At 44.3% G+C, this 70,193-nt stretch overlaps 9 protein-coding genes across 9 annotated transcripts in view; 8 read left to right on the top strand and 1 right to left on the bottom strand.

Annotated features, from left to right (window-relative positions):
* LOC309840131 (olfactory receptor 52H1-like) overlaps positions 1 to 183 on the top strand; it is a gene marked incomplete at both ends in the record, with an annotated part of 15,906 nt that extends 15,723 nt beyond the window's left edge. The window contains one exon of the mRNA XM_082682198.1: positions 1 to 183. This exon is cut by the window's left edge and continues 651 nt beyond it. Coding sequence (XP_082538324.1) covers positions 1 to 183 — 183 coding nt within the window.
* A 13,285-nt stretch (positions 184 to 13,468) lies between these two features.
* On the top strand, positions 13,469 to 14,407 carry LOC309840317 (olfactory receptor 52H1-like; the record flags this gene model as incomplete). The annotated part of the gene is made up of 1 exon (XM_082682384.1): positions 13,469 to 14,407. One exon carries the CDS (start codon positions 13,469 to 13,471, stop codon positions 14,405 to 14,407), a length of 939 nt encoding a protein of 312 aa, XP_082538510.1.
* A 5,552-nt stretch (positions 14,408 to 19,959) lies between these two features.
* Positions 19,960 to 20,907, top strand: LOC309840141 (olfactory receptor 52H1; the record flags this gene model as incomplete). Its single annotated transcript, XM_082682207.1, has 1 exon — positions 19,960 to 20,907. One exon carries the CDS (start codon positions 19,960 to 19,962, stop codon positions 20,905 to 20,907), a length of 948 nt encoding a protein of 315 aa, XP_082538333.1.
* An 8,078-nt stretch (positions 20,908 to 28,985) lies between these two features.
* Positions 28,986 to 30,005, top strand: LOC309840316 (olfactory receptor 52D1-like; the record flags this gene model as incomplete). Its single annotated transcript, XM_082682383.1, has 1 exon — positions 28,986 to 30,005. The coding sequence occupies one exon, from the start codon at positions 28,986 to 28,988 to the stop codon at positions 30,003 to 30,005; it is 1,020 nt and encodes a 339-aa protein (XP_082538509.1).
* A 1,890-nt stretch (positions 30,006 to 31,895) lies between these two features.
* LOC309873705 (olfactomedin-4-like) lies at positions 31,896 to 37,797 on the top strand. The gene is made up of 7 exons (XM_082749902.1): positions 31,896 to 32,129; positions 32,879 to 32,941; positions 33,189 to 33,341; positions 34,249 to 34,371; positions 34,555 to 34,708; positions 35,136 to 35,295; positions 36,883 to 37,797. The coding sequence occupies exons 1-7, from the start codon at positions 32,031 to 32,033 to the stop codon at positions 37,541 to 37,543; spliced, it is 1,413 nt and encodes a 470-aa protein (XP_082606028.1). The 5' UTR covers positions 31,896 to 32,030; the 3' UTR covers positions 37,544 to 37,797.
* A 1,936-nt stretch (positions 37,798 to 39,733) lies between these two features.
* Positions 39,734 to 42,057, top strand: UBQLNL (ubiquilin like). The gene has a single exon (XM_082749893.1). The coding sequence runs from the start codon at positions 40,017 to 40,019 to the stop codon at positions 41,859 to 41,861; it is 1,845 nt and encodes a 614-aa protein (XP_082606019.1). The 5' UTR covers positions 39,734 to 40,016; the 3' UTR covers positions 41,862 to 42,057.
* Positions 42,058 to 45,825: 3,768 nt separating this feature from the next.
* LOC309873698 (ubiquilin-3-like) lies at positions 45,826 to 48,503 on the top strand. The gene is made up of 2 exons (XM_082749892.1): positions 45,826 to 45,925; positions 46,202 to 48,503. The coding sequence occupies exon 2, from the start codon at positions 46,239 to 46,241 to the stop codon at positions 48,204 to 48,206; it is 1,968 nt and encodes a 655-aa protein (XP_082606018.1). The 5' UTR covers positions 45,826 to 45,925; positions 46,202 to 46,238; the 3' UTR covers positions 48,207 to 48,503.
* An 8,998-nt stretch (positions 48,504 to 57,501) lies between these two features.
* On the top strand, positions 57,502 to 59,420 carry LOC309873701 (ubiquilin-1-like). Its single transcript, XM_082749894.1, has one exon. The coding sequence runs from the start codon at positions 57,701 to 57,703 to the stop codon at positions 59,327 to 59,329; it is 1,629 nt and encodes a 542-aa protein (XP_082606020.1). The 5' UTR covers positions 57,502 to 57,700; the 3' UTR covers positions 59,330 to 59,420.
* Positions 59,421 to 63,336: 3,916 nt separating this feature from the next.
* On the bottom strand, positions 63,337 to 64,443 carry LOC309840113 (olfactory receptor 52D1). Its single transcript, XM_082682182.1, has one exon. It carries the CDS (start codon positions 64,398 to 64,400, stop codon positions 63,444 to 63,446), a length of 957 nt encoding a protein of 318 aa, XP_082538308.1. The 5' UTR covers positions 64,401 to 64,443; the 3' UTR covers positions 63,337 to 63,443.
* Between the last annotated feature and the right edge of the window lie 5,750 nt (positions 64,444 to 70,193).

The following is a 70,193-nucleotide window of genomic DNA, read 5'->3' as shown; positions in this document are numbered from 1 at the left end:
CCTGCCTTTTTCTCCATCCTTGCCCACCGCTTTGGACACAATGTCTCCCGCACCTTCCACATCATGTTTGCCAACCTCTACATTGTTATCCCACCTGCACTCAACCCCATTGTCTATGGAGTGAAGACTAAGCAGATCAGAGATAGGTTCATACTTTTGTTTTCTACCAAGTGTACAGAGTAATCTTCCAATGTGCTGTGGGAAAGCTAACATCACTTTATAGGGGATATTAAGGTAGCAAGACAGAGAGAAAGGCTCTTTCTATTTATTTACTTACTTGCTTGTTTTTAGAGAGAGAGACAGAGAGTGCAAGCGTGGGGGTGTGGAGCAGGAGGGAGAGAGAGAGAATCTTAAGTAGGCTCCATGCTTAGTGTAGAGCCAGAGCAAGAGCTCAATTTCATGAATCTGAAATCAAGGCATTAGCCAAAATCAAGAAACAGTCACTTAACCAACTGAGCTACCCAGATGTTCCTAAAAAAAAAAAGCTAATCTTATTTAAAATGAGAAACTTTACAGGTCCTTTTGCATACCAGAAAAATGGCATGATCTATATGAGAAGATGGTTCTATGTATAAAAAATTCCTGATGACCTGGTTATGTGTAGAGTGTGAAGTTGTATAAGACATAATGAGGAAGAAGATGTAAAAACAGAAAGCTGACATACTTTTTTTTTTAAAGCTTTATTTACTTATTTGACAGGCAGAGATCACAAGTAGGCAGAGAGGCAGACAGAGAGAAAGAGGGAAGCAGGCTCCCTGCTGAGCAGAGAGCCCAATGCAGGGCTTGATCCCAGGACCCCAGGATCATGACCTGAGCCAAAGGCAGAGGCTTTAACCCACTGAGCCACTGAGGCGTCCCAAGCTGACATACGTTAAATGGACAAAACAATGCAAATTTGCAAACTGACATTTGCAGCCAATGAGAGGAAAAATGTGTTAAAGCAGAAATACAGAAGAAGAGAGACAAAAAGTGAAAATATCAATGAATAATTCATTATTAAGGGGATGAATAGATGGATTGAGGAAATTTATGGTACTATTCAATACTTATTACTATTTTTGGTGTGTGTCTAAAGTTTCCATTCAATGCCCCAACACATGAAATCCTTCAGTTTAGTTCTATGAGCAGTGAGGTCTACCAGCAGTGCCACACTGAGGAGGAGCATAGCTTAGAATTCTCAATGCCAGCATTGTTAGCTCTGGTGCTTGTGGAGGAGGTAGCTTCTAGCCTCCAAAACACACTGAGGAAGGGAGCTGCAGAGATAGTGTCAGGAGATGTCAAGCCAGTTCACTGGGACAGTAAAGTATAGTGTCAGGAGATGTCGAGCCAGTTCACTGGGACAGTAAAGTAGACATTTAACTCCACTGGATGGAGGCTGTGGGGCCCTTAGCTATGGGTGTGTTTCCTGAGCTGGAGAAAGAATTGATTACCAGACATATCAGTGCAGCACAGGGGGGATTAGCAGAGGAACTCTATAGGAAAGTAATGCATGGATGATAAGATACATCCAATTGCACAAAGATTTCACTGGAGACAACACTATATATCATATTTGAAGAAAGATCTAGAGTTTATACAAGAAATCTTTCATTTATTGACAATTATCTATGGATTTGGAATTGTTTGTTGAGTATGCACTGTACTGCAATAAGGTTCAAAGTATTTGGAATATTAAGGTTAATGCAAAAAACTGTCACACTTCTATGGAGCTCATATTCTGAGGAGAGAGATTCACAAGAAACAAGAAAACAAATTCTTTACTTTCAAAGGGTCATGTAACTGATAGAAAAATGAAGTGAATACAGTGATGCAACACAAGTGGGCAACAAAGACTGTAGCAGAGAGTGGATAGCATAGGCAAAGGCCCTGGGGCTGGAAACACTGTGACATGACTGTGGACAGAACAAAGATCAGTGTGTCTGGAGCACAGCGAGGTGGGGATAGCAGAAGAAGGAGGTGGATCATGGCCAGGTCTTGTGGGACTGGAATCAAGCAAACTTCATTTTAAGAGAAGGAAACTGAAGCCTGCAGAGTGATTTTTCCAAGGAACACCACAAGGCAGTCATAAATGCAGAGCTAGAACAAAATCTGCAAACCCTCAGTTCAGAGATTTTCCCACTCAACAGAACTTCACTCTTGTGAAAACAACTTCAGAGGGAAGAAAAAATATGTAAGAATATCAGAACCTCTTTTTTGTTTTGTTTTCTGTTGGTGTAGTCCATTTGTCTTAAATTAACCCCCATTCTACTAAATGAGGATTCTGCTCTATGAACCAGCTTGCTAAATGTGCTGACAAGTATCAGAGGAGATGACCCCTTATTCTCTTCTGATTATTTCCCTCCTGCTGAGAACATGGAGCAACCAAGGGCCAATATTTTTAAAAGTTTATCGAAGGAACCTAAGTAAATATATTCTGAGGTAATTGATAGGTATTTCCTCATTTCATTGTGGTAGTAAGTCAAACCCATGTTCACCAACATGCAGGAATGACTCCTGCATGATCTAGAACAAGCAACACAAGCAGCAATTGTCTTCTGCACAGTGTTCACTTTCTCCTACCCTTTTTCTTTGGCCCATTTATTTGTTCTATTTCTGTCATTCCTCTCCAAGGGGGTTCATTTATTTCTATGACTTATGGCCTCTTTGCTTATAACTCTATATCCTCATGTTCCTATATGATCTTTCTGATAAATCCTAGTGTCTGCATTCCTAACTACTAGGGCCAGTATTAGGATTAAACAAATAATGTAGATCCCGTGCTTAGCATATTATAAAATACTAATCTAATGTGAGTTGTTAGGTTAATATTCTACTAATTATCACTGCCATTCTCATCTGGGAAGAGAATCTCATCAGCATGTTTAACTCTGAGTTCATCATTGTCATATAAAATCCCTCTTCCACTGGAGGGTTTTATGCTAAGTGAAATAAGTCCATAAGAGAAATATAAATATCATATGATTTAACTCATTTGTGGAATTTAATAAATGAAAGAGATGGACATAAAGTAAAGGAAAGAAAAATAAAAGAAGATGAAAATAGAGAGGGAGGTAAACCATAACAGAGAAGGGACTATAGGAAACAGACTGAAGGTTGGTGGAGGATGGTTTGGGTTAAGCGATGGACATTAAGGAAGGCACTTGATGTAATGAGCACTGGGTGTTATATGCAAATGATGAATCACTAAATTCTAACCCTAAACTAATAATACAGTATATGTTAAACATTGATTTTAAATAAATACGTAAATAGGAAAATAAAATAAAAATCCCCCTCCACTTCAGTGTTTATAGAAGTTGAAAACAGATTAAGCCTGGTGTTTCTCTTCTCTCAAGGTCAAATCTAGTGCCCCCAGCTGCAATGGCTCTTTTTGATGAGACTGGCTGCAAACGTTCTGTACTCGTTAGACCATGGTGACATTCCATGTTGTAGTTGGATTTAAAAGAAAATAGTTACACAAATATCAGCATTAACTTTATCACATATAAGTAAGACAACATATAAGTTTTCTGTATATTTTTCTTTTGCAAATTTCTCTCCTTTATATTAACTATGAGACATTAAAACCATTCCATTAGAGGAATTAAAGGATCTTACCTTTTCATCCTCATAATTTAGAGCTGTATCCTGCAAATAGGGATCCATTAATGTGTCTCTAAACCCTCTGAACCCTCTCTTCTATATGTCACCATTATTTAAATGTGTGTGATTTCATTTGGTGTCTCTTAGATTTTAGTGCTACTCACTCCATCATCCCATATTAGCCAGACATTTGCATTGTATACCTAGACTTGATTGTACACATGTGTTTTATTTTATAAGCCAATGATAACTAGATCTATTTATTGTGTTCAGGAGAATAATGTAGGTTTTATAAAAAATAAGTAACGGAATGGGTTTACAATGTTTCTCTTGGAAGAAAGAAGAAAGTTGGAGATTTTATGCCTTGCACCTGTCATTTTGAACTTGTTTTAAAATATACGTGCATTTTTTAATGTGATTATCTGTTTTTTGTGTGTTGAGTTTGAGTTTGCGAAGACATGAACAGATGCTTCTCCAAAGAAAACATGCAAATGGCTAATAGACACATGAAAAAATGTTCATCATCACTAGACATCAGGGAGACTCAAATCAAAACCACATTGAGATACCACCTTATACCATTTAGAATGGCTAAAAACAAACAAACAAACAAAAACAAGACAGTAAACAACAAGTGTTGGAGAGGATGTGGAGAAAGGGGAAACATCTTACACGGTTGGTGGGAATGCAAGTTGGTGCAGCCACTTAGGAAAACAGTGTGGAGATTCCTTAAGAAATTAACAATAGAGCTACCCTCTGACCCTGTAATTGCACTACTGGGTATTTAACCCAAACATGGAGATATAGTGAAAAGAAGGGCTATATGCACCCCAATGTTCATAGCAGCAATGGCCACGGTTGCCAAACTGTGGAAAGAACCAACATGCCCTTTAACAGATGAATGGAAAGAGAAGATATGGTCCATATACACAAAGGAATATTCCGCTTCCATCAGAAAGGATGAATACCCAACTTTTGTATCCACATGGACAGGACTGAAGGAGATTACGCTGAGTGAAATAAGTCAAGCAGAGAGAGTCAATTATCATATGGTTTCACTTATTTGTGGAGCACAAGGAATAACAAGTGGGACATTGGGAGATGAAGAGGAGAAGTGAGTTGGGGGAAATCGGAGAGGGAGACAAACCATGAGAGACTGTGGACTCTGAAAAACAAACTTGAGGGTTTTGGAGGAGAGGGTGGTGGGGGGTTGGGTGGTGGGTATTAAGGAGGGCACATATTGCATGGAACCCTGGGTGTGGTGCATAAACAATGAATCTTGGAACACTGAAAAAAATAAAATAAAATTTAAAAATTAAAGTAAATGTTCAGTGATTTATAGGTCATAATTTCAGTTCAGTAACATTCACAAAGTACAGGTTATAGGGGAAAAATGCATAGAAATTGACAGTACTGATATGTAGCAAATACTACCCATGCTGCTTATAATCAAAAAGCTTATAGGTTGGCAAAAGAACTTATCACCTGGGAGCGCCTGGGTGGCTCAGTAGGTTAAGCCACTGCCTTTGGCTCAGGTCATGATCTCAGGGTCCTGGGATTGAGCCCCGCATCAGACTCTCTGCTCAGCAGGGAGACTGCTTCCTCCTCTCTCTCTGCCTGCCTCTCTGCCTGCTTGTGATCTCTCTCTGTCAAATAAATAAATAAATAAAATCTTTAAAAAAAAAAAAAGAACTTATCACCTACATAGATACTTTGCTCGCTAATCTTATGCATTGCATTGAGTAGAATAGGATGTTAAGGAAGCACAAAAGAAGCACACCCAACAATTCCCCAGATGCAAGGAAAATTTCTGGCAAAGTTAATTTCTGTGATGATGTAGAAGAACACAAGGTTGTTGAGCCTTAAGAATAAAGGAACAGGTTATCCCAGAGTCCCAGGATTGAGTTCCGCTTCAGGTTCCCAGTTCCATGGGGAGTCTGCTTCTCCCTCTGACTTTCTCCCCTCTCATGCTCTCTCATTCACTCATTCTCTCTCAAATAAATAAATAAAGTCTTAAAAAAAAAAAAAAAGAATAAGGAACAGGACCTGTCAGCCAGAGGGGATTGCCTGAGCCTAAGCAAGAAAACATGTGTTTAAAAAATCTGTTAAGTCTGATCTGTAGGTTGATGGAAGAATCATCCATAGTGATGATGGCATTTCCCAGGGGAGTTGTAGGAGTTGGACAGTGACAAATAGGAGGACTCATAAACTGTCTTTGGTGGATTTAAGAAGCTGGTTAGAATATCAGTAGACGAGGCTTGTAAACTATTTCATAGCATGATGCTATTGTTGTCAAATGAAAGTTAGTAATTTATCACACATTCTTTACTTCCTCTTGGAAAGTAACTAAGGATAGGCATGAGTCAGACAAATTAATATACAAATGTAAGCATTATTTCCAGTAGTGCCAAATTCAAGAATGTGATATGAATGTGTATTCATGTTGCGCTCTTACTATTTCCAAGTGTAAACCTGGGATGCCACATCCAAGAGTAAGTCAAGATCCATCAAACCATCACTCTAATTTCTTCTGAAGAAGAAGACCACTGAATCACCAAGGTGGGTATACTTGTATAGGGACATATATAGAGAGAGGCCTCTAGAAAACTATCAAAGGGCAAGGACAAGGTTTTTTTTTTCCTCCAAAATTATATATTAAGGCTTTTGTAGAATAAAATGAATTCCTAAAAAAATAAAATTTTAGGGCGCCTGGGTGGCTCAGTGGGTTAAGCTGCTGCCTTGGCTCAGGTCATGATCTCAGGGTCCTGGGATCGAGTCCCGCATCGGGCTCTCTGCTCAGCAGGAAGCCTGCTTCCTCCTCTCTCTCTCTGCCTGCCTCTCTGCCTACTTGTAATCTCTCTGTCAAATAAATAAATAAAATCTTAAAAAAAAAATAAAATTTTAAATAACCACAAAACTCACAATCTCATATCTATGATTGTATTCAAAGACATAAAATACATTATAATAAGTATTATGGGATTAAGCAGAGGAAGCAAATGAAAGACTTGCAGAAATATACATACTGTTTCTTAAAAGTGTACATTATTGGCATTTACTATAAACAATTATATTACATAGAGAAATAAAAATACTTGCCAGCTTTATTTGTTCTGGGAGTTGGCTTGTGTATGGCTTGTGTATGTGATATGGTCTTTGTAAAATGGGCAGCCTGCCTAGTCAAGAACTCCCACAAACAGCAGTGCAGGATGGATTCCTCACTTAGAACTCGTAGGAGTAAATGGTCATGTTTGCAGAGCGGTCTTGTTGTTTGTGTCTCTGGGCCGTATCTCAGCAACTGCTCTCACACCCTCCAGTTCCAGTGTATCCACACACACTCCACGAGGGAAAGGCTGGACAGGAAAAGAGGTTATTGGACTATTCTAGAATATTAAAACAAAGGATAACAATATTATAAGGATTTTGTTGTTTTTTGTAAACTGTAAGTTTATTCTGTGACAGTGTAAACACAAAACAATTCTTTCAAACAAGGTCTAAAAACAAATACAAAACATGGAGGACATATTTTGAAATATCTGGTGTTACCACATCCTCTTATGCCCTCTACATGGAAAGGAAAGCATTTTTGAGAAAGGGGAGAGTTGTGAAACTAAATGTCCACTACAAGGGTTCACCTGCTGCCCTTTGTGGGCCAGCAGGCATCTCAGAGAGCCAGAGTTTGTCCTCAAGCTGACTCTGCAAGCGACACAACCTTGAGTAATGTTGTGTTACTCTCCCAAGCTCAGGCACTGTGCTGGTGCTCCATGTCTTCATGGAGCATGCTGCTCTAGTCTTCCCACCACCTCTCCGGGAATGTCCACAAATCGTCATTGTAGAAAGGGCGGGGGGACGAAACTGGGTCAGAAGAATAAGACACTTGCTCTAGTGTGTGTAGTCGTGGAACCTATTCAACCCCATGTCTGCCCAATTCAACATCCCAGGCTTTTCCCACCATGCTGCTTTGCCTGCTTATCAGCCTAAGGGGCAGAAATAATGCTAAGCAGTGAGACTGTCCATGTCTAGGGGGCAACTGGGTTTGTTCTTTGTGGAGCATGAAGCAAGTCTCCATCTGCGAGTGTTGTGCCCCTCCCAGGGGTTCTGCTGAGACCTTCCTGCTCTGTGTCTTCCTTTCCCAGAATCTGAGTATCTGAGTGCATCAGGCATGGAAACCTGAGGGGACCAGGAGAGTCAGTGGAAATGACTACAGACCTCTGCTAATCTCTCCTTAATGTGCACAGCTGTGACTCGCAGGTTCTCGATCCAACCAGGGACACAGGGTCCATGCCCTGATGGCCAGAGAAGAGACACATAAATCCTTCCCACCCACACCTGCTCTCCCCAGGCCTGCCCCGGAAGCACCTTTGGAGTCCCCAGGTGCTACTGAATGGACAAGCTGGAGCAGCAGAGACTGGAGCAGCCCTGGGTAGAGGGAGGCTGGATGCCCCTTCTTCATCTTTAATCCCACCTCCCCAGCACAAGGTGAGATCTCCTGGCCCACTGGCAACAGGAATTCCTCAGCCAAGATCAGTCACACCTTAGACAGGGTCTTGGGCTCCTGAAGAGCTCTCTCCCCTATGCCTTACCTAGATTTATCTCATAGTGATCCCAGCATTGAAGGTCCTGCTAGCAGTGCCGATCCCCAAGGGCATGCTTCAGAATGCCTTTTTGTCATGCTAGAAAGAGTTAGCTCCCTCTCTTTTATAGAGAACAATTTTGGGGTGCCAAAGAGAACCTGTGGTGTTGGAAGGCCAGTACAACTGCTTGGTTTGAGAACTGGGTCTGATGTGTCTACTCCCTTATCACTGTTTCTGGGTCAGAAAAACATGGAAGGTACAGATTGAGGACTAGGAACAGAGATTAAAGGACACCACCAACACGTTCTCTGTTTTATTTGGAGCAGTCTCGTATTCAACCTGCTTTTCTTGGCTCCATTGGCAAAGAAAGTTCCTAGTTCGATCTAATCGGATCTAATTTAAATCTTTGAGTCTTACTTTTAGCCATTTGGTTTTCCCAAACTCAAGACCATTCTGCTTTCAAACATCATTTGTTTAAGTCTCTATCTCTTCTGTTTTTTTTTTTTAAAGATATATTACAGGATGATTGATCACATTATGAAATGAGAACTAAGGATGAAATCAAAAAGGTCTCAATAGGACTAATTTCAGGAATACTACAAACGTTAAAATTATAGTAACAAGAACAATTCTATTTAATATGCTTTGGATTTTGGCCGTGTTTTAGGCAGAATTGATTTATTCGTTATTCATTATTCATTTTTCATCATTTTTTTATGAAAAAATCATTTCATATTTCAAGTCATATACTTTAGTTCAAAAAACGCCTTTGAAGTGGTCTCCTCTAACAATTATTGTGGAGAGCCTGTTCCACATGACTTTGGATCATTTTCTGGGTTGGTTAAACTGATATGGGTGTATCTGGGGCTATGGCTCTACGAGGTGGACTCAGAATCTTCCTACTCTACCATCTTGTCCTGAAGTTCCAGAATTACTTTACATATGTTATCTTATTTAACCTTACAAAATTTTTTTCATTCATTTATCCTCACAATATTCCTTTTCCCCAATTTAGGAAATAAAGGCATAGAGGAGCTGAGACTCCTCTGCAAAGTCCCACAGCTTGTATGTGGCAGAATGAGCGTCTGAACCTAGTTAATGTGGCCTCGGAGCCTGCTCTAGAGCCTAACCATTATGCTGAGGGGTAGTACAAGGAAACAAGGAAAACTAGAGCATTGTTCCTGGCTTCCCTCTCACTCCCACCTCCTCTACAGGGAGGGAGATCATGAATTCTGATTAAACCAAGGGCCAAAGGGCTCATTCGATTCCCTCCAAATCATATTACAGAGCTGGGACTGAACACTTGCTGCCGGAGTTCAGTTCTTGACTCCCCCTCTCTGCCTTCCTTCTGTGTCACTGCTTCCACCTGCATTTAATGTTCCTTGTTCTGCTCTTCCTGGAGGAAATACTTGTCCCTCAAGCCCCTTAGGCAGGACACCGTCTGTGAGCCACTCTGAGGAGAACGAAGCACTGTGAGAAGGATCAAGAGGGCAGGGAGAGGGAGGAATGGGCTCTGGCTTGGAACCTGTGGAGGAGGCGGCAGATGGAGGGAGGTGAGTCTCAGTCTGTGGCTGGATCATGCAGGTCTGTGCGCCCTCACGGCCCCCTGTGACTCATGCCTGGAAGAAGGTGTGCATGTGTGAATGGAGTCAGAAGGAGGACCCCCTCAGAGTGGGAGTGGAAACCCACGTCAGATGAGCTGTGTGCGTGGCAGAGTAGCTTTTCCTGCCCAGAAGAAAGTTGCTGTTGAGTGAGAAACAAGGCAGGGCTTCCAGGAGAGGAAACAGTCCTGGACTGGGAAGATGAGAGGCTTTAGCTGTGTACCTTTATTGAGTCCATGATACTTATATTCCCTGAATTATTGGATGCAGTATGGGTCAAAAGTTTAGTGATGATATGTGAGGGAGTTTGATTTTATTGTTGATTTGATTTTATTTGATTTTATTATTGAAAAATTACATTTGAGATCCATAAGAGGATATCCAGAAAGGAGTTGAAAATATGTGTCTTGTAATTTGTAAGGGAGACGTAAAACACTGGGAGATGTTCATTGAGATCTTAGGTGTTGATGATCTAAATTAAAAAAAAAAAGTGTGAAGAGAAGAATAGGGGGCTTCAAGCACAGCCTTGAGGAACCCTGGGCCGTAAGATACATAGAATAGGAAGGACAGGTAAAGATAATATGAGATGTTAGTGAGGGTGAAGAAAAACCCAAAGTGTTGTGGTAAGACCTTGACAGATGTTTCAAGATGGGGGGTGGAGGGTAGTGAATAATGTCAGATGCTGGTTAAAAGTTCAGCAAGGACTTAGGCGGGACATGGACTTGATTAGTAATGTTAGCAAAAACTGCTTTGGTGGAAAGGTGAGGATAGAAATGAGATTAGCATGGTTTAAAGTGTAAGTAGCACATGAGAAGCATGTATGTGGTGTAGAGAACTATGTATCTAGCTATGATGAGAGAATATAATTGTTTCTGTGTAATTCAGACTAGAAAATACTTGAGTCACTCTAATTGTTTAAATGTTGAAAGAGTACAAAATGTAAAAGCATAGATTGAAGACAAAGACAAGAATGTGAATGAATGGTAATGAATATTGGGAAGATTTGAGAGAGAATGGGTTGCTTTTGGGGCCAGGATACAAAAGGGATGTTTTTCCCAATTATAACAAGAAAAAAAAATCAGAGTATATATATATGTGTGTGTGTCTATGTGTATATACATAGACATGTAGATGTGATGACTGTGTTACAGGATTTCATATCCAATGTCTTCAAATTTTTGTGTTAAGTAAAATGAAAGATTATCTGTTGAGAAAAAGGGAGTTGGGATTGGTGGATATGCTTGGAGAAAAGCAAGAAAAAAGTTATCCAGGGACACTGAGCTGAAAAGATCATGTTGTTAAGTCATTGGGCAGTATTGTGGTTAAGCTTAAAATTAATGATCATGAAATTATGGAAACACAAATATACCTAGTTAAGTGCCTTCCATCTTGATCTGAAGGACTTATTAGGCTGGTGAATCTAGGAGTTGAGTTTTGCAAACATACATTATGGGAGGTCAGTGGAGCAAGGACAAGCAAAATATGCATAAGAGAGTGGTTGACATGATGAATCAGAATTTAACCTAGAAAAGAGGAATGCAATGACACCAGGATAGTGAATGAAAAGTAGTGAAAAAGTCAATACTCTGGAGAGCTCAAGGTTGCTGAGGAACAAATTAGTAATCACTGAACCCTGAACAGATACACAGTTAGCATGTGTAAATGTGTGATTAATGAGGCCAGAGAATTCTAAGTTACAGTTCTTCAAGACAGAGTCCTAGAATTGGGTACCTGACCTTTCAGGAACAAAATGAAGATATTCAAGATGTTGTTATCAGGGGCATCTGGGTGGCTCAGTGGATTAAGCCTCTGCCTTTGGCTCAGGTCATGATCTCAGGGTCCTGGGATTGAGCCCTGCATTGGGCTCTCTGCTCAGCAGGGAGCCTGCTTCCCCCTTTCTCTCTGTCTGCCTCTCTGCCTACTTGTGATCTCTCTCTCTCTCTGTCTGTCAAATAAATAAATAAATAATCTTTTTTAAAAAAGATGATGTTATCATACTTCGAGGGAAAAGTTTGGGGTAGGCGTCTGACAAGGATGTTAAACCTGTTGTGAAACGATTACCATAGTATGTCTAGTTATATGTATCACTATGCATAGTTGCAATTTTTTTGTGTGTTGAGAATTTTGAAGATCTATTCTTTTAGCAAGTTTCAAAAACAGAATATGTCATTACTAACCTGAGTCACCATGCTGTAATTCTATTCCCAGGACTCATTTATTTATTTTATAACTGGAATTTTGTGCATTTGACCAACGTTACCCATTTCACTAACCCCCTCCTCCACCTCTGTAGATCACCAACTTGTTCTCTGCATCTGCATCCCATGTGTTCGTGTTATCATTGCGTTTGTGGTTGTAGATTGCATATACAGCCTTTGTCTGTAGGTTCATAAGGGGTTTGTCTGTGTTTTCTTCATGTGACTTAATTTTATATCTTCTGCTCTACAGATTCATGTATCTTCCATTTGCCATACACTCTATAGAGAATTTCCTTTAACACACAAGAATTTCCATGAACATAGTCCCCAGGCTTTATTCCCAGCTCTAACATTTGCTTGTCATGTGGCCTTCGGCAGGTCATGTAACTTCTCTGAGCCTCCAGTTTCTGTATCTTCAAAATGTAAACAACGTTATTACCTGTCTTGTAGGGTTTTTAAGAGGATTTAGAAGTGATTTCATTTAAAAAGTTTTAGACTTGTATAGTGTACTGAAGGTTTCCAAAAATATTAGTTTTGTTTTAGGGGTTTGCTTTTTTCCTTTTGACTTGGCCTGGGATTTAAAATGCATCAATTCCATATTTCTTCCACCAGGGGTCCCCCTGTAATAGTCAAGGGCGCACTTTCATATTCCTCATTCAGTGCTAAGAGGGGGCTGTAGGCTGAGTGCCACATCCATTTTCCATATTGTTCTCCATGGTGAGGCACCAAACATCAATCTCAAAGAACATTCTGGTCTGCAAATCCCACATATGTTAGTGTGCTGGACACACTGCTGTTCGAGAGTTAGGTTTTCCATACTGACTCCCCTATATCCCAGGCCTCTTCTCAGTGCTTGGCATCTAACAGTGTGTCGTCTCCCGAGAAATCACGTGGTATGGCACGACAGCTTAAAGGAGGATTAGCTGTGGACTGGAATGATCTTGGCTGTGTCTGTTATGCAAGATGAGATCTCGGGTAAGGTTATGTCACGGTGTTAGATTCTATAGCAAAACAATAAGAAATAAAAGAGGAGGATGAAAATACTTACCTAAGTAAGTTATTCTAAGTGAGATGATACTGTGTAAAGCCTAGCCTCCAGTAGGAGTCTGTCATGGTTAATTATCTCCTTATTTTCCCATCGTACCCCACTTTTCTTAGTTTCTTTCTCTGTATATGGTTAGATTGTGGTTTTCTCTACTCACATCAGTATAGCAAGGAATTACATCGATCCAAGGGACATTTATCTCTAAAATGGAAATAACATTTTGAACAGTATGAAGAAAATTCCAGAAACACCAAGTGACTACTACCAGAATATTGTGTCTAAGGAATCTTTCTTGAAGAAATGAGCATAGCTTTTACTAACACTAGGAGGTTCACTCTTAGCAGACAGGAAGGAGGAGAGCTGGCCCAAAGGAGAGGGTGGAGGAAGAATTACAATACAATTTACTCAGGTTCATTATACACAATTTGTTTTTCAGATACAGAAGCTATTCTTCAGACCACACTGGCCATGTACAACCGGAGTAGCTCCCACACAGAAGACTTCACCCTTTCGGGCATCCCTGGCCTTGTGCAGTACCATGCCTGGATCAGCATCCCTTTCTGTTTTCTCTATCTCGTGGCCATTGTGGGCAACAGTATCCTTCTCTACCTCATTGCTGTGGAGCGGAGTCTTCATGCACCCATGTTCTTTTTCCTTTCCATGCTGGCCATGACAGACCTGATATTGTCTACCACATGTGTCCCCAAAACCCTTACCATCTTCTGGCTTGGTCCCCAGAAAATAAGTTTTCCTGGTTGCCTCACGCAATTATTCTTTCTGCACTACAGCTTTGTCTTGGACTCAGCTATACTCCTGGCCATGGCATTTGATCGCTATGTGGCCATCTGCTTCCCCCTGAGATACACCACTATTCTGACCCCCAAGTTGATTATCAAAATTGTTGTGGGAATTTCCTTCAGAAGTTTCTGTGTTTTTGTTCCATGTGTTTTCCTTGTAAATCATTTACCGTTCTGCAGGACACGCATCATCCCACACACATACTGTGAGCACATAGGTGTTGCCCGGCTCGCCTGTGCAGACATCTCCATCAACATCTGGTATGGCTTTTGTGTTCCCATCATGACAGTCATCTCAGATGTGGTTCTCATTGCTGTCTCCTACACCCTCATCCTCTGTGCGGTCTTCCGTCTCCCCTCCCGGGATGCCCGCCAGAAGGCCCTTGGCACCTGTGGTTCCCATGTCTGTGTCATCCTCATGTTCTATATACCAGCATTCTTCTCCATCCTTGCCCATCGCTTTGGGCATAATGTCCCTCGTACTTTTCACATCCTCTTTGCCAACCTCTATGTAGTCATCCCACCTGCACTCAATCCTATTGTCTATGGAGTAAAGACCAAGCAAATCCGGGACAAAGTCATTCTTTTGCTCTTTCCCCAGGGTTGCTAGTGTTAAAGTTCTAAAGTTTGAGTGGGTAGGGGAAAGTTCTTAGTGTATATTAGGTTAGAGAATGAATCCGTGGCCAAGGGTCCAGAGAAGGGACAGATGAAAAAGTTCCTTATTAATCAGAGCTATGGTTCTCCTTCTTTGTTATTTCAGGCAGATAACCTAATCAGGTATTTCCATTGCAAAAAAAAATAATAAATAAATGTGAGTATAGAAAATAGTATATATGAGTATATTTGGTTACTCCAATTCATTTCTAGACAACATTGAACAAGGGTCATGGCATGTCATAGGTAGATAAGGAATATTTATCATATAAATGAATGGAAAATAATCATGAAATGTAAGACAGCAGGCATTTACTTTGGACAAAGGATGAAGACAATCAGGAACCTAATGTTCATTTTTACTCAATCTTGAAAAAGCCAAATGAGATGTGAGTGGCCAGAGTCCCCTAAGAATCAAACATAAAGATAATCCTAACTTCCTGTGGTCAATAAGAAGGAGAAACAGATACAGACTAAGATTTGGGATTGAAACCTGGGCATTTGGAAGAACTGGGGGTGTAAGTCTCTTCATATCTTCAAAGAGATGTCAGCTACTGCTAACCATGTATCTTTGTTTGTATGATTCATTCTCTCTTCAAACTTAGCATGGTTATAATTGGGTCAGAGGGAGTCACTCAGTCAGTGAATTCGTCAAAGTTTAACTATTTTTGGTGTTTGTCAAGTGTGGATAATAGTTGCTGTCTGGTTTTCTCGCAGCTCTAAGATGCCCTCAAATCCTATTGCTTCTTTCTATACAACCTCTTGGAGTTCCCACTGAGTGTGAGCATCTCCTCTCTCCCCACACTCATCTCAACATTCCTCATTTTCCCCTGAACGGAAACACCAGAGTTGTACACAATCTCTCTACTTCTACTGTTTTCCCACCCCATTCGGATTAGATCCACCATTCTACAGTAACTCTCAACATAGAATTATAATAAGAAAGATTGTTTTTGTGGATCCAGAGACTAAGGCTTGACTGTATGTTCTTTTTCTGTGTGACAACAATCATAGATATTTTTCTCCAAAATTATCTGATGTATTTTAAACACCATAAAAAATATCATGAAGCATAAATAGAATACACAGTGGAGGCAGGAAAAAAACAGTGATTTTTTTTTTAAATAAGAAAAGGATTAACATACTTTCCCCTCTATCATGAATTCTGTATTCTTATTGCACAAGGGTGAAGACTTAAGCTGTAGTCTGTGTGAGAGATAAGAATGATTTGGTTTCATATTTCATAGTGTATATAAATTAGATGACAATGAGATGTTTAGAGAAGTACAACCACTCCTGCCATGAAGAACAGAAGGGGCTATCATCAGATAACTCATAGAGAGAAGGTACCAGTAGTTAATCATATTCTTACAGGATGTAGTTTTACGGGACTCTTATGTCCCTCTTCCCAGTATAGAGCAGTAAAACATCCTAAATTTCCTTTCAATAATGGCCAAAAATGATATTTGCTCCAACAACTGGGAATCATGGGAAGAAGCCAATCAAGTGGAGGTGGGAAGGAAGGTGAACTGAAGTGAGAAACAAAGGTAGAAGGAAACGTAGATTCAGTTATAACCTGCCGGCATCCCTTTGACAAATACTTGAGGCAAGCAGAGTGTACTGATCTCCCAGGAGGTTCCCAACTGTCTTGATGTTAATGCCTTGTTAGAGGGAAAAACAAACAACCTTAGTTTGGCAATAGCAAGGCATCTGGTATCCTGTGGGTCTTTTTCAGCATATGAAAATCCTTTTGGAACTTCCCTTATCCTTACATCCCCCTACTTCGAGGTATATAATCAGCTGTTCCTCACAGTCCTGGGCCATCAGAAGCTTTTTCTGCCCACAAGTCCTTTCCCCATGCTTTAATAAAACCACTTTTTTGCATAAAAAACATCTCAAGAATTCCTTCTTGACCATCAGCTCCAGAAGCTAACACCACTCCAAACCACATCAGTCTGGGAGCTGACTTGGGAGATAAGAGCCTCTCAGGTACACACTGAGACCTGGGCCTCCAAGCTCCTAATAGTGTCAGTGGCACATCTAAGGGACTTCCCACAGGAAGGTACTTTATTTTTCATATTGGTTTTATCAATAAAAGTGGTATTAGTTTTCATTTGGGCTGTGTCCATTAAGGAAAACATGACAAAGCTGGAGATGAAGATCAAAAAACTAAAGAAAGAAGCGGGTGTCTGGATTCAGAGTGAGAAGAAAATGGGATTTAAGAAAGGTCAGACATGATCAGACTCACAGGGTAAGAGGAGCAATGTGCAGACAGGAAATTGCAGGAGGGAGACACAAGGGAAATAAACTGATAATTTAGGAAGTCATAGAGTGATGTAGGTAAGAAGTGAAGGTAGCTAGAAAATGAGACAGAGAAGGATCTCACTTGAGGAGATGTTGGGAAGGAACACAAAGAAAGACCCTCTAATCCTCCTGAGTAGTGAGGTGACACTTGCTGAGCCTAGGAGCACCGAGTGCAGGTCCAGAGGTGGGTGGTAGATGCAGTTTGGGACCTGATGGATTTCAAGAAAAAATGGATGTTTAGCCAAGATTGCAAAGCAGCAACCACTGGATCGGCAAGAGGAACATACTGACTTAGGCCATCAAAGGAAAGAGCCTCCAGGATCTGTTCCACTCCTGTCCCAGTAGAGACACCAACAACCAACGTTCCTGTTTTCTAGTGTTCATGCTCACAGCTATATATGTATATACTAGTCTCTCAGGGTAAGAAAAGATCCACTGTAGAGCCCATGAAAGCCGATGCCAGGGCCCCACTTTAAAAAGCAGTAGAACACCTGGCAGGGGCCATGTGATCCTCCTAAGAAATGTGTGATGAGTCTCCACTGTGTTAGACATTTTCTCAAGTATTGGTCTACCTAGTTTGTTAACCCTTCTCTAATCTCAAGAGGTTGGTACTATATTATCACCTCCTAACAGATAGTACGTGCTTTGTCCAAGCCTTTTGTCAGAGGAGTGAGGGCATGAGCTGGAACCCTCGGTGTGACAGGTAGGCAAGTGCACAGCCCTATTCCCACAGGTGCATTGCTCATGAGGGAGTATACACCCAGAGGCAGTATCAACTCCCAGGCTTGGGCACACTTAACATAACATCTTGATGCTCTTCCCTTGAGAGTGAGAGGATGCCAGGGTCCCTCAGGTCCTCTCTATTTACCTTTTCTCCACATTGAATATTGGCCAGAAATAATAAAGGAGCAGGGAATTGATCAGTCCACAATCTCTTGCTTTCTCCTCTACATATTTCTTTGTTTGGTGTGTCATCCCTTTCTGCAGACTTTCTGGCTGTCTGTCAGCACAACTGTTCTTCTTTCTGTGGCCCAATTCCATGATAAGGTGAGTGATGGCTGTTTGAGGAGTGTGGCCTGACCCAGAATTTGGATGGAAGGTGGGGGGGGGGTGATGAACACTCAGGGCTCTGTCTACAGGAGCCATGCACTGAGACTGTTACTTATTTTCTGGAACGATTCCCCTGTAGAAGCTCAGGTCAGAGTCACCAGACTTGCACAGATGCTCCATCAAATGAATGGCAAAATATTTGAAGAGATATGCAATTATACACCTGGGTTAAGCATGGTCAAAGTAACTGTTGTCTGCAAAGGTCTGGGTCACACATGTGAGAAGGACCCACTGTCCTGACCTAAAGAATGGGACTAAGTGTGCTGGTGTGCGGGTGTGTGCCCAGGCTACTCCCGTTAGCTTGGATGCCTCTTTCTGTTCTCTTCTTCACTGTGTGGTCTGACTGCAAAGGCTGATACAGATGATATCAAATGTGATCTCTAGAGAGAAGTATGATAGCCCATGCTTACTTTGGGCCAGACACTGCTGCTTTGCAATCTTGGCTAAACATCCCATATTTTTTTCTTGAAAAAGGCGGCCACCTTCTGAACTCTGGATGTGTTCCCGGAGCCCAGAATCTAAATAATGGAGACACTGTACAGGAGGCTTTCTGTGGCTTCAGAAAGTGTTTTTACATATAGATAAGGGAAGGTCAGAAAGAAAAGAAGAGAACATTAGGCTTCTGTTTTACCAAAAGCAGCAGAGTGGAGAGTGTTAAGTATTAGTCTGGCAGATGCGGGTCTGGTGAACTGGGTATAAGAATGAGTGAAAACGTGGGGGTCTGCAGGAGGCTGAGGGTGAGCTTTGTCTGGACTCAGAGGTGCAGGAACATGAGCATCACAAGCTTCCTGTCAGTGCTGCTCCAAGGAGAGCTGAGCCTTGCTGTGTGGTTGGTGAAGTGTAACTTATGAACAACTTTCTATGCAAAGACATTGCTGGAGAAGGAAGAGGGCATGGGAACTTGGTCTTTAAAAGAGCAACACTCCAAGTAAAAATTCTGGGAATTTACACAAGAAATGACAGTACCAAAATCCAATCATGAAATATGTTGTTTCTATTTTTCTTAGTATGCATGCTTGTGTTTGTATGATGTGTATATGCATGTGTGGTGTGTGCATGTGTGGTGTGTGTGTGTGTGTGGTGCACACATGTATGTGAGGTGTATGTGTGACGCAGGTTGCTGGGGGAGTGTGTTTTGTAGGAGTATGGGCTGGTGATTCTATTATGAGAGAATGTATGAGAGAATGTAAGTACAGATCAAAAAGTTTGAGATTGTAAATAAGAAAGTGCCTGCATATCTGAGAGAATAAAGGGTCTATCCAATAGAATACGGGTTTGGGAGGAAACAGTCCTTTTGGACTCTTGACTAGGAGTGTTATTAAGTCAAAATATTAGGATGGTATACAGTTGTATAGTGTATAGTGTACTAGAAAATTATTTTTGGGGGGTGTGTGGGAGGAGGAGGGACTCATAAGCCTCATATATATGAAACTTTTCTAATTTTTATTGAAATTCCACATATTATCAAGCATAAAGTAGGAACTCAGCCTGTACTGTTGAATTGACCAAATTTTTGGATGTTTATCTCATCCAAAAGTATGTTTACCTCACAGACGTAAGAGTTGTAGTCGTCTGGGAGCCTTGAAAGAGCCAATGTGTATCCTGGAGCAAATTTTAATATCCCACACAACAGAACAAGCAGATCCTATCAAGATCTTGTCAAGACTAAGCAGCCAATAATGTCTATAAAGTCGCAGAATTTTTACCACCATGAAAAAGTATATACTGCCTTCTGTCAGAGGTATACTATATCACGAGAGGAGTGAAGGTAGCCAGTCAGGAAGGCTGCCTGGAAAAGTTGTGTAAATCAACAGAGGTGGCCAGAGGATGGAACAAATTCTCTTGGTGCAGAATGAGTCTGCATTTCAGTGTATCTGAGACAATCCTGGTTTATGCAAGTTACCTGCAACTGTGTTGATACCAGCCTGTATTTATTCCAGAGGGGTTCTATTGTAGATAACTTATATGGTCTCCTTATGTTTAGGAGTTGATAATGATGAGTAGTTGGAGGGGACAGTGACTCAAGTGATCCTAACTCTATTTTCTACTACCCTCCATCTTCAGGCCCTGGGACTTGTGCCATCGTGTTCTACCATGATCATTTTCAACCTGAGCAATTATAACCCAGGCCCCTTCATTCTGGTGGGGATCCCAGGCCTGGAGCAATGCCATGTGTGGATTGGGATTCCTTTTTGTATGATCTATATTGTGGCCCTTGTGGGAAACTGCACCCTTCTCTACCTCATCGTGGTGGAGCGAAGCCTTCATGAACCCATGTTCTTCTTTCTCTCCATGCTGGCCATGACTGACCTTTTCCTGTCCACAGCTGGTGTTCCCAAAACACTCAGTATCTTTTGGCTTGGGGCTCAAGAAATCACATTTCCGGGGTGTCTTACACAAATGTTCTTCCTCCACTATAGCTTTGTCCTAGATTCAGCCATCTTGATGGCCATGGCATTTGATCGCTATGTGGCTATCTGCTCCCCCCTGAGATACACCACTATTCTGACCCCCAAAACCATCATCAAGATTGCAGTGGGCATCTCCTTTCGAAGCTTCTGCATCATCCTGCCAGATGTATTCTTGCTCACACGCCTGCCTTTCTGCAGGACACGCATCATCCCACACACATACTGTGAGCACATAGGTGTTGCCCGGCTCGCCTGTGCAGACATCTCCATCAACATCTGGTATGGCTTTTGTGTTCCCATCATGACGGTCATCTCAGATGTGGTTCTCATTGCTGTCTCCTACACCCTCATCCTCTGTGCGGTCTTCCGTCTCCCCTCCCGGGATGCCCGCCAGAAGGCCCTTGGCACCTGTGGTTCCCATGTCTGTGTCATCCTCATGTTTTATACACCTGCCTTTTTCTCCATCCTTGCCCACCGCTTTGGACACAATGTCTCCCGCACCTTCCACATCATGTTTGCCAACCTCTACATTGTTATCCCACCTGCACTCAACCCCATTGTCTATGGAGTGAAGACTAAGCAGATCAGAGATAGGTTCATACTTTTGTTTTCTACCAAAGGTTCAGAATGATGTTCCAATGTACTGTGGGAAAGCTAACAACATTTTTTAGAGTATATTAATATAGCAGGAATGAGAAAAAAAAACTAATTCTATGTAAGGTGAGACTGCCTACAGGTGCTTTTGTGTACCAGGAAAATGGTATGAGCTATGTGAGGGAGATGTTCTATGTATAAACAATTCCTTGATGACCTGTTTGTGGAATATGCAGGAGCACAGGTTATGGCCAGGAAAAAGAGGCAGAAACATAGAGTTGACTTACTTTAAAAGGACAAAGCAATACAAATTTAGAAATTAAGACATGAAACTATGGAGAGAAAAATATGGTAAGGCAGAAACCCTGAAGAAGAGAGAGTAAAATGAAAATATTAATGAATAGTGCATTATTAAGGGGATGTGTAGAAGGACTGAGGAAATTTAAAATAATATTCAATATTTATTCATGGTGTATATCTGCAGCTTCCATTCAATGTTCCCAACACATGAAGTCCTTCAAGTAAGTGCTATGAGCAGTGAGATCTACCAGCAGTGCTGCATTGAGGAGGAGAGAAATTTAGATTTCTCAGTGTCAGCATTGATAGCAATGGTGCTGGTGGAGGAGCATAGCTTCTTGACTCCAAGACACACTGAGGAAGGGAGCTGCAGAGATAGTGTCAGGAGATGTCGAGCCAGTTCACTGGGACAGTAAAGTAGACATTTAACTACACTGGATGGAGGCTGTGGGGCTCTTAGCTATGGATGTGTTTCCTGAGCTGGAGAGAGAATCAATTATCAGACACATCAGTGCAGCACAGAGGGTATCAACAGAGGAACTCTAGAGGAAAGTAACACATGCGTGGTAAGATAGATCTATTGCACAAAGATTTCACTGGAGACAACAGTGTATATTATATTCCAAGAAAGATCTAGAGTTCTTACAATAATCCTTTTTTTTTTCATTATTCATTGATTTGGAATTTCCTGTTGAGTATCCACTGTATTGTTACAAGGTTCTAAGCATTCAGGCTATGACAGTTAATAATGGAGACTCTGTCCCGCATTTAGGGAGCTTATAATCTCTGGAGAGTGACACACAAGGCAGAAGAGAACAAACTCTTTGCTTTCAAAGAGAATGTAACTGATAGAAAAATGAAGTGAATACAGTGATGCACCATGCACGGGCGATGAGGACAGTGGCAGAGACAACAGCACAGGCAAAGGACCTGGGGCTGGGAACAGCACAACATGACTGTGAACAGAAGGGAGACCAGACCAGTGTTTCTAGAGCACTGTGAGGTGGCAATAGTAGAGAAGGGAGTAGGAGGAGCATAGCCAGGTCTCATGGGACTGGAATTATTCAAACTTCATTCTAGGAGGAAGAAACTGACCCTGAAGAATAAACATGAATTTTCCAAAGCACACAGCAAGGCAGTTAAATAAATGCAGAGCTAGAATAGAAACATACAACCCACATCATGTCTATTATTGTATGCAAAGGCAGAAAATATAAGTATTACTAGAATAAACACAGGAAACAAATGAAAGACTTACAGAAATGTGCATACTGTTTCTTGAAAGTGTGAGTAGTGACGTTTACTGAGCATTTATATTATATAGTGAAAGTTTATTATTCTGCAATTATAATTAAATAAAAAGCTATGAGTGGAATAGTGAAAGCCTCATAGTAAAAGCCTATATATACTTCTGAAGTAATGCCTTTCCATGCATATCATATTTAAAATTTTAATGTATCAAATGAGCTTGCATGTTTTTTGTTATTTTATCTAACTTAGTTTGGCTTGTTGTGAAGGTACTTGCAGGCAATTATCATGATTAAGCTAAAATTCATCCACTAGTGAAAAATATGTGGCATATATATGGCATGAGATTATTAAGCATACCAAAGATAGTTGAAAAAAAAAAGAATATAACAAAAAAAAAAAGAGGTGAGACCATGGTGTGCCTGGGTGGCTCAGTCAATCAAGGGTCTGCCTTCAGCTGAGTCCTGGAATTGAGTCCCCCCATCGGGGCCCTGTTCAGCAGGGAGTCTGCTTCCCCCTCTGCGCCTCCAGCTGCTTGTGTTCTCTCTCTCAATAAAATAAATAAAATTTTAAAATTTAAAGAGTCTAAAGAGAATAAAAGGGGGCGGAGACCAAAATAGTTTTTAATTTTTCACAAACACTAAAATTTCAGTCCATGGTTCACACATCTCAGTAGAATTTTCCCAACAATAACAATTAATCTTCATTAGGCAGTTCTTTTTATTTTTGATCAGTTTCTGTCCTATCACACAACAAAGAGAGTCATCTTAAATGTAATACATTAACTTTAATGCAATTCCAAATTCTTACTTATGCACTCACCACGTTATTCACTTAGTCCAATGTGAGCTCCATAATATTATCAGCTCCTACAGTGTTTATCAGTTTCTATCACTGCTCCCTCAGAACATACTTCTACACCAAATTTAGAACTTAGACTACATGTGTTGATATTGTAACCACCACAGTTTTATAACAGTTCAGAGATGGTTGGGTTTGTCAGCAACTTCTTCATATCACTGCCATATTGATATCACACATACATAATAATTTTCATGCTAGCAATATCTGTACATTCATCAAGTGGAAATGAAATAGACTTTACCTGCTTTAATTTATTTGTTTTATTTGTTCTGGGAGTTGGCTTCTGTATCCCTAACTACTCCCTTTGACATTGATGTGATGTGGTCATTGTAAAACGGGCAGCCTGCCTAGTCAAGAACTCCCACAAACAGCAGTGCAGGATGGGTTCCTCACTTAGAACTCGTAGGAGTAAATGGCTATGTTTGCAGAGCGGACTTGTTGTTTCTGTCTCTGGGCCGTATCTCAGCAACTGCTCTCACACCCTCCAGTTCCAGTGCATCCACTCACACTCCACGAGGGAAAGGCCGGATATGAGAAGAGGTTATTGGATATTTGTAGAATATTAAAACAGGTGATTACAACAGTATAAGAATTTTTTTTGTTGTTTCTTAGGAACATGTTAAGTTTGCTCTGTGACACTATAAATACCACAGAATTCATTCAAAGTAGATCTAAAAACAAATACAAACCATGGAGGACATATTTTGAAGTATCTGGTGTTACCACATCCTCTTATATCCCAATAAGTGGGATCCAGGGCATTTTCGAGAAAGGGGAGAGTTGTGCAACTAAATGTCCACTATGACAGTCTCCACCTGGTACTGCATGTGGGCCAGCAGGCATCTCAGAGAGCCAGAGTTTGTCCTCAAGATGACTCTGCAAGTGACACAACCTTGAGTAATGTTGTGTTACTCTCCCAAGCTCAGGCACTGTGCTGGTGCTCCATGTATTCATGGAGCATGTTGCTCTAGTCTTCCCACCACCTCTCTGGGAATGTCCACAAATCGTCATTGTAGAAAGGGAGAAAATAACAAAACAAAATGAAACTGGGTCAGAAGAATAAGACACTTTCTCCAGTGTATGTAGTGGTGGAACCTATTCAACCCCATGTCTGCCCAATTCAACAGCCCAGGCTCTTCCCACCATGCTGCTTTGCCTGCATATCAACCTAAAGGGCAGAAATTATGCTAAGCAGTGAGACTGTCCATGTCTAGGGGGCAATTAGGTTTGTTCGTTGTGGAGCATGAAACAAGTCTCCACCTGCGTGTGCCGTGCCCCTCCCAGGGGTTCTGCTGAGACCTCCCTGCTCTGTCTTCTTTTCCCGGGATCTGAGTGTCTGAGTGCATCAGGCATGAAAACCAGGGGGACCTGGAGAGTCAGCAGAGATGACTACAGACCTCTGCTAATTCCTCATTAACGTGCACAGCTGTGACTCGCAGGTTCTTGATCCAACCAGGGACACAGGGTCCATAACCCCTGATGGCCAGAGAAGAGACATATAAATCCTTCCCACCCACACCTGCTCTCCCCAGGCCTGCCCTAGAAGCACCTTTGGAGTCCCCAGGTCACCGGTGCACTGACTGCTGAATGGACAAGCTGGAGCAGCAGGGACTGGAGCAGCCCTGGGTAGAGGGAGGCTGGATGCCCCTTCTTCATCTTTAATCCCACCTCCCCAGCACAAGGTGAGAGCTCCTGGCCCACTGTCAGCAGGAATTCTTCAGCCAAGATCAGTCACACGCTAGACAGGGTCTGGGGGTTCCTGAAGAGCTCTCCTCCCTATGCCCTACCTGGATTTATCCCATAGTGATCCCAGCATTGAAGGTCCTGCTAGCAGTGCCATTCCTCATTGGACAGACTACAAAACCTCTTTGTCCTGATGGAAATGTGTTGTTCACACTTTTTTTCAGAGAACAACTTTGGGATGCCAAGGAGAGCATAGGTGGAGGTCAGCGTGGCTGGTAAGTTTGAGAAGTGGGGTGAGATGTCACTACTCATTTGACACTGTTCCTGGGTCAGAAAAATGTGGAAGCTGAAGGTTGGGGACAAGGAGCAGAGATTAAAAGTCAACACCCTCACATTCTCCATTTTACTAGGAAGCAATCTTGTTTTCAACCCCCTTTTCCTGGCTCCATTGTCAAGGGAAGCTCTTTCACTTGTCTGATCAGTTCTAATCTGATATACTTTCAGTCTGACTTTTAGCCATTGGTTTTGTTCCAAGTTCAGGACCACCATGCTTTCAATATTCTTTAGTTCATCTCCCATGTTATCTTTTTTGTTTATTCTTTGTTTCAAGCAAATTTTCTTTATCCATTTTTTATTGTTTTTTCTTGGTTGAAAAAAGCAGTGCAAAATTCAATTCATATACTTTAGCCAAAAACTATTTTTGATGTGGCCTCATCTCTGTGGAGAGTCCATTCTATGGGTCTTTGGGTGATTCTCTGGGTTGATTCCGCTGATGTGATTGTTATCCAGGCATCTCCATGGCAGGAGATGAGCTCAGGATCCTTTTACTCTACCATCTTCTCCAAAGTCCCAGAGTTATTTATGTATGTTATTTTACTTATTCTTACAATATTCCTGTAAAGTAGGTGCATTTACTCTTATCCCCAATTAAGGTAAAGCAAGTAAAGGTATAGAGGAGCTGAGTCTCTAGTGCAAAGTCCCACAGCTGGTATGTGGCAGAACGAGGGTCTGAACTTCGATAATGTGGCCTCGGAGCCTGCTTTAGATCCTAATCACTGTGCTGAGGGGGTAGTACATAGGAACAAGGAAAACTAGAACATTGTTCCTGGCTTCCCTCTCACTCCCACCTCCTCTACAGGGAGCATGGGGATCATGAGTTCTGATTAAACCAAGGGCCAAAGGGCTCATTCGATTCCCTCCAAATCATATTACAGAGCTGGGACTGAACACTTGCTGCCGGAGTTCAGTTCTTGACTCCCCCTCTCTGCCTTCTTTCTGTGTCACTGCTTCCAGCTGCATTTAATGTTCCCTGTTCTGCTCTTCCTGGAGGAAATACTTGTCCCTCAAGCCCCTTAGGCAGGACACAGTCTGTGAGCCACTCTGAGGAGAACGAAGCACTGTGAGAAGGATCAAGAGGGCAGGGAGAGGGAGGAATGGGCTCTGGCTCGGAACCTGTGGAGGAGGCGGCAGATAGAGGGAGGTGAGTCTCAGTCTGTGGCTAGATCATGCAGGTCTGTGCGCCCTCACGGCCCCCTGTGACTCATGCCTGGAAGAAGGTGTGCATGTGTGAATGGAGTCAGAAGGAGGACCCCCTCAGAGTGGGAGTGGAAACCCACGTCAGATGAGCTGTGTGCGTGGCAGAGTAGCTTTTCCTGCCCAGAAGAAAGTTGCTGTTGAGTGAGAAACAAGGCAGGGCTTCCAGGAGAGGAAATAGTCTTGGACTGAGATCCAGGAGATGTTCTTTGTCCCAGCTGTGTGTGTGCCTTTCTGCAGATGGGTTTCCTGATCACAGAAAGGGGTACACACCGTGGGATGGCTTTGCATGCATGGCAGATAGGAGCAGCTGCAGGCTTCAGACAGTGGCTCTGAAAAAGTGTCCTGCTTGGGAGCTCTCAGGGAGCAGAGCCCCTAACACTTCCTTCAGCATGTCCCTTGTGAACTCCTGACTCTGAAAGGGCGCTAAGCTGTGTGAGGCCTGGACATAAAGCAAGGCACTGGGTGGACAGCAGAGTGGGCAGTGGGAGATGAGCAGCAGCCCCTTGTCTATAGCCAGATACACAACAGAGACCAAGGTGAAGGTTGGGAAGAGGGTTCTTAGCTGCCTCCTCTTCCCCCTCACTTAGCCTATAAGAGGAAATAAAAGGAGCAGAGCTGTGGACTGTAGACACAAACCATGTGGGGCAGTTTCCCCTGGAATTTTGCCATAAGGAAGTATGCTGGGAGGGTCTCCACCCTGAGTTCAGGACTTTCTTATGGGCCCCCTGCCTGGTACAGGTTATGTTTGACCTGTGGTTTTGGGAGAGACGTTCCCAGGCCTAGGGTAGTTGACATGTTTCTCTCCTCAGAAAGGCTGGGAGTGTCTTGTTAATCCTGAAAGGATGTTCTCAGAGTCCAGGGGAGCCCAAGGGCCCCCACAGTGAGAGAGGCAAGACCATACCCCATGACTTGGCAAAGCCTTATTCTTTAGAAGGAAGTTCTAATTTCTAAACCAATAAGACTTTAATTTGGGAAATTCTATCCTGGTTTATTACCTGATTCTTCTCTGCAGGAGTCAAAATGTGGGAGTGTGAGACAAGGTCCAGGAGACAGTGCTGTGGAGAAGCCTGGAGCAGGCACAGAGCATGGGATGCTTGATAGCCCCCTACTCACAACCCCTCTGACACTCTGGGCCACCCTATTCTCTGTTCACCTACCCCTAGGTTCTTCATTCCCTGAAATAGCTTAAAATACCAAATGCAATACCTCATGATGTTCATGGACATAACTGTGGTCTTCAGGCAGAGCATGGAAAGCACATTCTGGCTTATATCCTTTTTGTAGGCTGTTCCTTATCCACCTAAACCCAGATGAACAAAGTCTGTCCTCCTCCACCATTTTCACCTACACTGCCACAGTAGCACCCGGTCCCAGTCCTTTCCATGGCAGCCCCATCTTGACGGTCTGCTGTGTTCTTTGGGTGATCAGAACTTTTCCAGACTGATTTCTTCAGAATCTGATGGGTCTGTCCATGGACAAAGAACAGAATAAAAAAGAGCCTGAAAGCTGAGTCATGGGATGAATGTCTACACTGGTCAAAGAAGGAATTAGTTTTCATGATCCAGGTACCTTGAAGTATGAATAGAGCTGGAGGGAGGGATGTCAAAGCCATGGGTCGCGGGGACGAAATATCAGACAAATTGGAAGGAATAGGCTGTTTGGGACAGTAGGGGAGCTAGTAAAGTGGCTTCTGGAAAAGGACTTTGGAAGAGGAGTTTTGTCTGAGCATTAGTCAGTGAGTGGAAGGAAAAAGAGTCATTTCATCTCTCCAAGCTTTGATTTCCAGAGGGAGGGAACACAGAGAATGTTGGTAGGATTAGGTTTGGATGACAGAGACAACTTCCTCTGGGACAAGCCATCAGGAAATGCATATTCTGATGCTGCCATGTGGCTGGGCTGAAGAGGAGACACTCCACCTGGGAAAGACTGTCAGAAGAGTGTGATCTTTAGTTAGGTGAGTTTTGGTTTTTTGTTCTTCCTTTTTAAGGATTTTATATATTTATTTGATCGCCAGAAAGAGAGAGAGACAGAGAGAGAGAGAAAACAGGAGTAGAGGGAGGGGCAGAAGGAGAAGCCTACTCCCCTCTGAGCTGGAAGTCCCCATTCTGACACGAGGCTGGATCCTGGGACTCTGGGATCATGACCTGAACCCAAGGCAGACACTTAACTAACTGAGCCACCCAGGTGTCCCAGTTTAGTCAGGTGAGCTTTGAGAGAAATGCTAGTTTTATTTACCAGTTGTGGGTCCTGGAGTAAGTCTGTTGACATGTCAGCAACCAAATTCCTTCATTCACCACATGGGAACATGAGCAAATCCATGGATGCTAGGGAACCCATACATAGGTCAGCACAGGGCTCTCGGCAAATGCTGTAGCACCCACAGCCCCGACCTCATACCCACTCATGTAAAATCCCTGGAGAGCAGGTGCTGGCTTCTCACAGGCCTCCCTCACACCCTGCAGGGACAGACCCCGGCGGAACAAGGAGATGGGAACGGATCCTGTACTGCCCACTCTCAACCAGACTGTGCTCCTCCCTGGACCTGGGCCTTTCGTCCTTCTGGGGGTGCCGGGCCTGGAGGCCTTGCATGCTTGGCTTTCAGTGCCTGTGTGCCTGCTGTACATGGCTGCTGTGGCAGGGAATGGCCTTCTCCTGGGGCTGGTGGCAGCTGACAGGACACTGCGGTCACCCATGTACCAGCTGCTGGGGCTTCTGGCTGCTGCTGACCTGGTTCTGGCCACGTCCACAGTACCCAAGGCTCTGGCTGTGCTCTGGGGCCTGTCGGGTGAGATCTCCTTTGCTGCCTGCCTAACCCAGCTCTTTGTGACCCATGTGACCTTCATTGCCGAGTCTTCAGTGCTCCTGGCCATGGCTGTGGACCGATATGTGGCCATTTGTCAGCCTCTGCGCTACGGGGCACTGCTGACCCAGCGTGTGGTGGGCATAGTGGCTGCAGCTGCAGTGACCCGTGGTACCTGTGTCATGGTCCCCTCTGTGGCCCTGCTCCAAAGACTGCCTTACTGTGGACAGCGGGAGCTCCCCCACACCTACTGTGAACACATGGGTGTGGCTCGGCTGGCATGTGGCGACACGCGCCCCAACATTTGGTATGGCTTGGCCACCACACTGCTCTCCCCAGCCCTAGACGTAGGGCTCATCGCTGCTTCCTATGCACTCATTCTGCGTGCCGTGTGTCGCCTGCCATCCCATGGGGCCCGCTGCAAAGCTTTAGGGACCTGTGGAGCACACGCCAGCGTCATCACTCTCTTCTACACGCCCGCCCTCTTCTCTTTCCTGGCTCACCGTTTCGGCCGCCACACGGTGCCCCGCCATATCCACATCCTCCTGGCTAACCTCTATGTGGTGGTGCCCCCAGCCCTTAACCCTGTGGTCTATGGAGTACGGACCCAGCAGATCGCTCAGAGGCTCAGGCATTTGCTTCGGCTCTGCTGGGCAAGGGCAGTAAGGGATGTGGGCCCTGAGATGGCCTCCCATGGCAGGGACTGAGCACCTGTTTGCTGAGGCATGTGCTCTCCCATGGCCAAAGGGTGCCAGCTGCCTCAGAGCAGAGCTCTAACCAAGGTATTGTTATCATCTGCCAATATGTGGCACTCTGGTCCTCTAGCACTGTTGCCTGCTCAGGAACAGAATGCACACTAAACTCCCCTCTGCTTGCCTGGGACCAGCGTGGCTAGACTTTTCCTTCCTTTTCTAATTGTGCATTGATCTCTACAGTTGCATCTCCCACAAACAGAACATGTCGGGTCTGGACGTTGGCAAACAAGGAGGCCCAGGTCCTGGCATGGAGATCAACATCTCATCTTTCTCCATCACTCTGCCCAGCCAGCACCAGATTAGGGAAAGTGGCTCTGCGTGGGGTCTTTTGTCCAGTGTGTGACATTGAGCAGGAACTCCATGTTTGTTGAATGAGTGAAGACGGGAGGGGCTGAGGAAATGGCACAACATGAACCAAAGAGAACAGAGCTCTGGAAACTGACACAGCCTCTGACCTGGCTGATTCATACTATCAACCTTGGAAGAGCTGCCGGCTCTGGACTGCCCCATGCTGCCCACCTGAGCTATTTCCCCTCTCTGCTCTGGTGCCGAGCTTTCCCATGCTTTCCCAACTGGTCCCGCTTGCTAGGTTTCCTTGGCAAAACATAGGCAGAGGACCCAGCTCCAGCTGTCACGCTTCATGCTCTGTGTTCTTGCACACTTCCTCCTCTCCGAGAGGTCTCCCACTCCATGCAGCTTAATTCCCAACTCACTCCTCTCATACCTCCCTAATCTCTGTGGCTCACCTGGATCCATGGCTATAGCAAGGCCAGGCCAGAGGAGTTGATGGAGAATGGATTCAGGTGTGGAGCAGGAAGTCAGAGGGTGAAAACTCTGACGCAAGATGTGGGCAGAATCTCTCATCACAGATTGCCCAACAGAGCCCAGCACATGTCTTCCTGGGGTCATACATTCACTTCAGCTCTCCAGCCCTCTCCCTAGAATGAGAAGTACACACTTCATATGCCTCTCTCTACTGGGTATTATGTGTTGTGCAACAGGCTTGAAAGGAGGGGATTCATTAGCAAATCCTTTATGTGAAAAACCTATGATATCTGAATTGGAGGAGCAATGACAAGTAGGGATATAATAAAGGATACACATTTCTGAATGGAAAATGTGGTCTTCATAGGAAATCTGATGTCCCCTTAGGTCTTGGGGGTGTTGAGACTCATCACTGCCTGGGAAGTACTCAAGAGAGACACAGTGGAAGAGGAAAGTAGAATTTTGGGTGGCCAGCACTAGGAACAATGAGCTATGACTCAGGAACCAACTCTTCCTTTTCCTTAGGGCACATCAGGGGAGATCCCAAAGGACTAGAGGCATGACAAGAAGCTATTCGGAGGGGGCTTTCTTGAAGGATAGGCAGTGGAGGCTTGTGGAATCAAGAGGTCTAATTAGCAGATCCATTTGAATAGTGAGGTGGGAAAGAAATGTTTAGAGTGCTTAGAACAGTGAAGGGGACAGAATTCTAAGTGTGCAGAGGGCACACTGCAGAGCAGGCCAGCACAAGGCTACTGAAGCAGTCCCCCCAGGTATACAGTTTGGCCCTCATCCAAGGGCCCTCGGTTAAGTAAATGGTTTCTGTCCTGGAGATGGACAGCTACATATTCCTCTGGAGTATTTCTCATTTAAAGTTGAGAAAAAGACCATAAACCCTTCTGAAAGGGACCCATCCCAAGGCCCCCACAGCTTGTCTCAGGTTTGCCTTATTCGGTTTAGACAGGAGGGCCCAGCAGGACAAGGACAGAGGAGAGAAACCCTGTTTATGTAAAAAAAAAAAAAAAAAAAAAAAAAAAAGTAATTTCTACCCCATCTATGGAAGCACAAGCGTGTCACAGTCCTCTTTTTCCCATGCCCCACCCTGTCCTTCCCAACCCTTCTCATGTGACTAGTCCTTTCAGATGTTGAAATCTATATCTCTCCTGCTGAGACCATTCACTCAGACCAGAGATAAAAGCCTTGGGGAACTCAAAGATGTTGCTCCACTCCCACAGCAGAAGCAAGATGAAGCCCACGCTGGCCCTCCAGATACCCTTACTGCTGCTGCTCCTGGTGCTCCCAGGACAGCCTCAGGTACAGCTCTGGCTTTGGGGAGGAGGATGAGACACCAAGTCTATTCTGATTGTTGCTGGGCTTGGGTAGGCTTAGGGTGAGAGAGGAAAAACAAGTATGAAGATGAGAAAGGAGGATTTCTGCTCTGTCCACCCTGCTCTTCTATGGGCCTCACTTCTGCAAAAACCTGCCACCCTTTTCCTGTCTGAAGGATGCTGGACCTGAGGGAGGCCAGCCTGGGCTATTTTAGGCATGTGTCCTTTGTTCCATCATCCCCAAAAGCTAAACCACTGGGCTGGAGTTGCAGACTGAGGACATAGCTAAATTAACTCCCAGGGCCAGAGTAGGCTATATGAGGGACTATTCAGAGAAGGACAGGGGCCACACATCTTGATTCTTGAAGAATCTGTAAGGAAACCCTAGTTGAGTTTTTTTTTGTTTTTTGGGTTTTTGTTTTTGTTTTTGTTTTTGTTTTGTTTTGCTGCTTGTTTTTAATTCTCAGAACCTCTAGTTTTCATCTAAAAAAAAAGAAAAAGAAAAAATTCTAGTTCTTGTGAGCGCTAAATATCAGTCTGGACTCTGATGCCTCATGTACTTTGAACATTTATCTCCCTTCTTTGACAACTTGGAACTCTGTTCCTGCCGTTCACAAGTTCACAAAATGAACTTGTGGGGATCTACTAAGTCTCCAGAGCAGAGGTACTGGAGCTCCTAAACCGGTCCCTTAAGACTTGGACTTGTTTTCAAATCAGCTTCCTTCTTTCCCACAGAGCCTCAAGGAAGAGTCTGCTCCCTGTTCTGTGAACTGTGACAAGAACCAGCCAGAGCATGAGGTAGGGTGAGGACAGCCCACCTTGAGGAACTGGAAGGGTGCTGGGTGAAGTTCTGGGAAGTCAAGGGAAGGGTCACTGCAACTCATGGCATAAGGAGACTCAAACAGTCATGAACAACCTCCTATACAAAGAGATCTCTTCTTAGATACCCCACAGTAGAGACAACCCTTCTGGTTCATGTTCCTAAACAGCACATTGTGCCCCATGTTTCATTACACTTAATGTGCCCATGGACTTGCTTTTGCAGCTGGTGAAAATTGTGCCAGGTTCTGTGGATGAGGATGGCCTGTGCCATTGTGTAGTTCATCTGCCCAACTACCTCATTCCCCTGAATCAGCTGGAGCAGCTGCAGAGTATAACGCAGGAGCTCATGGACAAGTATGATAAGGAGTTATCCAGGGTAAGCGCTGGAGCTGTGGGCGGGGGCTGGCAGTTACATGAACACATTCTCTCCTGGATCCAGCAGGAGGAGGAGCAGGACTGGTAGAGAAATGGCTAAAGGAAGCATAGCCCTCATCTTTGAAATGAATCCTGAGTATGAAGGAAAAATTAGGTATCGTTCTTAGGATTCTCAGTGGCAGTCATAGTACAGAGAGGCTCGTGTAGGATGTGCTTCCTCCAATAAGAGGCCAATTCATGGATACAGGTGCAGTGGGAGATGAGAAGAGGGTATAGCAAAAGAAGACAAAAGTGGGATGGCTAGTGCAGGAGACAGAAAAGAGTTGGAGCTGATATCTAGATAGACTTTTGGGCCAGGTTGGTGAGCTTGGAGTCAATGCTTTAAGTAGGTTGAGTGAATGGAAATGTGGCATCCTCCATGTGGTGTGGGCAGCTGCTTTTTGGAATGGACACTCATTGTGTCCTGGGGAAGGCTGATGGGAGAGGGCTTGGAAGCTAGGAATCTTTCCATTCATTCACTTACTAAGACACTCCTGAGAGTGTGGCTGTAATCAGGAAAGAAGAAAGAGAAGCTGGGCATATGGGGGAAATAGTGACTTTTCCTGAGGTGAAAAGAGGGACACCATGTCTTCAGCTGTGAGATGGAGATACTAATCCTCACCTCAAGGGCTATTAAGGGAACAAATGAAAGTGATGGATATGAGAGTATTTTGTTGGCTGTGTGGCACTGGGGGGCATGTGAATGGAAGAAAGAGACACAGGTATGGGGGTTTGGGGGTCCTGCCTGTCCATTCCCCTGCACCCAGGTCAGTGAGTACTCTCACACCATTGAAGGTCAGGATAACCAGGTTCTGGAAATGAACCATGCCCTGAAGCCTGTGAATCCCATTGCCCTTGCTTCCTCCTAGGAGGCCCCAACCTATAGCCTACTGCGCCTGGAACTTGAGGGAGCACAGGAGTTGGTGACCCAGCTTATGGCCAAGGATGGAGGTAATGAGTCTGAGGACCTCCTCTCTCAACTCCAGAGCCAGGTATGTGCATAGATTAGAGAATACCTCTCCCCTCCATAGTCCCCTGTCTTACTTAATCTTATAAATTTGATGAAAATCACTTATTTCTGGGGAAAAAAGACATGGAGTTGAGCAATATGGGAGCCTCACTTCGGTCCTTAGGAACAGTCCATGACCCATATCCTTGGCATCTCATTTCCATAGGTGGCTAATGCCAGCCTCACACTCAAGCTGCTGGCTGACTCTGACCAGTGCAGCCTCCGTGCTTACCGCCAAGAGCTGGATATCCTCGAGGGTCGGCTCAGTGATTGTGAGAGGGAGAAGTGTCAAGAGGCCTCTGATCCACCTGTGCCCCCTGGTGAGGTCTCAGCCTGAATTTCTTAAGATCTCATCTCCCCAAAGACAGGGTTTGGGAATGGAGGGTTGGCTATGGAGTACTGAGGGTTGAGCAGCAAAGGTCTTTTGTTTCCTTGCATGGTGTATCACTAAGGGATGCAGACTGAGATAGGTACACTCTCACATATAGACATAGTAGTATACACAGATATATATATATATATATATATATATATATATATATATATATATATATAAACACACCTATAATCACACGGGAGCATTATCCTCTATTTGTGCAAGGTCAGACCTTCTTACATACCTGTGCATGCCCTCTGGCAGAAGGATACACACTGAAATGCACACATGGCTTTTACACTTTCATTTTCCTCTCCCTGTGGGTTGTGTGCTGCACTCCTAGTTTGTACTTTGCCTGCTCTCTTTTCCAGGTTCTTGTGCCCACGCAGGCCTCCAGAAAGTTAGCAGACCCCTTGTGGTACAAGTCAATTGGAGAGGCTTCTCCCACAAGGCAGGTGTTTGGGGTCGAGATGCAGCACCCAATCTAGACTCTTCCCTCTACTGGGTGGCTCCTCTGGGTTCAGAGGACAGGTGAGTTAAGGATGGTTTCTCTTTTGCAACCAGGTTCATTCGAAATGTTCCCTATCCTACCGTGACAGGTTTCTTTGTGGCCCCAGCAGAGCTTCCTCTCTCCATTTTAGGTATGCCCCTGGAAAAATTTAGCCAAGGCCTGACAAGTCACCTCCTAGAGCTCCTGTCAGGATTAAGGATGACTCAGATGGCCCTGAGCTCCTTCATAAATCTATGTGTCTGAAATTTTTAGTCTGATTGTAATCCAGACTGGTTCTACATATTGCCTGATTTCATATAAAGAGCAAACTCTTCTCCACCTGGCCCTCAGAATCCTAGCTGCTTCTTAGAAGAAGTTTAAAGGATGAACTTGAACCTACTTATGACATGGACTCAAAGCTGAGTTTGAATCTCAGTACCTAAGCTAAGTGAGCTTGTAAAATGCTTTAATGTCTCAGATCCATTCTAGCCCTTTGGAAAGTGAGGATAGTTAAATTATGATATTATCATGTGAGAATCCATAGAAAAATGTGAACAGCATAGTCTGTGCTCATACATGTTCTCTTAGATGACAGGAATCCATGATGTGGTTGTTGGGTGTGACAAGATGTGATCAGGAAGAAGCCTAACTGAATCCATGAGATGATGATGAATGAGCCCTTCAATAACCTGGCAGCCTGGCTAGGCAGCTAGGTACAATATACAAACAGGGTATTTAAAGTCAGTCCATACAGGAGTATGAGAAAGATACAACTGAGTAGGAGATTATGGTAGGATAGGATGAACATGGCTAGAACCTGTCACTTCAAAGAGCCTCAGTGGAAGCTCACCTTGGATTACTGTTACTGATAACATTGTTTCCAATTCCTATAGGTGCTTCGTACAAGGTAAAGGCATTAACATGACTTTGCATTTTAAATCATCTCAGAATCTCTGTGGGTAAGGCAGAATTTACTGCCCAAAGTCAAGCAAAGACAACACTCAGAATTCAGGGATAATTTAAAGAACTTTCCAAAGTGACCTTATGAACATAGGTCTCCCAAATCCAGTTCCAGAACTATGTCCTGCTCCAGGGCACTGGTGTCTCAGGAAGGCAGTGGAGTCGAGCTACAAAAGAGTCTCCATTAAGAAGAAAATAATAATAGCTATCCCTTGATAATTGCTTACTTTGAGATAAATATTCTACTAATTGGTTTATTAGCATTATTTAGGTCAATCCCAATATCAATGAAATAGATTATTTTGTTATTATTTTTACGGATTTTAGTTATGGGCTGAGTGACTTTGAGCAAATTACTTAGTCTTTCTCAGGCCCAGTGTCCTAGTCCATGGGAATACAACTGAAGTTCTGGTGCTTTCTCTATAATTAAATGAGATAATGCAGTCACAGTGTCCATGAGGCATCGCTGAGTTTGAGGTCAATGTTATTTCTGTTACTCATTTTTTTTTAACAGTTGTTTTTGGTCCCAGTATATTGTAAGAAAAAGAAGAGAGATTACAAATCAGTTCTGTTTGATTCCAAAACTTCCACTATTAATTAGAACACTATCCTGATCATTTTTATTAGCACTGTGAACCCTGATGATTCTGGTGTGGGGTTTGGCCTAGGTACTTTGACTACTACCGGCTGTACAAGTCCTATGATGACCTGGTACTGATGAAGGACTTTGTGGAGAGGAAAATGGGCTATGGTGATGGCAGTGGTAATACTGTGTATGAGAACTTCATGTACTTCAACTACTATGGCACACGTGACATTGCCAAGGTGAATCTCTCCTCCAACACTCTGGTGCTGCAACGCACATTGCCCAGTGCCACCTACAACAACCGCTTCTCCTATGCTGGTGTGCCCTGGAAAGACATAGATTTTGCTGGTGATGAGAAGGGGCTGTGGGTGCTCTATGCCACTGAGGAGAGCAAGGGAAACCTGGTTGTGAGTCGTCTCAATACCAGCACCTTAGAAGTGGAGAAAACCTGGCGCACCAGCCAGTACAAGCCAGCCATGTCAGGAGCCTTCATGGCCTGTGGAGTGCTTTATGCCTTACGCCCACTGAGCACCCGCCAAGAGGAGATCTTCTATGCTTTCGATACCACCACGGGGCGGGAACGCCATCTCAGCATCGTGTTGGATAAGATGCTGGAAACACTTCATGGCATCAATTACTCCCCCTTGGATCACAAGCTCTATGTCTATAATGATGGCTACCTGATCAACTATGACCTCAGCTTCCTGACCCTGAAGCACAAGCAATCAAAACAACCAGCTTGAAAGCTCTCTTGGCTTCTTCCTGATCACATCCTGTCACACCCAAGAAAACATCCAGGCACTGAGACCCCTGGGGAAGAGTACTGGGAGAATCATGTCATCCTCATATCTAGATGAATCCCACCCCCCCCCCCCAAATGGCCATCACTCTTACTGAATGAGAAAAGTTGATTATATCTTTATCATTGATAATCTTTATAATTGATAATTCTGTAAAACTGATAACTCAGTCTTCATATTAAAGTTCTTTTCAGTAATGGCCTAGATAGATTTGATTGGGAAACAAATGCTAATAGTAACACTAACAAACACCTCTTTTCTAGAATCCTAGAATTGTAGAAGCTTCACTCTAATTTTTAAATCTATTCTGTGTTTTGAAAACTGGGAATTCAGCTCTGACAGTTATAAAATTCCAAGAACTAGGCTTAGTTAGTAAATCTTAGGTTGAGAGCCTCTGATCCCAGTGCAGAGACCCAGGGCAACTGACATTAGAATGGGATATAGAAGTCCCTTTTCTTATCCTTAGCCTCCTGCAGGGTACCTGGGAAGAAGAGAGGCAGGGTCTTGGTGTGAAAATCAATGTTTCCCTGTTCTTAATCAATCTCACTTTGAGTGCATTTGAGAGAAGTACTTAGGCCTGAGTCCCATTCTAAGAGGTAAGCAGCTAATGGCTAAACATGAGGAAGGTCTGATGTGGACTGAGCTGGTGGTCTAGACATTCTCAGTAGAGAATCTTTCAGTGTGACACACAAAGTCCCCTGGCCAACTGTCTGTAATAGCTTCACTCATCTTCAACACAAAGAGAACACAGAGGCCCAGACACTTCACTTCTATTACTTATAGATCCCCCACCATGCAACTGCCTTCCATGGAGTCGGATTCCGGACCCCAAAGTCTTCACAGTCGCCCAGAGGATACCAGAATACTTCATGCACAATGTCTCATGCTTATACTTCCCCGTATACATACATTCACAAATATGCATCCAATCAGACTTATGGGTTCTTCCTCATATGTAGAATATTTCCATCTACATAGACATAAATACACATTTTAACATATTAACTAAGGGCATATTCATCTGCTGCCCAAATATAGACCAAGCACTATCCTCCAAACCTGCATGGAACGGAGAATCTGTTTTAGTTGCCTAAACCTGTCCTGGTAGGAATTTTACCATCAATCACCTCCACTATCATCTCTTGATTTACAGACATCTCTCCCCCTAATGCTATGACACAAAGGTGGGCCCTGAAGATTGGGCTAAGACACTGAGTCAAATCTTTCTAAAAGTTCTACTAAAATGACATGTAGCAAGACCAAGTGACAGATGAATAAAAAATATTTTGCGAGGAAGGATTCACTCACCTTCAATTTGCCATGCCCCTCAGGGAGCCTCCCAAGCTAGCCTGGCTCCTGCTTTTAGGATAGTGGAAAGCTTTCTCTACATGGGAGCACACTCAATGAAATCCAGTATCGCTAAACCTAGAGCCACAGAAAACCATGGTCTCCTCTTCCACTTGTGAACTTTGTCCTTGCTCCCCTTTCCTTTGTAAGGCCTCCATTTTTTGAGTTCTCTAACAAAAGTAATAAGATCCTTTTTATAGGAGAGATTCCATTTTTACTGGTATGCAAACACAACTTTCAATAATAAGCCTGCCATCCCAACGGGGACCCACACATAGCACCACAGACAAGCCACACATCTCACATAAAAAAATCTGGCCTTTTTTTTTTTAAGATTTTTAAAATTTTTAAAATTTATCAGATACAGAGAGAGGGAGAGCAGAAGCCAATGGAGCAGCAGGCAGAGGGAGAGGGAGAAGGAGACTCGCCGCTGAACAGGGGTTCAATCCCAGGACTCTGGGATCATGACCTGAGCAGAAGGCAGAAGTTGAACCCACTGATCCACTCAGGTGCAACCCCCCATCCTTATTTATTTATTTATTTATTTATTTATTTATTTATTTATTAATAGTTCCATCCTGTGAACTTTGTGGTCCATCTCTGGAGAATGAGCTCGTTTTACTTTATTATGGAGAGGTGGTGACCCACCCCCACACATGCACTCACACAAATATGTCTCCCTTCCCCAGCTGGTGCTGGCAGACTGTGAGACTAGAGTTGACATCACAATATCCCTTTTTTGAAGAGGTTACGGTGTTGGTGGGTGGGGCAGAAGGGAGGGGCAGCCCTGGGTGGAGTCATCTTTACTAAGCCCACCTAGTACCAACTATGAGTCAGTAGCCACGGACAGGCCTCAGCTAGGCCACATCTGGAGAGCTGGGGTGGGGGGTATAACATCGCAAAATACCTGGGCCCAGCCTGGTCACTCTTCCCTCTTTGGGCAACAAGGAAACTAGCCTTTGGGCTAAGAACACGACACCTGAGACAAAGGCCAACAGAAACATTCGTTTCCCCTCACCCCTTCTGGCCCGGCTTCATCCTGCTCACCACTGGCCCTCCCACTGAGGTCATGCCGCATGTCATCTCACGAACACCCAGGATGGCCCAGAGTGGGCATCCTTCAGGTTTGTCTGCAGACAAGAACATCTCTTCAAGTGTCATCCGAGTGATAGTGAAGACAGCAGGCAAGCAGGAAGACTTTATGATAGCAGATGACACCTCAGTGAGGCAATTCAAGGAGAAGCTATCTGCTCACTTCAAGTGCCAGGTGGACCAACTTGTGCTGGTCTTCATGGGCCGCCTTCTTAAGGACCACGATACACTGAGCCAGAGGGGCATCCTAGATGGCCACACCATTCACTTGGTCATAAAGTCCAAATGCAGCTCCAGATCCCTAGCCCATTCCTCCCAGAACCTGCGGACCAAAGAGCCCAGCCACCAGGATAGAAACACCGAAGGAAACAGCAACGGGTTATACCAACCTGCCAGTGTGAGTCACACCACAGTGGAATCATCCCTCCTTGTGGAACCTGATGCACCCAAAGTGCAGAGCCAGGACCTAGAAATAGGTAGTCCAGAGTACATAGCCCAGATGATACAGAATCCTAGTGTCCAGCAGCTTCTGTCTAACACAGACTTCATGAGGCAGTTCATCTCAGAACACCCAGACATGCAACAACTGATGCAGCAGAATCCAGAAGTCTCCCACATCCTTGACAATTCTGAGATCTTATGGCAGACTCTGGAACTGGCCAGAAACCTTGCCATGATTCAAGAGATAATGCAGATCCAGCAACCTGAACAGAATCCTGAGTATCCACTGAATCCACAGTCACACTCGGGCTTAGAGACAAGGCCAGGTGGGGATAATGCCCTGGGTCAGACTTCTGTGGATTGCAATGACCAAATGCTCAACAGCTCACAAGATCCTTTTGGGGACAACCCCTTCAGAGCTCTCCTGGGAGGACAAGTTTTGGAACAAGTTCAATCCTCACCTCCATCTCCAGCACCACCGCAGGAACGGCGGGACCAGGTCCCACAGCTCCCTACAACCCGAGTCATCTACACTAGTTCTTGTGGTTTATCCTCCATCACCTCAGCCAATGGTAGCCCTAACAGGGTGAACCATACTCCCAGTGCCTACGCCACAACTATCTCCAGCAAGGGCCAGAGTCCTAACTGTCCCATTCAGCAGCCGGCTGGGATACCAGCCTTACCTAGCATAGAGCTCACCCAGCAGCCTCAGGCAGAAGATAAAGATGCCACCATCCCTCTAAATAGCTCTGACCGGAAATTAGAGGATTATCTCCAGCCTTCAGATGAGCAGACCAGCTCCCAGATCACAGGAAGCATGATGCACTTGCTTTTAAACAACCCGTACTTGGCAGCCCAGATGATGCTGTTCATAAGTATGCCCCAGCTGAATGAACAGTGTAGGCAGCAGCTGCCCATATTCCAGCAGCAAACACAGCTTTCTGACATGATTACAGCCCTAGCCAACCCCAAAGCATCACAAGCAATATTGCAAATTGAACAGGGTCTGCAGCTCTTGGCCACAGAGGCTCCTGTTCTTCTATCCTGGGTTGCACCCTACCTATGGGGCCTGGGTTGGCTTCCTGCGCCAAGCTGCAGCTACCCTGACACAGTGCCCTGGGCCTGGGATGTGCCAGATATTGCTGAACCCAAAGATCCTGAATGCTGCCATAAATCTGGAACAGTTCTGCAGAGGCTACAGTCCTTAGCTGGAGACCCTTCCCACCTTCCACAAGCCCCTGAGATTCGTTTCAGTCAGCAGATGGAATCTCTAAAGGCCATGGGATTTGGAAACCCCCATGCCAATCTTCAGGCACTTATTGCTACTGAGGGGGACACCAGTGCTGCTATTCGCAAACTCAAGAGAGCCCAAGGATTCTAACCACCATGCCTCCGCATTTGCTAGTTACTTGCTTGCTGACCCAGTTGACCACATCATCTGCCTCTTCTACCCCTTCTGATGCTTCCATCCAGCAGAAGTCCTGAAAGAGAAGAAACCAAACAAAGCTTTCTCCACTGAATAACATACCATTGGCCATGGGTAGAAGATCTGTCAATAAAATGGCTACTCCCACATGCCCTCATCTGAGGTTTGGCTTTGTTTCTTTTACAAAAAAATGGAACTGTGTGTGATATCCCTGTCTCACCTATAATACATACATGAGCATAGACACACATCACATGCATATATTATTCTAGAGATAGAGAATCATAGTTGCATACATGGAACCACAAACCATGCTCACATACCCAAGGACATGCATATGCTGTGCACACATACACAAGGTCACATAACCAAAAAGTCACAGATACAGCCACATACATTCAACACACTGCACACATGGCCATAGGCATGCACAGCATACCTAACAACATGTATATAGACCCATGTGTAGGGGAAGAAAGTCATAACATATTCATACAAAAGGGAAATTTACTATAGATACATATGTAGTCACAAAGGCTTCCTCAACTGCCCAAGTCCAAATTGCTCAAGTTTGGAACTGGAAGAAGAATGGCCTGGTGGGCCAGAGTAGGAAAAGTCCACCTTTCAGCCAGGTCTAGCTAAGTATTTATACTCTTTAGGAATCTCTTACTAACTGCCATTGTCATAGTTGTAGGACTTTGCTGGACTGTTACTATTCTCTCTTTAGTACAGAGAGATATAGTTGCCTATCCTGCATATCCTGCATATTCCCGTCACCAAAACTCGGGCATCTGGGGGCATGGCCACTTCCAAGAATACACGTCCTTCAGTGTATCTAATGTCTGTAGCTTGTGTTCTATGTAGTCAGCCAGGACTCCATCCCTTCCTCTTCCTGCCTCCTCAAGAGCAGCCCAGCCAATAGGTATGTAAACAATCACAGAAGTCAAATATTATTTTAGGTGTTGATGAAATAGTAGTGACCAAATAAAGTCAAATAAGACAAATAATTTCATAAATCAAATATTGCTTTAGGCATTGAAGAAATAACAGTGACCAAATAAAGTTCCTTTATTTAAGAGTTTACTTTTGTGGGGAGAAGATTGTTTCCTACTTAACCTATGCATAAGGGCTATGAGGAAAAATGAAGCAGGATAAGTTCTTCTACATAGAGGGTAATCCAGGACGGCTTCTCCAGAAAGGCAATAATTGATCAGAAACCAGAAGAAATTGGGAGAACTGAACATGCACTCCCTTGGGAGAAGTATGTTCCAGGCAAAGAAGGCTACCTAGGAGCAAAAGTGTGAGGTGGGAATATTCTTGATGTGTTTGAAGAATAACAAGGAGATATTGTAGTCAAGTGAACTGAACAATGGGAGGAAAAAGAGGACATCAGGAAGAATTTGGTGGGTCTGGTGAGGACTCTGGAGTTTACTATGAATGCAGTGGAAAATCCCTGAGGGATTTCGAGCAAATAATGCAGGTGTTTCAGTGTGTGGGTCTGGTTGCCAAGTGGGGAAAGACTGTGCTAGAGGTAGAGCTGTGAGCGGGCACACTAATGTGAGGTAGCTCTTGCAGTGGAGCGGGTGGGAGAGAGTGGTATCTGGAGCAGTGGAGGTGGTGATGCGGGTTCAGATCTGGTCTGCAAAGAGTACCCAAAGAAATCCCATGTGCTCCTCACACACTACCCTTCTTCCAGCCCTGATGCTGCCATCAGAAAGACTGAAGGGAAGTCCACAAAACTCCAATTGCTCCTACAGATCTACTGCCAGACTCCCCCTCCCTCCTCAAACTAGTAGAAAGGTCTTAAGAACAAATTATAGCAAAATGGATTTTCTACCTTCCCATTAAGATGTCTCTATCCAATCAATTCATCTTTTCAAAAAATATTTTATTTATTTATTTATTTACAGAGCTCAAGCAGGAGGAGGGCAGATGGAGAGGGAAAGAGAGAATCCCAAGCAGACTCCCTACTGAGCGTGGAATCCAATTTGCTGCTCCACTCAGGGCTCAAAGTGGGGCTTGATTCCAGGACCCTGAGATCATGACCTGAGTGAAAACCAAGGGTCAGATATTTAACTGACTGAACCACCCATGCACCCCTTATCCAATCAATTAATATAGTTAATCTTTGTACCCTGCTTGCGTCAGGTTACCTGAAAAGCCCAAGCTCTATTGTGTCAACTTTCTGATTCTTATCCCAATATGCTCTGAAAATCCCTCATGTGACCCAATTTTCTACTGGTCATCAATTCACTGAACTTTTCCACCTACCATTTAGAACGCATAATTTGCAACAGCAAAACCCTACTTTATCTATAACATTTCCTCTATATGATCCCCACCTTTTGCCATAACTGAAATCTGGCTGTCCACTGAGCCTGCACACTCTGTGCTCCATCTTGTTATGAATAAATTGTCTGTGGACCAATATCAAGCTCTCCACTTGGGCACTGATCCCAATCTCTCCAATTCACCTACTCAATAGATTAATCTTACAATTATTTTCTCTCCCTTCTGCATCTTTTATCCTTCCTCATCGTATTTTTCCCATCAGAATAAAAGCGTGATGTAAATAGTCTCAGCTTAAGAAAAAACAAAACGAAAGGGTCTCTATCTTCACATTTCCACACAGCCACCATAACCTTTCTCTTAGGTACAATACTCTGATTGAATCCACTTCATTTCCAACCCACTTGCTTTTCAACCCACTCCAGTCAGATTTCTGGCCCCTTCTCTCTTCCATGCCTGGGCTCATCATGGTCCCCATTCTCTTGTCCAGCCCAGTGGTTGGTTCTCAGCCTTTATCTTCCTGACCTACCAGCATCATCCAACACCATCAGTTAATCTCTCCTTTCTGAAACTATTCATTTGCTTTGTTCTCCCCCTCACTCCTTTTTTTGGCTTAATGTTTTATTTCTCCTCCATTTCCTTTGTGGAACACATCTAATAGTCCAGATTTGTAAGTATGTAGAGCCCATGCCTTAGTCTTTATATACCTTTATCCTGTTACTATACCCATTAATCTTATGATTCTAAATACTCTGTCAATGCTGATGAATTGCAGACTCACAATAGTGAACTCCCTCCCTTCATGTCCATTTGGGTATAAGATAAATATCTCAAATGTATGTAGCTCTGAACTCTGGGTTTTCTGTTTAAAACTTTATTCCCCGGGACACCTGGGTGGCTCAGTTGGTTGAGTGTCTGCTTTTGGCTCAGGTCATGATCTCAGGTTTCTGGGATCGAGTCCCACATCAGGCCCCTGGGGAGTCCCCTTCTCCTTCTGCCTCCCTCTCTCTCTCTCATGAATAAATAAAATCTTTAAAACACACACACATTCGCACACACACACACACACACACACACACACACACAACTTTATCCCTTTTTTTTTTTTTTTTAAATCTCAGTAAGTAGCCAATCTATTCTTTGAGTTCTTCTGGGGAACAACAATAATAATTTTAAAAAGTAAACTAAAAACTGTGTGTCATTTTTGGTCCATCTGTCATACTCTCGATCTTGCCCATCAAAAAGTCAATATGCTGAAGATACATAAAAAATTCATGGTTAATGTTGAATCAGAGAGAAGATAGAAACATAGAATGCCAGGAAGAACAACAATTCAGGGTATAGCTGAATTTGGGTCTTCACAGGGACATGCCGGCTAAGCCTTTCCTAATTGCACAATCCAAGGCTGAGTCTCTACACAGCCCACACAGGTGTGAGGAAGTAGGCCTCTTGGCCTGTGATGGAAGGGTCAGCCTAGGTCCCTCACTGTGAAGAAGGCATCAAGATAAAGGAAATAGAAGAGGTAAAGTGAGGGGTGGCAGAGTTCCTAGGGATACAGAGCACCTTGGAGAGGTCTCAAGAATCCATTGTATAAGGCTGTGATGTCAGTGCTGAGGTCACAGAGTTGACCTGATGGTGTTCCGGCCCAGAAGGCTTCAGGGGTGGCTGTTAGCAAGATGAGGGTGGTTTGGAGCCCTGTATAAGAGGAAGGACGGGGTCACAGCTGACTGGTATGTATGCCCCAACCCAAACCCTTCTTCCCACCTTTGCCCTTCACTCACCAACCATAGACCTCTTTCTCGGGTCATCCAGTCTCCCTCTCCCGACCTGACACCTCTCAGACCCATAAATCTCCACAAGCATCCCATCCCGAGACCCTTATTGCCCCTTCCATGCAGACTCCCTGTGCCCCTGCCCTGAGACCCCAGGCCCTCTTCCCACACTCCTACTTTGGCCACTGCCCCAAAGGATGATCTTGGTACCCCATCCCCATCCCCATCCCCCAGCTGTGTCCCCACAGACCTGGGCCTCCTGCTGCCCACCATGGCCAAAAGTGGAGAGGCCCTGCCACAGGGCAGCCCAGCACCGATCCAGGATCCCCACCTCATCAAGGTGACAGTGAAGACGCCCAAGGACAAGGAGGATTTCTCAGTTACAGACACTTGCACCATCCAGCAGCTGAAGGAAGAGATATCCCAGCGCTTTAAGGCCCACCCTGATCAGCTGGTCCTAATCTTCGCTGGCAAAATCCTCAAGGACCCCGACTCATTGGCACAGTGTGGAGTTCGAGATGGCCTCACCGTTCACCTGGTCATCAAGATGCAACGCCGCACCATGGGCACCGAGTGTCCAGCGGCTTCAGTCCCTGCGCCAGCCCCCAGCCCTGGCTCATTCCCTCAGCCAAGCTCCATTTACCCAGCAGATGGGCCACCCACCTTTAGTTTAAGTCTTCTCACAGGCCTCAGTGGGCTAGGCCTGACCTCAGGTAGTTTCTCTGACCAGCCCAGTTCACTGATGTGGCAGCACATCTCTGTACCTGAGTTTGTGGCTCAGATCATTGATGACCCTTTCATCCAGGGTCTGTTATCCAACACAGGCTTGATGCGCCAGCTGGTTCTTGACAACCCCCATATGCAGCAGCTGATGCAGCACAACCCCGAGATCGGGCATATTCTCAACAACCCTGAAATCATGCGCCAGACGCTGGAGTTCCTACGCAACCCAGCCATGATGCAAGAGATGATGCGCAGCCAGGACCGGGCGCTCAGTAACCTGGAGAGCATCCCTGGGGGCTACAATGTGCTTCGTACCATGTACACAGATATTATGGACCCAATGCTTAACGCAGTGCAGGAGCAGTTCGGTGGCAATCCCTTTGCTACCACCACTACTGCTAATGCCACCAGCAGCAGCAGCCAACCTTCGAGGACAGAGAATCGTGACCCTCTCCCCAACCCCTGGGCTTCCACGTATGGAGGCTCGGGTGGCCGGCGAGGCAGGCATCCTGGGGACCAGGATGGATCCGAAACTAGAAATAGGGTTCCCAACATTCTGGGTAATATAGGGCTCTATGACTATCTTCAGCAATTACATGAGACCCCCCAGTCCCCGGGAACCTATCTGCAAGGGACTGCATCCACCCTCAATCCAAACCAAGAACCACCACAACCAGGAAATCGAATCCCCCCAACTTCGTCCTCCTCCCAGGAACGTGAGTCAGGCCAGCCTCTCCCCAAAGAGTCAGTAGCCATCAAGGGAAAGTCCTCTTGCCCATCCTTCCTGAGATATCCCCCAGAGAGGAGTGCTGGACAAGATGGAGGCCAAGGCGGTGCAGGGAACGGCTCCACTGGTCATACCACTAACATGCCTGACCTTATTTTAGGGCTAGGGCATTCGGCCAACAGGTTGCCATTTGTTCCTTCACCACCTTCCCCCATGGCAGCTTCCCCTGGGATGCCTGAGCATGCCTGGCTCCCCCCACCACCTTATCCAAGATCTCTGAGGCCTCCCAGCATGAGCCAGGTCTCACAGTTGCAGGATGAGATGCGCCGGCAGCTGCCACTGCTCCTGCACCTTCAGGCAGCCTTGACAAACCCTCGCGCCATGCAAGCCCTGCTCCAGATTGAGCAGGGTCTGCAGATCCTGGCTACTGAAGCACCTCGCCTCCTGCTCTGGTTCATGCCTTGCCTGGCAGGCCTGGGAAGTATGGCAGGCAGTACAGAGTCTAGAGAGGGCACCCTTATGCAGGAGGATCCCTCTCAAGCCCCAGCTTCTGAGGTTCCCCCAGCACAGGTCTCTGCAGAGCTGGGCCTCCATTCCATCCCTCTCCTCCAGATGTTGCAAGCTCTAGCTGGTGCCAATCCCCAGCAACTGCAGCCGGAGACTCACTTCCGGGTGCAGCTAGAACAACTGCGGGCAATGGGCTTTCTGAATCCCGAAGCCAATCTCCAGGCCCTCATAGCCACTGGGGGTGATGTGGATGCTGCTGTGGAGAAGCTGAGGCAGGCATAGGAGCCCTTGTTGTTCAAACCATATCTTTTCCTCTGTGCTCTTTCCCCGTATTCCACTACCCTAACTCCCCCGTTCTTGAATGCAGCTGCACACTATGAACCAAATCCACTATGATGCCCTTTACTGCGGAATCAATGTTGTTCCAGAGTCAATGAGGAAGAATGAGAGCCAGAAACAGGGTGGGGGTGCTGTGAGTGAACCAACCACCCCTGCCACTGTACCATCTTGGAACCCCAGTCTGAGCTCTGCTTATGCCTATCTTGAGATGCAATTACATCCAATCTCCAGTGTGTGCTGCAGCCTGAGTCCCAATTCTTTGTGGGCTGGGGGGAGGGGAGGGGACAGTATGGGAGAAAAACAGCAATGAGAGCTGGGTCTGCATGGGTGGGAGGGAAAGCTCAAAGGTTTGAGATTCAAAGATTCATGGAGAACAAAGGAGGGTGAGCTGAGACCCGCAGGTCCCCTTGTGTCCTTCCTGAGGTCCCCCAGATCTTGTGTCCTGTAGGAGCTCCCACCCTGTACTCTGTTCTTGGAACTTGCCCTGCAAAGTAAGCATGGTTGGTTCTTTCTATCACCCCTGAAGACTATCCCACAGGTGCCTCTCACTTTTTGGATTGGGGGTTGATTCATGAGTAGATAGGGAGCCTCAAGAATTCAGGCTGAGTTCTAAGATACCCTAATCTCACCAAGGTTACAAAATTACTGTCCCTGATGGACACAGTTTGTCCTGGATGTCATCTTTCTTGCAGCTGCCGGCTCAGAAACAGAGTACTCACCCCGTGCTCAGCACTGTGCTTGCAGTTAGAGAGGCAATGTGACACAGAGACATGATCCTCCTTCAGGAGGTGATGGTCTGGGGGCACAGAGCCTTCAAATCGTATGTGAAGACTCCTTATTATACAGAAAACAAGCCGTGAAAGGTGCTGCAAAGAGCGGGAGCTGGGGAGAAACACAGGGGCCTGATCTTGTCTGGGGAGACAGGGAAGGCTTCCTGAGTCCGCGCGCCAAGCCGAAATCTTAAAAATTGGTAAGAACAAAGTGGCCAGACATGTGATAGGAGAAGGGAGAGAGCATCCTAGGAGCAGAGGTAGGAGGAGCAAAAGTGCTGAGGCAAGCTGTGTTCAACACATGGGAGGTGCTCTCGGCCTCTCAGACTAAAGTCTTGTTTGCACTCAGGGGTGCTTCCTATGATCCGAGTACTTCCAGGGTAAAAGTGATACAATTCATGAATCAAGTGAGCAAACCAGGCCTCACCCACAGGAATAAATATTCCGGAGAAAATGCATAAGAAAACAGGGCATATTTGTACTTAAATACACCCTGACATGACCCAGCTCTGTATATGTGTTCAAGCATCCATACAGAACATGGTCGGCTAAAGGCTGATCTCAGAATGGAGATATAAACACAAACATTAACCTTCTATTGCTGTCCAGGGAAGAAAATGGGCTTTGAGGGAGGGGACTGCTGTGGTAAAAGTGGTCATGGTGTGTGATTAAACATGAGACTCAGGGCTGGGGGTTCTTTTAGGAACTTGGAGAGATACCGTCTCCACCCAGACCCAGGACACATGCACCAACCTGTCTTACCTGTCAGCGGTCTGCATGCATCAAAGATGAAATGAGCTTTGGGGGCAACATTTTCCCACTGCTTTGGGTCTTAATCTCTAGGTAAAGCAGGATGCTTCGAGCTCGCCTTCTAACACCTCTTCCCTCTCTCACCTCAGTGGGGGGAGCTGTTCAGATCAAAGAACTACTGTTTATGGCAGTGCTAGTAGGGAAGGCAGGGGCAAATCTTGCCTCTCTGTTTCCTGGAACCAGTAAGGCAGCTGCTATGAGACTGCCTCTGACTGGTGAAGGTGTACCATGCAATCTCTAATTTTGGTCTTCCAAAGGCCAGGTAGGTCTGAGAAAAAGCCTCAGGGAAAGATTGCTTTCCTTCACCTTTCCTCTGGGCCAAAGAATGTATGAGGGCTCATTTGAAGTAAATCCCAGGAAAGGCATAATCCTGACTAGGGAGGAGAGGGTTCACTGAATGTTTTCAGGCCATATGTCAGGAGAGCCATGGATAGTGGACTGGGTGTTTGGAATCTTCACTCTAGCGTCATCAGAGACTGAACTCAGCCACATCTCTGGCTCCATGGTGGTGTCCAGGAAAAGAGCGTTTTCAGGACGGGGAAGGTCACTGTCGGCTGAGGGCTCCACCTAATGTAGGGCCTGGCCCATGGGAAGTACTCAGTAAAGACTGAATGAATGAATGGTGAATTATGAGAGAGGAGATGAGCAACCAAAAGAGAAAGTGGTTACGGAGACGAAACGGATGTGAACTGGTACAGTGTAGACCAGGATGGGAATTGGGCTTGGGGAAATGGGGACTGGGAAGAGGAATATTTATTTCGAAGAGTGGTCAGAGGGCGCCTGGGTGGCTCAGTGGGTTAAGCCTCTGCCTTCCGCTCAGGTCATGATCTCCCCTGGGTGTCTGGGGAAGAAGATTGATGTGACCAAAACAGCTGGCTTCTCCAGATGTCCCATTTGCTCCCTGTTGTGACTCTCACCCTCTGCCAGGAGATCGAAATCCAGGACCTCTGCCTGGGGAGGACCCACAACGGACATTGTGTACGTGCACAAGAGAAGCAGGAGCAGTTGGGGTGATACTGGGACTAGTGCCTGGCTCCCCACCAAAAAATATGTACCCTTTCTTCAGACCAAGGGATGTGCTAGAAAGGAAAAAAAGAAGAGTGAGGAGGAGAGGGAGAGGAAAGAGGAGAAGCATTGCATTGCTGTCTGTAGTGCTATATCACATAGCCAGCCAGGCAGGAGGACAAGAAGTTAAGACCAAGGCGTTATTCAAACAACAGGAGGTGAGTTTATACACCTGTTTGTTTTTTTTTTTCCAAGTTATGAAGGAATCTTTTGCAACTCATTAGTTTAACCAATATTTCCTGAATACTTCCTACATGCCAGAAACTATGCTTGGTGCTAGGAATTCAATGGTCAGCAAGATATGGTTCTTGCCCTGAGTTGTTTATAGTAACAGTGGAGATAAGAGACTTCCAACAAACAAATGAGATAGAAGTAACAGCTAACAGAGCACTCACTGAGAACAAGGCACTATTCAACAAACTTTGCACCTATTAACATTTAATTCTTACAACAACCCTATAAAGTTGGTAGTTTTAATTTTACAGATAGGTAAAGGAAGGCATAGGAATGTTATGTGTCTAACCCAAGGTTGCACAGCTAGGACGTGGAGTTGGAGCTGGGATTTGAACCCATGTTCTAAAGGCCACACTCTTAATCTCCATTCCATTGCAAAATTTTGAATTACAATAAATTTCATGTGGGAAATAAACTAGGTAATTTTATAATGCACTTAGAGGGAAGAGGAATATTTATTTCGAAGAGTGGTCAGAGGGCGCCTGGGTGGCTCAGTGGGTTAAGCCTCTGCCTTCCGCTCAGGTCATGATCTCAGGGTCCTGGGATCGAGTCCCACATCAGGCTCTCTGCTCAGCAGGGAGCCTGCTTCCTCCTCTCTCTCTCTCTCTGCCTGCTTCTCTGCCTACTTGTGATCTTTCTCTGTCAGATAAAAAAATAAAATCTTCAAAAAAAAAAAAGTGGTCAGAGTGTATCTCTCTGGAGGGAGTGTTTCTGCAAAGACTTGAAGAGTAAGAGGAAGCCAGACATTCAAAGACCTAGGGGAAGAATGTTCCAGGCAGAGGGAAAGTGTAAAGGAGTTCCCTGAGTTAGGTTAGAGTTCAACACATTTGAAGAAAAAGGAAAGAAGGCCAGTGTGTCCAGATTAGTGAGAATGATGGGGAGAGAATTCTTCCAAGTGAGGTGGGAGAGAGCAGATAGAATGCTGTAGGACTCTGTTGCCTTGTACCAAAGGTGGAGTGTGGATTTCTTTCTCCTCTCTGTGGAGCATGAATGAGAAGCTGGTAGGGGTGGAAAGCCAGTCAAAACAGAAGATCCTAGGGGCACCTGGGTGGTTCAGTCGTTAAGCGTCTGCCATCAGCTCAGGTCATGATCCTGGGGTTTTGGGATCGAGTCCCTCATCAGGCTCCCTGCTCAGCGGGAAGCCTGCTTCTCCCTTTTCCAAACCCCCATCCTCCCTTGTATTTTGTCTCTTGCTGTCTCTCTTTCTGCTGTATCAGATAAATAGATAAAATCTTTAAAAAACAAAACAAAACAAAAGACATAAGATCCTGCCATCATCCAAGTAGGGGATGGTGTTGCCCTTAGACTGGTGTTGTCCACAAGGGCATATGGCAAGAAGTGGACAACTGAAGAATTTTTGGAGATAGCACTGACACACCCTTGTGATAAGATCAGATGTGCAAGGTTAAGGAAAGGGAGGAATTAGGGACTCACTTATCCAGCTAACATTAATTGAACACTCTCTCTCTGGCAGGTTCTGTCCTGGGTGCTAGAGATAGGAGGTGTTCTAGATCACAGCCCTGCCTTGTGAAACCAAAAGAGAGGAGGCAGATACACTACATAATGGAATTTCAAGAAAAGAGAAGATTAAGAAACAGAGTAAGGAGACAGAGATTGACAGGTGGACCCTTCTGGGATTGTAATCACCAAGCACATCACTCCAGAGAGCCTTTAAGCAGACTGATGAATAAAGGGAGTGAGCAAGTGAAAGTCAGGACTTCAAGTTCCCAGACAAATGGGATGTCAGTTAAAAAGCAGACAGGAGGGGGTACCTGGGTGGCTCAGTGGGTTAAAGCTCTGCCTTCAGCTCAGGTCATGATCTCAGAGTCCTGGGATGGAGCCCCACATCAGGGGCTCTGTCAGTGGGGAGCCTGCTTCCCCCTCTCCCTCTCTGCCTACTTGTGATCTCTCTCTCTTTGTCAAATAAATAAATAAAATCTTATTAAAAAAACCCAAAAAACTGACAGGAGCAGGGTGTGTTCCAGAATACAGGAATGATGCTGTGCCCAGAGCAGGATGTTTCAGAGATGGGTCAGGGGCCAAATTTTCAGAGCATTCTAGACTTGGTAAGGCATTTAGATGAATCCAAGTATCACAGGAAAACCTTTTGTGGTTTTGTGTAAAGAGGTGAAGTTAATTGATCTGTATTTGCTACAATGGGAAGTAGTGACTTTAATGGACCAAGAAAGGAAGTAGGGAATCCAGCTAGGAGGCTATTTAAAACATCAAGGTGGGGTACCTGTGTGGCTTAGTCGGTAAAGCAGCTGACTCTTGACCTCAGCTCATGTCTTGATATCAGGGTTGTGAGTTCAAGCCACACATTTGGCTCTACACCCAGTGTGGAGCTTTAAAAAAGAAAGAGAGAGAGAGAAAAAAAAAAAAAAAACGAAAAAGAAAAGAGTGGAGGTGATCAGAGTCAGATCACATTTCGAAGAAAGAACCCTGAATAATTACTGATAAATTAGTTGTGTGAAAAGAAAGGACTCAGGGGTGATTCCTGTGTTTCTGGCCTGAACAACTAAATGAACGATGGTCTGAGAAGGGAGAAGGGGCTGGGAGGAGCGGTCAGTGGAGCTTCTCATCTGACATGAGCTGTCTTGCTTGTAAAATTAGCCGAGATAGAGAATTCAATGGGACAAACAGGTTTGTGGAGAGAGAGACAGGAGTTCATTCACTGTCTTATGTGATTCCATTCATTAGGACAACCAAGGATTGTCATATATGCTTGCTCCATGTTCACCTATTGCTGGATATTTATTTAGGGGAGCGAAACACCACAAACTGCCAGGGCAATAAATTAGGGTCTGTGTCTTTAATTGAAATTCCCTTTCTCTCTCCTTAACTCCCTCCTTCCCACCTTCTCTTTCTTCTTTCCTGTATATTTTTTACTTAGTGTTTGCTAGCAATGGGGTTACAAAAGCAAATAAGATAAGGTCCCTGTTCTCATGGAGCTTATATTCTAGTAAAGGGACACAGAAACATAAACGAACAGTAAAGAAGAAATAATGACATAATGGTAAGTTCTATGCAGATAACTAAAATAGACTGATAAGATACAAAATGGTTGGGAAGGGCTTTGTGAAGAGATGATTTGAAAGGTAAGAAGGATGAGCCTTGTAAAGATTAGGTGGACAAGCATTAAAGCCTTAGGGAACAGCAATTACAATGACTTTAAGGATGGGAAGACACTTGGCCTGTTTCAGAGATAAAAGGGAAGCCAGTGTATTTATAAAAGGGAGGCCAGTGTGGCCAAGTTTTGTAGAAAAGGAGAAAATCATCATCAGGAAGTCCAGGAGATGAGCAGGAATCCAACTAGGGGAGGCTTTGTAGCTAGACAAGGAGTTTGGATTTTATTGCAGAAGTAACATGGAGGTAGTCTTTGTTACTCTCATCAGAGGGTCTTTTTGGTTTAATTAAATAAATGAGATTATCACAAACCATACTTGGCTCAAACCTACTCAGTGTATTTAGGAGGGAAAGCACAGCTCACTAACAGAATCAGGTGTTTTTCTCTCTCTCTTTTTAAAGACTTTATTTATTTGACAGAGATCACAAGTAAGCAGAGAGGCAGGCAGGGAGAGAGTGGTGGGGAAGCAGGCTCCCTGCTGAGCAGAGAGCCCGATGCGGGGCTCAATCCCAGGACCCCGAGATCATGACCTGAGCTGAAGGCAGAGGCTTAACCCACTGAGCTTCTCAGGCACCCCATCAGGCATTTCTCTTTTAATAACAATCCCTATAGCACTTCCTGTTCAGTTAACCTGGCCACCAGGAGCGATCTTTTCCCAGGTGACAGTTCTGATTAAAAAAAAAAAAAAATTAAACTCTCACTAGATCTTTCGGAAGGAAAGTGCTGACAAGAAACACTGTAACTGCATATTATACTGAGCTTTTCCGGGAGCCTAGGTGGCTCAGTCAGTTAAGTGTCTGTCTTTGGCTCAGGTCCCTGGATCTCAGGGTCCTGGAGTTGAGCCCTATGTCAGGCGCCCTGCTCAGTGGGGAGTCTGCTTCTCCTCTCCCTCTCCCTCTGCTACTCCCCCTGCTTGTGCTCTCTCTGTCAAAGAAATCTTTAAAAAATGCTGAGCTTTTCATGTAGTTTGATGTCTAATAAAACTAATCTCGGAATGAGAAAACGTTAGTCAATCTCTGAAAAATATGGAGATATAATATGTTTCCTGGAAATTTGATCTTACTACCATAAACTTTAAATCAGGTGCATAAAGTCAGCGTTTAATCTAGTTGGAGTCCTGGGTCTAACAGAAGATACCACACTTTCTCCCAGTCTGCTTGGAATTGTCTCCAGCATCTGCAGCTGAACATGTCTCCGGACATTTGGTCAAAACTGACAGGCAACATCTGCTCTCCGTGTCTCTCAGTCTAGCTACGGACCTGACCACAGGATGTGCGGAGGATTGGCAGTGGCTGTACTGTTGAAATCATACTCAATATTTGACAGATGTCTGTTCTGTGTCAAATACTTTGGATAGAACTTTATATGCATTATCTCCTTCAATCTTCAAACAAATCTGTGAAGAACGATCATTTTATAGATGATGAGATCCTGGCTTAAAAGGAGTAAATGACTAGTTGAATGTTATTAAGTGGTAGAAGTGGGATTTAAACCAGGGCTGTATTCTTCTAGGGAGTCTACATTCCCCCCTTTTTTTGTCCTAACTGATAAGTTTTCAATTGATTGAATAAATTGCCAGTTGATTGTTTTATTTTATTTTCCAATTATAAAAGGAATTTAGGTATAATCTAAAACATTCCAGTGATGTTGGCTTCTCAGGAAGGACGAAGGAAATTTTTGTTTTGAAGAACTCAGTGGGCAGCATGTGCAGGGCTCCCTCCCTGAGACACAGTTTATAAATGGACTGGCAAGGGCTGTCAGTGGGTGCTTGGGAAAGAGACATTCCAGGTCCTGACAATAGAGCCTGAAAGAGAGGAGTGAAGGAATGCTTCACCTCACAGGCTATGCAGGAGACACCACCACCACCACCACCACCACCACCACCACTGTGGAAACATGAGATATGAGAAAGCGATTCTGGATAACTCTCCCCCAGAATGTTCTTCAACTCCTGTTATGTATTAATTTATTAACTAATGAAGAGCCAGGAACATTAGTTTGAAAATCCAGTTCTGCTGGGTGAAACTGAGAAAATTTCCCAAAGGAATTGGTTTTGCTAATAATACTCGTGTGGTAGAAGTTGTTCTGAGATCTGGGCATTCAGGGAAAGGCCTACTAGACTGCTTGCTGCCAGCCAGCCACAAGGCTCACTCCATGAAGTTTCCTCAGACTGAGAAGGTCTTTTAGACTCAGGAATTACAACTTATCAGAGTCTTGATATCAGTTGGGTACAGGAGACACTGATTCAGACTGGTCCAGGTTTAAGAACATCTATCAATATCTTGTAGTAAAGGGCTCTAGAGGCTTGTGTTTCCCACATCCAGCACGACCTTCTGAAGGTGCTATTGTAGACAGTCAAGTGCTAATTTTATAGTTCTTGGAAATTCCAGAACCAGAAAAAGTGTCAAGGATATAATGGCAAATGCCTGGCAGCCTGATGTATCCATTTTCATGTAAAAAAATACAGTTGGTTCAGATTTAACAGACTTTACCTGGAGTCCCACCTGCCTGGAGGCCAAAACAGTACCGTAGAAAATCATCATTTTTCTGCTTTTGCAGCTGAAATATGTCAGCTTCCAAGCGACATTTTCCTCTTTAAATAGATCTTAAATCTAACCACTGTTAAGTCATAAAGACCTAGAGTAAAATTATTACTTTCTTATAAGTTTTTTTGCCTTAGCTCTAATCCCAGAGACTTGAGATCATAGTTTCTGTATTTGAGAACAACTTAGTCCAGAATTTCTTTGGGAACACGATGCTGTTTTCCTTAGAACTGTGTGGATGAGTTACTCAGCCTGGTGGGCCTTGGAGACACAAGCTGCCCTCAAGCTCCCGCTGAAGCTGAATGGACTAACTGTACACATCTTCATTCTATTCATATGGAAACAAGGGAACTTGTGGCCTTGACTGGGCCATGGTCAGTATATACAGCCCATTCAGCACAAGGCAGATGACTAGAACCAGCACTTCCTGAGCCAATTCTCAGACCCGTACTTTCCTCCTTGGCTATACTCATTTACCAATCTCAGGTGGTATGATTTTCAACAGTGAAATAGGCTGGTGAGCAGCAGGTTTCTAGACATAAATATTTAATTTTTCTTTATTGCTCTTTAAGTCAAATTGTGAAGAGAGTCAACCTCCAGAAGGTAGGAGAGACCTCTGCCCTTCCCCCATGCGGGTCTACTTCTTAACTGTGACATCATCACTGATGTCATATCCCTTAAGTCTGGACCTGGAGAAGGACAGCCAACACCTCTATGGGAGCCAGGTGACCTCGAGTCTACGTTAAGAAGCAGTGTCTGGAGGTCGTGGGTGAGTGGACCTTCCTCAACACCTACTGGTCCCTGCACAAAGGTGTGCTTACTCCTGCACCTGGGCTTCGACAGGTCCTCAAGTGGTCCTGCAGTCCTGCATTCCTCTTTTGAAGAAATATGGCTCAGGCTAGGGAAGAAGCAGGGGACAGCCAGCTGGTATCTGGTAGGGAGCTGTCATCACACATCATCAGAGTGTCTGTCAAGACCCCACAGGACTGCCAGGAATTTATGTTGGCAGAAAATAGCAGTGTCCACCACTTTAAGAAACAGATCTCCAAACGCCTTCACTGTGACACCGACCGATTGGTACTCATCTTCACTGGAAAGATCCTCCGGGATCAAGACATTCTGAGCCAGCGTGGCATCCTGGATGGCACTACAGTCCACTTGGTGGTCAGGACCCGTCTGAAAGGAACTCTGCCTGGTCCCGGAACTCTGTCAGGCCCTGCTGGCCACTGCATGCATCGTTCTGAACCATCTACCTCAGAGAGTGCTGGGATGCTGGCCAGGCTGGGCCGGCTGGCCCGTAGCTCTCCTGAGCTGGCCGACTTTCTTGGCCAGCTGGCTCAACTCCTGATGGCCGCACCTGAGTCGGTGGTGCAGTTCTTGGAAAGCCCTGTGGTTCAAGGCCTGGCAAATGAGAAACCAGCCAATACTAGCCATACTCTCAAATCCTCAAGGCTAGCACAGAAACCTGAATCAGCTCTTAAGGCTCTGGAAACCTTGCAGAACCCGTCCCGGCAGCAGGAACTCCTGCAGGAAGATAAGCGGGGGCTAGAGGCACTGAAGGTAGTGCCGGGAGGTGACAATGCCATGCGTCCAGTCTGCTCTGATATCCAGCAGCTCATGCTCTTCACTCTGGCCCCACTGGTTACCTCCAAAGGCCACAGCGCAGGTTCAGAGCTTTGCAAAGAGGTGGCCAGTGCTCACATCGATACTGACACTACTGCCACCATCCCCACAGCCTTGGCCCCAGCAAGGCCATTGGCGCAGAAGGTCAGGGTAGGAGATGTTTCCCAGGCTAGGTGCGTGGCCTCAAATCAGGCCAGTTCAGGATGTGGGACTGGTGTGCCAGATGTCAACTCAAGTCAGGATCTTCTCTCCCAGGAGATCCAGCAGCCTGTAGGGACAGCCCCTTTCACCAGTCAGCTGAGACCCTCGCCCTCTGCCTTGCGTAGAGCCTTGCATGACCTGCAGCAAAATCCAGCTCTGCTACACCAGTTGGCAACTGGAAGCCCCCTGCGACATCATATGCCACTACTTCCCATCCTGACCAACCCACGTGCACTGCAGGCATTGATCCAGATAGAAAAGGGCCTGCAGACACTGTCCAAGGAGGTTCCTGGGCTGGAACCTTGCTTATGGGGCCCAGGTAGGTCACATGGGACTAGAGAACCCCCTGAAACCAAGGGTGGAGGGCAGAGTCAGAGAGTAGATTCTGTGCAGCCCACCTTGGCCATTCTTCAGCTTCTCCATGCATTGTCCAATGCCTGCTCCCAGTCCACACAAGCCTCATTATCCTCATCCCTCCTCATTGAAGGCTGCTACCAGCAAGAACTGGAGCATCTGAAGGCCATGGGTTTTGCTAATCGTGATGCCAATCTACAGGCCCTTATGGCCACAGGAGGAGACATTCATGCTGCCATTGAGAGGCTGCTGGGTGAACCAGAGGCCCAGGTCCCTCCAGTGGATGCCCACAGTGGAGAAGGAGGAAAAGGAAGGGGAACTGGAGGGGAGGGGAAGTAACATATTTTGAATTCCTCTTACTCAGATCATGTGCACACTTGAACAGCCCCCTCCCTCACTGCCCAAGCCTGTTCTACATTAAAAAAAATTGCTTGGATCTCATGTGTGATGTCAGTTTGGGGGTAGGTGGGTGAAGAGAATGCTGTTTGGGAAAGAGATTGATCATGCTATAGGGTCTTGGGTCTGGGCTGCACATATTCTCATACTCCTAATCTCAGAGTGTTTTCCAAATTTAAATGTGAGGTGGCAACGTCCTGAGTGTTTTCAGCAATCTAACTCTTTACCAAAATTATCATCATCACAAGCCACCTCTGGTCCAACTCCAGAGGAACTCTGAAGGAATCCTGGATTTTGTTCCCCCAGGAAGCCACTCTCTCTTTCACCAAGTATCTTCATCTTCAGACCTAGTCTCTCCTTATTATAGGAAGCCTGGCCAAACCCCGTCTCAGCTCGGACTCTTTCACTCTTAACTACATGTGTCAGGATCCATGCTTTGTGAGGTGAACCCCCACCACTTCTGAAGCCCCATCCTCTCCTCCTGGACAGGCTTCTTCCTTTCACACTGTAAAATCCTTGACTCTGCTGCCCTCTCAGCCACCGAACTTCTCTCTCCTTTCATCCCTGAATTTCTCGAAAGTGACCCCATCTCCCCATCCTCTGTAGTCAGACACCCCCAGGATGGTGTAGAAGCTTTCTCAAAACTTTCTCATTCCCCATCTTCCCATTTTTTTTTTCAGTTTTGTACAGAATCTGATATACTGACCCGTATTTCCTTAAGCTACTTTATTTAATTTATTTTCTTATCCATTTTTTGGTTTTATTTTTATAGAGTGGTGCTTCCTGAGAGTATGTTACACTGATTCTTTCTCTATTAATCTTTAAGGGAGTTTGACCATGTCTTTGGCTGTGACTCTTAATGTCTGTGTTCGTGGTTCCTTCATCTCTGAGTCTATTTGTACTTTCCAAGGCCTACCAGCCTTCTCTTGGGTGCCACAGAGGAACCTCTGCTCAGCATGGCCAGATGTAGTTCAACATCTTTCCCCAGGCCCCATTCCAACTCTACATTCTGGGGTCCCTGTGTCTTGGTGAAAGTCCCCAAATTTTCCCAATCCACCCAGTCTTTTCTGTAGACTCTGATCAGTCATTGAGGTAATTCACAGTACAGGCACACGAAGTGTGCCCCAGAGGCCCAAGGGCCATATGAAACTGTAGCAGGATACCACCTGATGAAAGAGAGGTGGGAAGCATATTGGAGATATTACTTTGGGGATACCAGAGACTGTAGATTCAGAGCCAGCTTTAGGAGCCTAGGCTGAAAAACAACTGAATCTCATGCTTCCTGGGGGCTTGGAAAGATGGACATCTCTGAGCTACACACTGTGACTTGTAACACTGCATGAGCCTAGAGACCTGAAGATTGTGGCAGTCAGGGACCATGCATAAAATATCTTTGGGACTGCATGGCCCCTCAATGATCCTGATACACAGTTTAACTTTCACTTTCCTGTGGAACTAGGATCTTGGTCTGAATTTCTGAGATTAGTGTTGTACACTAATTCTTCCCAGGGAAGAGAAGGAGTCTGGGGGTGAAGTGGGTGTAATGGGCAGGGCAGTCTCCTGGGCTTCTAGAAGCATGTTTTCTCCTTTATCATGTGGGCTCCTGTAGCCAGACACCTGAGTGAGATGGGAGATCTTGGCAATAAGCTTAATAGTCTTCCTAGGGACTGGATCCTGCTACCTGCAGTCGTCTAGAAGGCCTACTGGCTTCTACATATCACCCTTCCCTTCTAGGAACTATTGCATTTTAGCTTCAGGATGATAAAAAAGCCTAAACCAGAGCTTTAGGGAGTGGAGCTTGCTGTCAGGGCTGCAGAATCCTCCATCTGTCTGTTATCTAATGGTATGTGAAACTTGGAGTTTGGTCAATAAACCATGGGGAAGAAGGCCCTATGCTGTATCCACAGGGAATCAGTCCAGAGTATAGGTCACATCTAGACCCCTGTGCTATGGTGTCAGCCTCTGTGGGATCCTGCACCCCTCCTCTTCTAGCCTTTGCATTATCCATTTGACCTTTCTCCTTTGACCCCCTCTGAGGCCACAGACATTGCTAGAAGAGGAGGATAGCCCAAGAGTTATGATGAATGGTTGATGAATTTGTGGGTGAGATGAGGGAGCACTAGGCTGCAAGCTATGGGACTTGTGGCCTAATACCAGACACATCTTTTGCCTACTCATGCACCTGAATTTCCTTACCAGTCCATCAAGTCCCTTATGGCTGTGTGGTCCTGGAAATCTCGTCCACAGGTAGGATTTTAAAGATTACTATGGGAGTCCAGAGTCCTGAATCCTGGCTCTGCCTTTGATACTAACTTCCTGAGTTCCTGACCACCACTTTCTTCTAAGGAAAATGTGAGTTTCATGGCAGATAATTAGTGTGAATGGTGACAATTTGCCTTTGAGGGGGGACCTTTTGATCAAATGAAGCCAGCATCTTAAGGGGAGCAGGCACAAGACCCACAAAGAAGCATTTCAAGGGCAGAACAGCCGTGCCCTTGCCCATCTCCACCTTCAGTTTCTTTTTATATATTTTTTCTCTGTTCCTGAAATCATTACACTGCTGGGTCTCTTTACCATTTACTACCTCAAGAGACAAAGAATCTTTGGGGCGCCTGGGTGGCTCAGTGGGTTAAGCCCCTGCCTTTGGCTCGGGTCATGATCCCCTGGGATCAAGCCCCACATCGGGCTCTCTGCTCAGCAGGGAGCCTGTTTCCTTCTCTCTCTCTCTCTCTGCCTGCCTCTCTGCCTGCTTGTGATCTCTCTCTGTCAAATAAATAAATAAAATCTTAAAAAAAAAGAGAGAAACAAAGAATCTTCACTTTTGTTGCTCTGTGTTCGTGCAGGTTGGTGTCCTCACACATACTGCATTCTGGATAATGCATGAGTTATGGTCCATATATCTATATGGTTATATATAACCTTAGGAATAGTAGCCTCTCTGAGCCACAGACTCTTAACAGGTGATAATCACATTTTGAATATTGGGAGCAGTAATTGGGGACTTACTTGGGTATTTTAGAACTGAGGTAACTAGGCAAAGGAGGGCTATCAAAAAAGCAGTTTGGATTTTGACCAAGTCTCTATAATTCCTGAATGAGGGATAGCTTTATGGCTATAAGGAAAGGGACTTCCAAATGGAAGACCAGAGGAGGAATGGGAGAAATACAGTTTTAATGATCACTATTCATATCCCAAGAGCTATCTAAATATTTTAGAGATGTTGTTTTATAACATAGTTATTGTAATAACCCTGTAAAATAATGTAACAAAAAATAGTCCTAAATAACGTATGAGTTGGCTAATAATTTCCAAGTTTATATATGATTCTCTTATTTATTGGTATTTTACATGTATCCACTATCTTGAGTTTCCTACATTTGTTAACTTAATCTTAGAAATAGCATTAAGAGTTATATATTTAAAAAAAAGAGTCAGATATTAACATCGTCCTTTTGATAGTTGGTTAATCTGAGACACAGAAAGATTGAGCAACATGTTCAAGGCTACAAAACTATTAAGCAGAGGAACAAGGACTCAAACCCAGGTACTCTAACTTCAGACTTTGTGTTCTTCATGGCTACCCAAAGCATTGGAAATCACATGAAATTTACCTCAAATGTTCATTTTTTAAAAAATTCTCACAGAAGAATATTCCAGTATGAAGCCCGGACTCAATTAAGAACAGGAATTGACTTGATCTTTTTAGTAAGTCACAGAAACATTTGCAGCAAAAGAGAAAAATGTTAGGCACATTCCACACTGGCATATCGTAGTTGCTGAGTTTTCTCCAAGGTGCGATTATTCCTAATTGTAAAATATTCCCAAGAGTAAAAATACTATCATCTTTCTGAGCTCTTCAGAGTTATACTGGGAGCCTCAGGATTATGGTATGTTCAATATGATTTTTGAAACCTTCAATTCATCTAACTTTCTCTTTTTTTCCAGTGCTTCACCTCCTGTAAGACATTTCTAATATATCAGAGATCCCCATCCATGTAAATGCACCTAGACAACTAGCATACCCACTTATTTTCCTTATCTCCAAACTGCTCAAATATCACGTTAAAATTTTCCCCAGGTGAAGCAGTCTCAGAAGGCGACTCCTAATCTCGTTGGTCTTAGCCCCATAGATGATTGGATTGAGCACAGGAGGCACCAGAACATAGAGGTTTGCCAGAAAGATGTGCACATTCTTGGGGACTCGGTGCTGCCCAAAGCGGTGGGTGAGGAAGGAGAAGAAGGCAGGAATGTAGAAGACCAGGATGACTCCGAGGTGGGAACCGCAGGTACTCAGAGCCTTGTGCCTGGCATCTTGAGATGGCAGGCGGAAGACAGCATGGAGGATAAAGCCATAGGAAATGGCAATGAGGATGGAATCCAGACCCATGGCCAGCAGAGCCACAGTCAGCCCATAGACAATATTGACAGTGATGTTGGCACAGGCTAGGCGAGCGATGCCCATGTGCTCACAGTATGTGTGTGCCATGACATGGTGACCACAGTAAGGCAGCCGCCTCAGCAAGAAGATGAATGGGGAGACGATGGCCACACTACGGACAAGTCCAGCAAAGCCAATTTTGCCTATTACGGTATGGTTGAGAATGGTTGTATATCTCAGTGGGTTGCAGATAGCCACATAGCGATCAAAGGCCATGGCAAGAAGAACTGAGGACTCCAGCGCATAGATAGAATGGACACAAAACATCTGTGCCAGGCAACCACCAAAGGAAATCTCACCAGCATGGAGCCACAAAATGGCCAGCATTTTGGGCACAGTGGTAGAGCTGAGAGCCAGGTCAGTGAGTGAGAGAAGACACAGGAAGAGGTACATGGGTGCATGAAGAGCACTGTCCGTCACAATGACCAGGATGAGAGCAGCATTCCCAGCCAGAGCTACCAGATACATGGCACAGAAGGGAATGGCAATCCAGACGTGGGCCCACTCCAGCCCTGGGATCCCTGTCAGGAACAGAGTGGCTGGGAGACCATCATCACTGAGGTTGGAAGCTGCCATTCTGCATGGAAATAAAGGGCTTGATACAAAGGGTCATGGTATGACTGCCCTGCCACATGAGAATTTTGGTTCATTCTTTGCATAAAATGACCCCTCTGTGAAACAATATTTTTTAGGCTGAGAAAAATATTCATTATTAACTTGTACAAGAACCTTAAAGATTCTATCACATATAGTCTCCTTTTTTTCCCCCCATTTTGCTAATTCCTGTGCTTTTCAATCATGTTTTGAGTTCTATCTTCTAAGCACAAACTAACTGCTAAAGCATCTTTCCAATCTGGTCCTTTATGACCCACCTCCTAAACATCTTGCCATCATTTATTAACCTTTAGTCAACTCATAAGGACCAATGTTCCTTGCCTCTTTCATTCATGCCTTTTTGCCAGGCCTAGAGAGTCTTCAGGCTTTATTTTATCCTTCTCTGTTTTCTAAGCTTCAATGCAAGTTTTCTGCCTCCCAGAAGTCATCCCTTTCTTCTGATCCCTAATGTCTTTTTTTTTTTTTTCATTCTTCTACTACTATAAAATCCAGTTGGCTGAGATTATGCCCTTAGAAATTACAACCTCCACACTGACCATGCTTGTGTCAGGACCTAGACATTTTGATCAATGTTCACTCAAGACTAAATGTTCACTAAAGCCAATGTAACATAACATTGACTTTTACACTCTGTGATATAATAATACAATCACTCTATTTTCTGTTTTTCTAATATATCTTCATAAACATACACTACATAACAACATTTTGTATCTCACCTGGAATGCCTAGAAAGAAGTTAGGTCACCTGAATGTGCTCACATATTGCATGATTCAGTATCTACAGTGATTTGAGTAATCAGAAGAATGAAATGGACCAGACATTCTAGTTGGGAAACAGCAGTTTGTACTGTGGCAAAGGCAGCTAGAAGTCCTGCATGCCCAGCAGTGTGATGGCTGAATACTCAGGCTTGATGAGCATACTAAGGGCTGATAGAGGGAGATCAAGGCAGAAAATTATTGTCCTTGGGACACAGTGAAGATATTCTGGGAAGGGAATCTGGTTTTGCTGTGGAAGGCTAGCTACTATTCAAAAACATTCCCCTTTAGTAAGTACACAGTCTACTTAAAAGAAACCTGTGTGGGGGATGCCTGGGTGGCTCAGTGGTTTAGGCCTCTGCCTTCGGCTCAGGTCATGATCTCAGGGTCTTGGGATCGAGCCCCACATCAGGCTCTCTGCTCAGTGGGGAGCCTGCTTCCCCCTCTCTCTCTGCCTTCCTTCTGCCTACTTGTGAGCTCTCTCTGTCTATCAAATAAATAAATAAACAAACAAAAAAATATCATAAAAAAAAGAAAGAAAAACCTGTGTGGGATTCTAAGAAACTTGAATTTTAGTCCTGATACTCTAAAAAAATTGATCTGTGATTAAGAATAAGTCTACTTCTTTGGCCTGTCTTAAGTTGGAAAAATCAAGGACTCTATAGTCATTCTCTCTTTCCCATCCGTTCCTTATGCGGCATTGGAATAATCCCACAACCTCTTTGGGACTTCTTTTTTCTAACTCTAAATTTGAAATGACCTCATATGGGTATATTACCTTCACAAAGTTTATAGTTGACCAAAAAGAGGTGTATGTATGAGTTAAAAATTTCAGCACCCGAAATCATTGCCCCCTTTTGTGGCAAGCTCTTTATCTACTAACACCCTTCTGGAGAAAAAAGTGTCATAATCCTTTGCACCCTTAATCAAAGGGAGACAATATCCAGAGAAGTAAACTGATGTCATCCAGATCACAAAGCATGTTCACTGCAGAGGGTCCTGAAATTAGGGGTCCTGATTCGAGTTTCAAGTTTCACCTGACCCAGATGTCCATGACTATAACCAATATCTGAATTCCCCTCTCTCAAACAACGCATTTGTCAAATATAAATTCATAAGGCTGCAAACACTTTCCTAATTATCTGAATTCCAAATGTAAAGAGAACTAGGGAGGCCCTCATATTTGTATAGAGACTTTCACTGATGAAGGTCTTGGGCTTGGACTTGACACATGCTTTGACTGCAGCGGGGAGAGAGGCTTGGATGGTGGTGGGCAGAGAGCTGGAATCGCTACTGTCTTCCCTTCCCTATTCTTTCCAGCCCATTCTTAGCCCATTAAGGAACTTTCCAAGTGGAATTATCAGGTACTAGTACTCTGTGACCATCGGGGATGTGAAGGACAGAAAACCTATGGTTAGAGCAGAGCTAGAATTTTTTTTTTCCCTAGGAACTAATGGGATATGGATACTGAGGGAGTGCCACTCTGGTCCATAATGGGAGCATCCTCTGGAAACTGTCTCAGGGTCTGGCCTTTGAGGTCCCCATCTCTGACCTAGACCCCCAAAATTTAACCCTGTGTTCTGTCATAGAACACAGTTGTTGGGCAACCGGATTTGAAGAACATACCTGTATGGAAGACACGCACTTGCAGGTGGAGCCCACTGAAGTTGGAGCTCTGTGAGAGGGTGTACTGAGTGTGAAGCTGTGTGTGGGCAGAGGGTGCCCGAGTGACAGCTTGTGCAAGAGGTGGGTATCTGAATGCACAGAGTTAGTTAAGGAGGTGAAAGTTGTGTTTCAGTGCAGGATCAGGTGGATGTGGTAGGAGGGAACTTCCAGAAGGGTCTGAATGTGTAATCTGGGTTGAAACGTCTGATCTTTGTTTGCTCTCTGTTTTCAGGGCTCAGTGATTGTCTTCAGCTCAGCTCTGTGTCCCAGCCTTTGCTGGTGAATGGGCTTCATAAGCAAGCTTATTTATTGCCTCTGTCTGTGATGCTCAGGAGTGTAAACCAAATTGGCCTCCTCCAGGGATTTGGGCTGTGATGCACATTTTTTTTTAATTTTTCATTTTTTGTAAACATGTATTTTTATCCCCAGGGGTACAGGTCTGTGAATCGCCAGGTTTACACACTTCACAGCACTTGCCAAAGCACATACACTCCCCAATGTCCATAACCCCACCCCCCTTCTCCCAACCCCCCTCCCCTGAGCAACCCTCAGTTTGTTTTGTGAGATTAAGAGTCACTTATGGTTTGTCTCCCTCCCAATCCCATCTTGTTTCATTTATTCTTCTCGTACACACAATGGAATACTATGCAGCCATCAAAATAAATGAAATCTTGCCATTTGCGACAACATGGATGGAACTAGAGCGTATCATGCTTAGCGAAATAAGTCAAGCGGAGAAAGACAACTATCATATGATCTCCCTGATATGAGGAAGTGGTGATGTGATGCACATTTTGAGAGAAAGAATGAAAAGGAGCATTGATAACATGAGGAATATTTTGGGAAATCTTCCTCGATGACTTTTCTAAGAAAGAGGAAATGATGGGCACCTTGCAAGTGCCTTGATCCATTGCCTTGAAGCTGAACCTGGTAAGAAATGACATCTGTACTCTAGGTGGATCCCCTCAGATGCCTGAATTTCAGCCATCCATCAGGTCCTTGAGCCAGGGACTCCCTCTGTCAAAGCACCTCCCAGGTTTAACTGATCTTTTTTCCATGACTTCAGAGTACTTTTCTCTCTTCCCTTTGAACATACTTTTCCCCCCTCAAATTAATTCCATTTAGTGGTCTTCAAAAACTTTATCTGGCTCTTTCCTAAAACAATTTTTAAAACACTGTATTCCCCTTCCATAATTTTAAGTTGATTCTAACAATTGTCATTAAAAGTTTACAGAGTAGAAAATGATGTAATTTACAGAACATTGTGAATATTGGCATTTAAAAATAAAACCTCTATATAACAATTTAACTTATCCTTCTTAGCTGTACGTACTAGAATTTCTAAGTCATCACTACTCATTTAAAAATGTATGAACATGCTTTTATTAACTGTCAGAAATTTGAAATTATTGCTTTGTCTCTTTGATGTTGGACCATCTTCTCACATGTATATATTTATTTTTAAATATTTCATTATGATAACTCTTATGTACTAGTAATACTATCGGAATTATTTATGTTTCCTATAACAATAGGCTCTAAATGTTAAAATGTTTAATTATAAAAACTATTATAATCATGCATTAATGAAAGTAATATGAAAATCTTTAAATTTTATAAATCATAAACATAGGCTTAGTTAGTTTTGGAAATATTATTCCTTAATGAGATTGATGGAGATTATATTTTCTTCCAAACTGTCTCATGTATTCACAAGTCAATATTGGTTCAATGAAGTATGGTTAATACTTAATTTTTCTTAATTTTATCTTTATAAAAGTAACCGCTGAGAACCCTTGTTTCTGTATGTACATTAGCTGGGGTAGATGCAGTTTTGTTTCTGTACTGTGGCAATCACGGCATGATTGAGAGTAACTGCTGTAACCACCAATGGTCCTAAGAGAGGAGGATCTGGCAAAGGAGAGTGCCATTATAACTGGGACTCAGACCTCTGAGGAGGGATTCCAGCCAGTTGTTGCTGGTCTATCTGAAGGACATAAAAGGTTAGCTAGAAGTAAGGGGCAATTTTATTTTATTTTTTAAAGGTTTTATTTATCTGACAGAGAGAGATCACAAGTAGGCAGAGAGGCAGGTGGAGAGAGAGGGGGAAGCAGGCTTCCCGCTGAGCAGAGAGCCCAATGTGGGGCTGGATTCCAGGACCCTGAGATCATGACCTGAGCCTAAGGCAAGGCCTTAACCCACTGAGCCTACCATTTCTGTTAGAATCCACTGCTATTGCCAATGAAAATAACAAATGCTTGGGTGACACCAGCAGGACAGAATATGCATAAGATAAACAAATCCTTTATCCCTGTCCCAGCCCTCTAATTAACCTCTACTGCCCTCTACTGGCAAAGACTAACAGCCAGCCAGCAGGTAGAGGACAAAGGTGGTACCATCCCAGGCATCCACACGCTGACCTCAGAAGGGTTTGAAGCTGAGAGGCAATAGCTTAGCAATTAACACAGTATCCTATAGTTCACATGTCTGCATGCATGTGATATAACCTGTTTGATATTTGATGATTCAGGAAATGTAAATCATATATAAAAATCAGATATAATTTCATTTTGTTGTAACTTACTGTAATTTTTAAATTATTATTAAATGTAAGAGAAATGTTACATCACTAAGGAAACAGAATATTTCACGAGATTAAATAATTTTAGGATTGAATGTAACTCAAAAATATTTTACATAATTTGATGAAAGTAGATTTTAATTGAATAATGCTTGGATTTCTAACACACATCTCTAAAACCAAACACATATATACACATGACATATTTTTTTTTCATCTGTGAAGGTCACCTAATGAATTTTGAAAAATACAGTAGTCCATTAAATGTGTCAGTTATATTTATTCTTCTCCTACCCACTTAAGCCCTCATGTTGCATCACCACTTCCTCATATCAGGGTGATCATGTGATAGTTGTCTTTCTCTGCTAGACTTATTTCGCTAAGCATGATACGCTCTAGTTCCATCCATGTTGTCGCAAATGGCAAGATTTCATTTCTTGGGAGGGAGACAAACCATAAGTGACTCTTAATCTCACAAAACAAACTGAGGGTTGCTGGGGGGAGGGGGTTTGGGAGAAGAGGGTGGGATTATGGACATTGGGGAGGGTATGTGCTTTGGTGAGTGCTGTGAAGTGTGTAAACCTGGTGATTCACAGACCTGTACCCCTGGGGATAAAAATATATGTTTATAAAAAAAAAAAAGGCAAAAAAAATAATAAAAAATTATAAAAAAACGTGTCAGTTATATTAAGGATTACTATATGTAAGAATCACATATTTGGGGTTCTTTTCTTTCTAGTTAACAACAT

The sequence above is a fragment of the Mustela nivalis genome (genome assembly GCF_964662115.1).
Source record: "Mustela nivalis genome assembly, chromosome: 9".
Lineage (NCBI taxonomy): Eukaryota > Metazoa > Chordata > Mammalia > Carnivora > Mustelidae > Mustela > Mustela nivalis.
Note: the sequence above shows the minus strand (reverse complement) of the source record. Positions and strands in the feature narration are given on the sequence as shown.

Excerpts from the sequence above, each read along its gene's own strand:
- UBQLNL (XM_082749893.1), top strand. The coding sequence starts at position 40,017 with ATGCCGCATGTCATCTCACGAACACCCAGGATGGCCCAGAGTGGGCAT.
- LOC309840113 (XM_082682182.1), bottom strand. The coding sequence starts at position 64,400 with ATGGCAGCTTCCAACCTCAGTGATGATGGTCTCCCAGCCACTCTGTTC.
- LOC309873701 (XM_082749894.1), top strand. The coding sequence starts at position 57,701 with ATGGCTCAGGCTAGGGAAGAAGCAGGGGACAGCCAGCTGGTATCTGGT.
- LOC309873698 (XM_082749892.1), top strand. The coding sequence starts at position 46,239 with ATGGCCAAAAGTGGAGAGGCCCTGCCACAGGGCAGCCCAGCACCGATC.
- LOC309873705 (XM_082749902.1), top strand. The coding sequence starts at position 32,031 with ATGTTGCTCCACTCCCACAGCAGAAGCAAGATGAAGCCCACGCTGGCC. Across the intron at positions 32,130-32,878 it reads TGCTCCCAGGACAGCCTCAG|AGCCTCAAGGAAGAGTCTGC; the intron begins GTACAGCTCTGG and ends TCTTTCCCACAG. Across the intron at positions 32,942-33,188 it reads AGAACCAGCCAGAGCATGAG|CTGGTGAAAATTGTGCCAGG; the intron begins GTAGGGTGAGGA and ends TTGCTTTTGCAG.